This window comes from Aplidium turbinatum, chromosome 1 (assembly GCF_918807975.1).
Source record: "Aplidium turbinatum chromosome 1, kaAplTurb1.1, whole genome shotgun sequence".
NCBI lineage: Eukaryota > Metazoa > Chordata > Ascidiacea > Aplousobranchia > Polyclinidae > Aplidium > Aplidium turbinatum.
Window position 1 is genome coordinate 20178506 of NC_137472.1, and position 64481 is coordinate 20242986.

General features: G+C 38.8%; 1 protein-coding gene across 1 annotated transcript; it reads right to left on the reverse strand.

Annotated features, from left to right (window-relative positions):
* Positions 1-4515: 4515 nt before the first annotated feature.
* LOC145777085 (receptor tyrosine-protein kinase erbB-4-like) lies at positions 4516-42927 on the reverse strand. Its single transcript, XM_082588376.1, has 16 exons — positions 42786-42927; positions 42208-42380; positions 33154-33320; positions 31355-31509; positions 29766-29831; positions 27281-27402; positions 26350-26491; positions 25903-26010; positions 24802-24934; positions 15467-15540; positions 14838-14998; positions 13048-13228; positions 12468-12623; positions 9092-9287; positions 8494-8650; positions 4516-7507 (listed from the first exon to the last, which is right to left on the reverse strand). Exons 1-16 carry the CDS (start codon positions 42844-42846, stop codon positions 7433-7435), a joined length of 2127 nt encoding a protein of 708 aa, XP_082444502.1. The 5' UTR covers positions 42847-42927; the 3' UTR covers positions 4516-7432.
* Between the last annotated feature and the right edge of the window lie 21554 nt (positions 42928-64481).

Genomic DNA, 64481 nt, shown 5'->3' on the forward strand with positions numbered 1-64481 from the left:
TGTAAAATGATTGTTTGAAAGTTGGCCGCACATTTAACTGTTGGCTTAGTGCTTGCTAGCTGGACAAAGGTTCCGTCTTTTATCCAAGTAATCTGTTGTGTAGTGACAGTTTAAGTGGTGTACGCGTTGCACCCCCTCGTTTTTGGTAGCCGTGGGCTAATTTTTACAGAAATACACTGTTTGAAAAGAAGTTCAAGTGTGTGTTTCTTCGGTCATTATATGCAGACGAAAGGATCCGGGAACTTTAAGTTACAATTTTCCCACGAAGAAATTATGGTTTACCGCTGTGACCAATATTCCACATTCGCTCAAAAATGAATGAAATTCGTTGCTAATAAATTGCGGACCATTATCAGAAGTTATTGAACAAGGTAAACCATGCGTTGCAAACATTTTCTTTAAACTTCCAATCACTTTTTCACTAGTAACTGTTTTCATAACATCAATTTCAAAGTAACGACTAAAATAATCGATCACAACAAAAACATAATCACCAGAAGGCAGAGGTCCCATTAAATCAATAGCAAGATCTTGCCAGGGTCCTTCCGGCAATTCGGTACGTTTCATGGGTTCAGGAGATACAGGTTTTGAAACAAGTTGACACCCAAAACAATTTTTACAAAAACGATCGGCATCTTTGTCTATGCCAGGCCACCATACTTTAGTACGAAGACGTCTCTTCATGACAACGATACCAGGATGGCCCTCGTGAGCTAACGTAAGAACATGTTGTCTCAATGTTTTTGGAATCACAATACGTGTACCTCGTAATAGAAGACGGCCAATGACAGCTAATTCACTTCGAACCGTTAGATAAGATTTACATTCAAGTTCACACCAGTCGTTTGAAAGAATGCAATCCATGACATTGCGCAACTCAAAATCAGCGTTTGTTGCACGCTCGATGTCACGTGTGCTCATGGCAATAGGCGTCGCTTCTTTTGCTACAAATTTCACATACTCATGCGTGTCATCAACGTGTTTGCACAGCGCTTTTGAAGAAAATAAGCGAGATAAGCAATCGGCAATGTTTTGCCTCCCTGGGATATACTTCACTTCATACTGATAAGGCATTAATCTTAAAATCCAGCGTTCCATTCTAGCATTCGGCTTGGAGCGGGGAGTGAAAATGAATTTTAACGGTTTATGATCTGTTAATAAATCAAAACTGCTCCCATACAAATAAACGTGAAATCTTTCGCATGCCCACACAATAGCTAAAGCTTCTTTTTCAGTTTGCGAATATTTACGTTCAATTTCGTTTAAAGTACGGCTAGCATAACTAATAACATAATTTTTCCCATTTTGGTTTTGCACCAGCACTCCAGCTAAACCATAAGGACTAGCATCAGCAATTACTTGAGTTTTAGCATGTTTGTCATAATAACCCAAAGTTACACAATTGCACAATAAAGATTTTAGCTTTTCAAAAGATTGCTGTTGAGCTTTACCCCAATGAAAATCAACACTTTTACGAGTTAACATACGAAGCGGTTCCGACACCGTGGCTAAATCAGGTATAAATCTAGCATTATAATTCACCAGTCCTAAAAAACTTCTTACTTCAGCGGCGTTTTCTGGTGCTCTTGCTTCCTTAACAGCTTCAACTTTTGCCTCTTCCGGGTCAATTCCTTTAGACGACAGCACATGTCCCATAAATACAAGTTTGTCTTTGTTGAATTCGCACTTTTCTTTGTTCAGCGTGAACCCACTATCTCGAATTCTTTCAAGTACCTTCTCGAGTCTTCGGTCATGCTCCTCTTGAGTCGACCCGTACACGATAATGTCATCAAGGATATTCTTGACTCCTGTACAACGTTGTAGCGTTTGTTGCATTACTCGTTGGTACATCTCCGGAGCACAACTAACTCCAAACATCAGTCTCTTGTATCGATATAATCCTTCATGCGTCACAAATGTAGTAATATTTCTAGAACTAGGTTGTAATTCAATTTGGTGATACGCCCATTTGACATCTAGTTTAGTGAATACCTTGCTTTGGTTCATGTCATGCAGCACTTCTTCAATGGTAGGCATCGGGTGACGTTCTCTTCTGACAGCTTTGTTAGCTTGGCGCATATCGACACACAAACGAATGTCTCCATTTTGCTTGGGCACGATCATTGCAGGTGAAACCCAAGTTGACGGTTCTTCAACTTTTTCGATGATGTCAAGGTCTTCCAACTGTTTTAATTTTTCTGCTAACTTGTCCCGAAGGTTAAATGGTATTCGTCTTACAGGTTGACACACAGGCTTTACATTTTTATCAACAGGTATTGTTAATTGAAAGTCTTTTAATTTTCCCACACCATCGAAACATGACTGATATTTATTCAAAAACGAAGGACTTTTAGTTACAGCATTTAGTTCAGAATCAAATTTAATTATTTGTAACTCTGTGGCTGTTTTCAATCCTAGCAGCGGTTGCCCTTTTCCTTCGATCACTACAAATTCGACATTTTTCAGTGCTTTTTTTGTTGTTTCAACGTCTGCAGTGAAAATTCCTGCTATTTTCAAAGGTGCATCACTTCCATAAGCGTAGATTGTTTTGTCAGAAAGATGGCTTTTGCACTTAATGCGCTGTTTTTTTAAATCTTCCCACAGTGCACGATCAATTACATTACATGTAGCTCCCGAGTCGATAATCATTGAAATATTGATTCCACCAACATTTACCGAAACTTTTCCAGTATTGTAACTACATACATTAAAGATATAGTCCAACTCACCATCAGCATTTCGTTTTACTTGTCTGATGTTATTTTTTCGGTTCGTCCTGTTGCTTCCATTCGTCGGGTTCTTTTCCACGTGGCTGGTTCCAACAGATTTTGTTCTGCAGCAGCTTGCAAAATGACCCATTTTATTGCATTTTCTGCATTCTTTTCCTTGCGCTGGACAATTCCTGTCGCTGCTTTTGTGACCTTCCCTTCCGCATCGGTAACATCGGAATCGAGATTGATAGCTTTTCTTAACTGATTTAAACGTCGAGATTTTGTTGACTTCCTGACTGTATGATCTTGATTGAATTTCTGACACTTCGAATGCCAAGGCCAATTCTCTTAACGTTTTTAGATTCAAGTCACTTCCTTTTTCTAAGAGTCGGCGTCGTAACGCATCCGATCTACATTTTTCCACGACTTGATCACGAATTTGATCATCCATGTCTTCAAAACTGCACGTTTCTGCTTTTTGTTTTAATCGAGTTATAAATTGTTCTACACTTTCTTCCTCTTTTTGAAATAGAGATCTAAATACATGGCGTTCAAACGGGACATTGCTTAACGGCGTAAAATAATTAGTTAGTGCTTGAACAGCAGCTTCATAGCTGTTCAATTCCCCTTCAAAGGTAAAGAAAATGTCCTGCACTGCCATTCCAGCACAATGCAGCAGCAGAGCTCGCTTTCTAGAAGCATTCGTGACATTCTTTCCTTCAGCATACAACTCAAAAGCTCGTTTCCATCTGGTCCATCGCGTGCTTGCTCCAGGACTTTCACAGTCAAAAGGTTGTAAATCAAACGTAGGTATCTCCATTCTTTTCTGAGTATTATCCTACTATCCTCGTCGCCAGAATTGTTGTGTCTGCCTAGCCTGCTTTACACAACTTGATAGTTCAGATTTAACATAGCACTTGTATTTGCGTGGCGGAACAAAGAATCCAAACAGCGAGACACGAGTCATTTATATACTAGCACGTTACGGGTTTCCAATACAGATTATGTAAATACACAGACACTACAGCCCATAATCACAAGTTCAGAGCAAACATACTTGTGTTCTTCAAGAATGGACTAGCTTAATTTATAGGCTAATTATTTGCTCTTTACTAGTGCACCAGTCCAATGCATGTTGTAAATGCTTACAGATGACATTGACAATAAGTTTTTGTGCTCAGTCTAAAAAAGCAGCCAACATTCTAGACTAGTCCCAGTTTGATTGATTGATTGAATCTTTATCCTCGGGCTGGGAAAGTCCGAAGATTTTGTTTTGGAAATGCTCTCAGAGCGCACCAAATTGGAAGTGTTTTTCAAAATTTTCTGGGGGAGGCCCCCCAGACCCCCCGCTGGAAGTGTTGCCTTCGGCAACACGCCTTCGGGCTTCGCCCGACGGTTACGCCCCTCGTGCCTACTACCTTGCTGCAACATATTTCCAAGTTGCTTTCCCAATGGTTTAAGCCACCGAACGTCACTGCAAATACGCGTAGCCTAGGTCTACAGACCATAGACCGGAAAAAAATTGGACCACAAAGGTTTATTCATTTTGGAAAAAAAAAACATTGCTATCTTACACTTTTGATGGATCGGCAGTGCAAAGGGAGTAGCTATTAATGCAAATATCCAAGGGCTGCAGATGGTGCTGCTAAGTCACTGTATGCGATAGAAGTATTTGAATGCATAACTTGACGCTCATCTTGTCACTGCATTTTGTATTTGAAACTTAAACTATTTAGGTTGCTGCAAGAACGCTGACAGACCACTTGCTGAGTTTGCATTGACTGCCACGCGAACAACTAAAAAGCAGAGCAGCTTCGAAAGTTTATTGCGTAAATCCTGGGTATTAAAAAGATAACAGTCAGCTAAAGGCCCATGCACAAATAAGGTTTTCCAAAGAAATAAAGGTATAAAACTTTGCAGGCTACACAAAAAATGATAGCAAGAAGCGTTGAGATTTATCATTGCAGTGATTTGGCGACACTTCCAACCTTTTGTAATAATTAAATGGACAACTTTAAAAAGGATTACAAGAAAAGGCTAAGCACAGTCATTTGGACGAATAATGGTAAAAAAAAAGGAATATTTAAGTTGTACTGATGAGTCTTCAATAGATAAGAACCAGTTCTACAACATAAACATATTGCTATTAATTTTGTGTGTTCATTAGTCTTGTTAGATGAGGAAATGTGAAGAAAAGTTTTTTTTAGGGTTAGCCAGTGAGACGTGGACAGGTAAAGAAGATGAACATTTATCAATGACAGCTACTGAAAAGTTGTTTACAGAAAAAAAGTGAAAATTAGTTTTGGTTGCAAACGATTCAATATTCAATAAAACAGTTAAACAAATATTTCTGCAATACTGTAAGTGCATAAAGTTTGCATTACCAAAGTTATCTATATCATTCAGCTTTTTAAGTACTGCATTTCAAGCACTCAATGTTGATTTGTATACTGTACAATAGGGTGGGTCGATTTTCACATAAAATTTTCGGATTGTCGCATAAATCGGTATTTAGGTGAGGCTTGCCATACTAAACAAAGTGTTAAAATTTCAATATGATGGTGTGCTCCTAACCACTTACCCCAGGTGGTATGGAAAAATACAATTTTCTACTTCACGGTAAATTACAGTATATTCAATAGGTAGGCTAGGCTACAGTGAAAATGAAACACAATTGAAAAGTAATGAGTTAAAGCCACACCTGGATGTTAAACTAAACAACACAGTCTTTCTTTGATTCAAAAGTAGGCCGCTGCTTCCTTGCATTTAAGATAGAATAAATCATAGAGTTGCTTTTCTCCTTTCCAACAGTTTTTTGAGGCTGCCCTCAGCGACTACACGAATCATTCTTTCAACGGCTTGAGTCTGTGGTGTGTATGACGACTTTACTCGGACTGACTTTATTGCCTCCCAAAGTTCATCCTCACTCTTAGTTCTTAAGTTAGATGATAATAAAGATGGTTCAGTTACGTCAATCTGTGTCCAGTCGATCATATCAATATAATCCATCGCATTAAGATTAAGTTGATCAGCAGGGCAATGGAATCTTCAAAGTATTGTAGATGAAAGCTTTCGTGCTTTCAGAATTTGCCTAACAGCTACTTCACGAATGGCAGGTCTATTGTCATGAAACATGGCATTGACATATAGCAAGTTTTCGGGGTGAGCTGCATAACAATTTTGCTTGATCGATTTGTCGATGACAGACTGCACTTCTACTGGCTCAATTCCACGACTGAGTTGTGTCATAAGGAAAAGTAGCCTACTGCTGGAGCATCGCTGATATCTGTGGCCATCTTAGTACAAACCATACAGGCCCATGTAGGCTATACAGTTGCAATAAATCGTGTCAATGTCTTAACACCTTTTGATGGATGGGTTTGACTAACATAATAGCGGCACATTCGATTTTCTCCTGTGAATGATTAGGCTAGCCTATATTTCCCAGGATCTCTGTGTAAGAGTGTTTCAGAGCATTCCCCAGAACTGATTGCATGGCAGATTTCCAAAAGGTACATCTGGTCTGTGTTTAGATCTTTGAATTGTCCAATTTTGGCAAATGGGGAGTTTCAATTTTATCAAATAATGCGATCTCCAAGGCTATAAGGTTTGACCACAGAATATCGCCAATTTCACCAATGAATGTTTCTGGACCAGTTGTCTTTCCAAATAATCCAATTAGATGGTTCAATGGTAACTCATTGATGGGCAGCATAGGCCAACATATATTTCACTGAACTTCATAATGGATATGATCTTCTATTCTAGCAATTACTCCATTACGATTCCCAGTGTTCACTGCTGTCCCGTCACAACCTGTTATTCGAATTCCATCCATGTTCACATTCTCGTCGATCATACATTTTAAAATGTCAACTGAACGACCACTTGGTGTTGTGACATGAGAGATGTAGATGTCACCAGGTTGTGTCAGTAAAACGTAATGGTATTCTTTTATTTTTCTCCTGTGGTGGCAGTCATCAAAGACATAATATGATTCATCCTTTCTCCCATCGAAATAGAGCGATATAAAATTATTGACGACATGTTGGGTTGGTTTCAATCCAGTACGCCCCTTGACTCGGCTATGTCTCACTTTCCGTGGGTCAATAATGATGTCTGTGGAGAAGTCTTTTCCTAACACATCTTGCAAAGTAGCAGTGGCAATAGCAGCAACTGTTTCGTGAGAAACCATCTTTTGATGGGCTTCCCTTGCAACACAAGGGATTGGGATGGTATTGTAGGCACTACTTGTTGAGACACTCTCCATGAAACTCGGATCATTATCGGATGAATAAGATAAAGAGTCAGTTTCACAAAGTTTTTGTGGCGTGCTAAACCGCACAACTATTAGAAGTTCGCTCACTGCGCAGGATTGCCGAATTGGGCGAAAAAATGAGATAAAATGACAAAAATTTCCGCAACTTTTCGCCCAATCTGGCAACCCTGTTATAGAAACAGAGGGTCATTGGGGTAATGGGTTGCTGTGCACAAAACGATTTTAAACTTTGAGGAAATGTTTAGAAGGTAAAGTGGCACCTGTGTTCAAATTTATATGATAAATGGAGAAATCGACCCACCCTACTGTACAATGATGATTAATGATAATTAATCAGTGTTGGGTTAGTCTATGTTTGGGTTAGTCTATGTATTATGCCTTTACACTACAATCAGCAGTTTACAAAGATTGTGCATTCGATTTTGTTGGCTTTCCCGGTCACCTACGCCCAGCCAGTGCATTCCTCTCGGGATGGTCCTGAGCAGGCTTCACATCCAATGTAGCATGGAATGCAGGCCTGAAAAAAATGACAACACGTTTAAATTTTGAATAAGTTAGTTTGATAAACCTATGGTTAGTTCGCACAGTTCAGGAAAATAACAAAACTAAATTATTTTCAAAATACAAAATGATTGAGGATTTTGAATGAACTATGAACTATGAATGAGCACATAGGCTATAGATAAAACGTATGAAATGCTCTTCTCTCTTATGTCAAAAAGTTATTTAATTTACTTTTATATCTTCAGATAATGCTTCGATGGGCTATTATGTATAATATGTATTTTTCAAATACCGTCTTGACACTTATTGATAAACTCAAAAGAAAACATTTTATTTTTACAAACAATTATGATGCAATTATGATTGATGAGCACAGGATTGATTAACACACAATCGACTGGATTGGCAAGAAAAGGAAAAGGCCTTCGAGCATTGGGCTACCACAATCCGATAATAATGATGATGATTGATTAGCAGTGAGGCAATACTTCATTGAAGTGGGTTTTGATAGGAAGATGCCATAAATGTTAATGTTAGTCAAATTGAGAGCAACAAAAAGACGTAACTAATAGACTGAAAGATCCACAAGAGGTAAAATGGCTGGCTAATACTGCATATAGCCCACAGTATCTCCATGGTGGGCTGCCAGTTGGGAAAGAGGTCACTAAAGAAAAACGCATTTTTTTCAACTAATTTTATGTTTTGAAGTGTAAAAAAACTCTTTAATCTGAAATAGTCTCACTGAAACTCAATAGCTTATTGCTTAGTAGTCTCATAGCAGCACTTTCAAACGTAGGCTACTCTCCCCGACGTTGCTCGCAACCGCTCAACACTTTGCTCTCGGTATCGGTGGATAAGCCCACTCCCCTGTGCGTTGAGCGAATTGCGCTCGGCTAACGAGGAGGACTCCTTCAAAAACCCGACGGTTGGCGATTCAATACATCTCCAACGTTAGTCCTGGGACAGTTGCTCAACAAACTAACAAATTGGAACACATACGTGAATGATAGTGTTATACATGGATAAAGGTTTGCTGAAGTGAAAAAAGGGACATTCCCCCAGCTCCGCCATGCACTTAAGGACACCCCGTTCTAGAACAATGTAATCACAAAAATTGCAGCCACCAATTCCAATTGTAGCATTTGGACCCGAGCATCTGCAAAATTTAAACGTTTGTTTTAATATAACTTTTGTCGAATTCCAACTTGCTGTAAATCTAGTAATATGACGCAAGAGAACAGTTAATGAGTTCAAAGAAAGCCGTACGTTTTATTGAATTTCTATGGGTTAAGCTGTGCATTTAAACCACCTGTAAAGTATTTAAAAGAAAAACTTGACAGACCTATCCATACAGAACTAATCGATAAGAATGTTCAAGGTGATGCATACTAACAAGCCACTAATCAAAGCTTTTGTTAAAACACACAAAAGCAAAATGATATTGCTCTGCTGCCTTCTGGAGACAAGCTTGAAAAAAAATGCAATGAATAAAAACGCCTCTCATCAGTGGCCGAATAAAAGCGAGTAGCCTATTTAGAAAATTAAACGCTGGTTGCTAATTTTGAAGATACTTTGCTATTAATTGTTACGAACTCACAATGGCTGATTTCCAAGTTTTAGACACGCTGAATGACAAGGCAGACACTGTCTCGATTTTCTCTCAAGATACTTGTTGGCAGGGCATCTATCCACGCATGTCAGGTCGTCTTGGAAATGTAGGCAGTCTGTACACTGGTCCGGTCTCTCGCCAAAGCAAGATCTGCATTGAGGATCACAGCGACGGCATACTGTTTCTGAAAATTACAACAAATAATTACCCACAAACTTTAACGATAAACAATAATCTTCATCTATCGAGTATTCTAAAATTTGGTTGCTCTACCACAGACTGACACATTTTTTACGACGGAGTTGTAGATGGGAAAGTCCTACTTATTGTACTGGGTGGTAGGCTGAAAGCACACAAGAAGATGGTCTGCTGTTCGGGACTTGGTGCCACAGACGCATGAAACTGGGCCCATGTTGTATAATCCCACTTCACTATTGCATTTAGTACGGCCAAAAGCGGTTCGGAGTCAATTCAATGTTTTCCAATTTTCCCAATTTTTCTATTAAATAATAATGAAAGCCAATGAAGCTTTAGGCTTAGGCTATTGTACTTTGTTTGGGTAAAATATAACTTGTCAAACTAACAAGAGTAAATATATGACGTTACAGAAAATTTTTCAGCTTATAAATTTTAAAAACATTTTAAAATTACGCAAATTAATGTTGACATCTAATCAGATTTCAGATTCTTTTTATCTGGTTTGGTACTACAGCACGTAGCCCATACATATATACAGTAGATACAAAAATAACTGCACACAGGACGTCATTGTTTTCGATTGTCTTGTTTTTTTGTTAGATACATAAATAGATAGGCTACTGTGAATGTGGTGCTGGTGGTCGGATGACAGCGAAAGATCACAGCAGGGTCAACGAAGTCAGCTGCTACCCTCATACAAACAAAAAATAATCGCTTCATAGATGTAATTCAAACAGCTTGATCACAAATTTAAATTTGATAAATTGTGGATAGCTAGCAACTTAAATTTTCACAATTAAATTAAAACTCAAGCATACGCAATCGGCCAGGCTACAAGACACCCTCTAATAGATTATATAGCCTAAGCCTCTTTTTGTTTGGTAAGAGACCCTCTGCAAATGAAAAGTTAGGCTACCCTGCGTAGTGTTTAAAAACGCCTCAAAGCTGAGTAGACGAATTATGTTTCCACCATTATGCAAAATTGTTAAAAGTATTAGTCCGTTTAGGTCAGCGTTTCTCAACCTGGGAGTCGCGAAGGTCCTGTCATGGGGATCGCAATTAATTCCGGAAAAATGAAAAAAATTGCAGCAATCACTTTGTATACAGTAATGTAGCAAGGGACTAATTGGTTATACTGTTAAGAAAGGGAACAGGTATCTCGGTTGTAGGCCAATTTATCATCGTTTGTTCAAGCAGAACGAATGAACTGAACCTGTTTAACAGTCTCAAAACGTTAGTTGTCGAAAAACCTTGGTCTGCGAAGTGAAGAAAATTGCGGTCGTTGTCGTCGTGTGAGCCTCTGGGGGCCGAGGGTCTATCCTTTTACAACCCCAGATTCACGATGCTCTCGGACAACACTGGAAGGCTACTAGAGAGCAGCCAGTCTTTGGTTTCATCATCCATGACATGCAGACCTTCCACTCCGTTAGGTGGCTTGAAGATGGTACAGTCATTGGTGATGTAATCTGCGGTCTGTTCCTCGGCACCACATTCACAGGAGGAGGAAGAGGCCTTTCTCCATTGGTGCATGGTTGAGCGGAAAAACCCGACGCCCGTACGGAGACGGTTGAGGCGCACCCATACCTGTCTTGGTAATGTCAGGCCAATGGGGCGTGTGTCGGCGTCGGGAATGAACGAATAAATTCTGGTGGTGCTTGACTTCCATTCAGAATTCCATTTATGGTCTGCCCAAGTAGCGGCCGAGATGTCTTGTTTATCAGCTTCATTGATCAGAAGTTGAGCGGCTGGCACGAATGAGTGTCTTGGGTGCTCGTTTGGGAGAGCAGAGATCTTGTGGTGGAGAAGGTGGTTAGGCTCCAATTCTCGTCGAGCGAGGGACAGTGGCTTCTTCGCGACAAAGCTCAGCGGGTTGGATGCCAGCGAAAATGGGGAGATTGTCCAATGATGTGGGACGCAGGCATCCGATCACTGTGCGCAAGGCGCTGTTTATGGCAGTGTCGATGTTATGGCAGTGAGCACTGCGGCACCAAACAGGTGCAGGGTGCACAGTACTCTGTTTAAGAGTAGACACGGGCTAAGCCTGCTATACGCACAGTGTCAGCCCTCGCTCCCCCAGCTAGAAAATTGCGGTAAAAATTAAGAAAAAACTTGTTAAAAACATTTGTCTCAATCAGATTTTAATTATTGCGCAGTTACGTTTAGTGAGTGAAGAGTAAACGTATTTCAGTGCTTATAAATATTTCAGCTCTATAGCCTACTTACCATGGACAAGAAAAAAATATTTTGAAGAGTATTTAATGTTTGGCATTACTTCCATAGTTAGCCACAGCATTGAGAAGCCACAGTGTGTTTTGTGCAATGAAGTTCTCAGTGCTAAATTTATGAAGCCATCAAAGTTAAAACGGCATTTAGAAGCACAGCATTCCAATCACATCAGCAAGCATTTAGAATTTTTTCAACGCCATGAGGCTGGTTTGAAACGTTAAACATTAAAAGTTGTGACATTCAGCAGTTCTTTGAAATTAAACGTTATTGACATGTATTTTTGCGCTAATTTTTATAGCTTATCTATAGAAAAGAGAGCAGGAAAGGGGTCGCAAGCTGTATTAAACACTTAAAAGGGGTCGTGAACCACAAAAGGTTGAGAAACACTGGTTTAGGTGATTGGAAAGCGAATATTTTCCTATTTGAAATCAATGCGTCGTCCAAACAGATTTTTTCAGGCGCGATTATTCTAGCTAGCGCATGCTACATGAAATTGTAAGCTACTTGAATGCTGAGCCATTGATTGAATGGATTCACAGTTAAAGGTTTGCAGGATTTTCAATTGAAACAACGATGTTTACTGTTTAGTTTGTTGTTCGAGTGTGTTGTGACTGAAAATGCACGTAAAAACTTACGAGTTGCTATGAAGAATAACAAAAGGTTTTTGTTTCAGGCAACTTCCATACAAAATACAGTAGATTCCGTCTGCGGACCATGTATTTTTCCATTAGGTAGGCCTACTACTTTTACATTATTGAAGCTTAATGATAATGCTTGTAACAGTAGGTGATTTTTAGACTACTCATGCATGTGTAAGCATCACTGCAGAGGCAAGGAAGACAACTGCCTTTGCGGTCTCTCAGGTTATTTTAATTTAGTTAGACAAATAGAGATATTTATAAGGCAAAGGCAGAGATATAAACTACCGACAGATTGATACCTCCTGGAGCCTGATATAATGCAACTCCTGGTACTTGTGTGCAATCCTGCACGCATGCCCCATTGTAAGATGCATGAAGACAAGTCAGGCATTGCAAGGGTCCTGGACCCCAACATCCGTCGGATGTGCACTCTGAATCGCATTCAGCTTCATCACCTAAAACCATGATGATGTGTACGAGCTTTTATTTTCATAGAAAGCCTACATCATTGACTATTGCCTGTAGGCTATGCTGAGTTTGTGTATGTTAGTAGGCCTACCTTTGTTAGATAGGCATTTACTTTCATGTACCAATTAGACGAAAAGATGGTGGACTTTTAGAAAAGCAAATGATGTAAATAAAACATGGTTCCTTGGGCTGGAGGAAAAAAAGTTTCAGACTAAAACAAAGACGACTTATTATGCCGCCGTATCTGAACCGTATTCCGCTTTGTGTACTGCTGCTGAGATACCAACCAACGCGAACACAAACCAGTAATCACTATTAAACTATCGCAATAAACTACGACACAAGCTATAGTGGTAATGCAACGGTCATGTGTAACGAAAGAATGCAAATAATAATGATTGAGTAGCTTACATTTGGACAGAGGTCGATTATTCCTGCGAAATATCCCGTCTGTCAAACCCCTGTGGCTGATCGGTTGTTGGATGATTCTCGCCCAGTTTAACCTGCGGTCATAACATAAATTCTTCAGCTGGCCGATGTAGACATTCCCATGAGTTAGTTGTTCCAGTGAACGAAATCCAAGAGATGTGATCTGCAACGATATTTTGCTATGTTTTAATCAGGGATATCTAGAGAAGGGGATATGAAGGCTTTTAATACGTCTGACAATAGAAGGGCTTCTGTTTATCGTAAATAATCTCTGTTTACCGTAAACTGACAATTGGCACTGTTAGTAGTTTAATAACTCTTGTTATGATTTGTTTTTGTTTGTTTATCTTTATCCTGCATTGCGGGAAAGCGGACTTGAGCGCTACGCATCGGTGTACGCCTTCCGACGTACACCTGACCAACGCTGCAGCCGACGGCAATGTCTGTTTCCGATTATCTACTATAGTTATGACTTAAATTTGGTACTACCCATTACTCGAAATCGATCACTAGGTAGAGGCAATTCTCGTAAAGTTTCTTGCCCAGAGAAACAACAGCAAGTGCGGGTGGCTGGAGTCGAACATGCAGGCTCTCGACTGCGAGCCCAATGCGCTAACCACTCGGCCACGGCCTGCATTGCGCTATCAGCATCAAGCCTGGATACTCACTGCACGCTCATGGTTACTTGTTAATTCAACTACCCGTTTATTTGCTTTAAATCTGGCCTAATGCAAAGACTTTGTTAAGAAAAACAGCTAACTTGTAACTTTTCAACTGTCTTTCTAAACAAGTATTCTTTAAATATGCTCTATGTAACATTTACTAACTGTCATCTGTAGCTGACTGTACCAGTTGCACAACAAAACTTTCTGCAATTGTGAAAAAAACTGCATGTTTTACGCACTACAAACTTCCGCCCTGGTAGTGTCATAAGAATAAGGCAATCGCTGTGAGCCTTCGCATCCCCTTCTTTAGATATCCCTGGTTTTAATGTTGATTTTGTGTGCTGACTTATTTAACTTACTATTCTTCATAATGCCTTAACATTGGCTATTTATTCGTCGCTGGCATGCTTCATTCCTTTAACAAATTTTTGGTTTGTGCTTTTCTGACTTGAAGAAGACAAGAAAATCTGTTCATTTCATTTTTTTGAAGACAATATTAATTAACACTCCTATCTTTCTGCTTTCACAGCGACTTCGTTTTCAATGCCTTCAATGTCATCAATGACATCTTCGTCTTCTATGTCAAGAATGTCGTCAAGTGTCTTGCCAAAGACACAACCGCGTGCCGCAATAGATGTCGATCTCACCTTTTCCCAAATAAACAACTATCGTTCACAATAACCGCAGCTGCATCAGTGGTTCAAAAGCTCTACAAGTTCGCAATAATGTCAAGAATAAGCTTTCGAAGATGTATTTTCTGTTTGATGACCAATATCCCAGACAGCAAAATAGCCTACATCATTTTTTACCAACGTGTAGGCTACAGACGGTAGTCAGTGTTTACTGTACGTATATTGATGAATTGAATGAATTGTTTTGCTGTTTTATTATCAGGTTGATGTTTTCTTTGCAAAAAGGGACCGCAAGACAATATTTTTTGAAAATCACTGATGTACAGTAGGATAGAACAAGATTGTTAATCAGCGTGAGATTTGGAAAAAAGTTAATTTTAATATACTCCATGCCTAATTGAGCAATGTCTCTAATTAAAAGTTGTTGAAATAACAAATTCTTGCAACTAAGTCTCATACACGAACACATATTTACCTGGCTTAAATAATTCAGTCTTGGAATTGATGGGTTATTGGCACCAACTATCACAAGTGCAAAGAGCTCTCTATACAATTCGTCCCCATATATTCGTTTGAGGTTTTGCAAAATAGAAAAGTCTCTTAGTTGTCTGTGCCAGTTGCTAATGGACACGTAACCTGAGAATCATACAGATAACAAAATGAAGTCACAGACAAACTTCTGCGACTGTTCGATTTTTTAAACAAAAATACTCGAATGTAAAAACAAAATCGTGACTTATGAGAGTCTATGCCAGCCAGCATTCAATAACTAACTAATTACACAAAACGATTCATAAATTAACACGTTAATTTCTTTTTACAAATTTCCTTTTATCTTAAAATTGGTAGGACGCAGTTTGTTATCAAATGTAGCAACATTAGATATTTAGATAACAAAATATGTTGATATTCATTGTATGTTATCAAATGCCAAAAATTGGAAAATAAAAATACTATCAAGTCGCATATGGAGTTAACAACCTCTTTCCACAAAAATCAGATGCTTGTGTTGCTAGGAAACCTACTTCTAGTAAAACAATAAATGGACTGTTAGTCTAATTCTAGCTGCTTCAAAACCAAAAACGAAGCATAATAAATTTTTACCCGTGACAATTTTAATGTTTTGCAGAATTCGCAGCTGCGAAACCGTTAATGCAGATATATTCAGGTACCGATCTCTGTGAATATAAAAGAACAAAGTTAACAACAAGAAAATATGTTACTTAGTTATTTCATTTTTTACCTTTTGAGATATAATTTGAAACAGGCGTGTTTTTCGTTACGAATTACGATCATATATGAGTCATATACGGTAGGCTACAGGCTACAAGACTGACGCATTTAAATTGTGGTGTTGGAGAAGGTTACTGCGTGTTCCTTGGACAGCCAAAGTAACAAATGAGAAAATTCTCGAACAAATTAAACTGGACATATCCCTAGAAGCTAGAGTCGTCAGGCAGAAACTTTCATATTTTGGCCACATAATGAGAAGCAAATCAATGGAAAAAGACATCATGCTTGGTTTGGTCAGCAGAGGAAGAGGAAGGGGACGCCCTAAAACAAGATGGCTTGACACAATCGGAAATGACAGTGGAATGGGAGTGCATGAATTGAAGGAGGCTGCTTGTGCTTGGGATCGAGAGATGTGGAGAAAGATGACATATAGAGTGACCGAGAGTCGTAAACGACTGAACGGATGAGGAAAAACAGTATACGGTATTGCATTTCTTTTGCAAATAAGCAGTTAAGCACAGCCAGTGTTGCCAGATCAACGTATCCATCATTTAATTTTTATTGATGATAAAGGTTTCGAATAGGAAACTAACGTACAGAGCAGAAATTTAAAAAAGAAAATATATAAATGCAAACAGCAAATATTAATACATATTGTGTACTAGAGTAGGCTATAGGTTACTACATGGTCACTTTTCAACTCAATACTGAAAAGTTTGGGTGTTCATCAGGACAATTATCGTTTCTAGCACTAGTTGCAACGTTCATCTGATGAAATTGAAAGTAAAATTAACAACAAACAAGATGGTTTATTGCTTCACTGACGTTTCGCGCACCATGACAATGCGCATCCTCAGAGCGAATAACATACAAAATAAAATTTCACCGGGTTATATACTGCAGTGCGATTGAAGGCAAGAAAAAATATAAAACACGCAATATTTAAAAAAATTGGCCAATGATGAGTGTGCGGTTACTTTCCACGTTAAATTACGAAAAAACTTCCAACAATAAACATAAAAATTCGAAGCAGTGACGACCAACAGAAAAAAGTGCGCGATTGAAGGCAAGAGAAATAGAACACAATGTTTTAAAGATTGGCTAATGATGTGTGGTTACTTTCGACGTTAAATTACGTAAAAAACTTCCAACAATAAACATAAATTCAAAGCACTGAAGACCACTAGAAATTCGAGACAAGTTAAATTGCAGTGACGTTTCCAACTGTGTTTAAGTAGGCTTGAAGCCTAGGCATGTCGAAATAATAATGATTTATAAGATTTTGGTAAAAGGTTTCCGTCGTTCCGGTTGAGTACATTATTGTTTGGTTGTGCTGTTGATGAAACAACTTTCTGCGGTGGTGCGTTGACAAAAAAATTTTTTTTTGTGGTGCCGAAGATTTTTCAGCTGTTTTCAGCTAATTTGTGGTCGCTGATTTCGAAAATGTAGTCAGTTTTTGTCCATCAGATCTAGTTTTCTAGTTACGGTGATTCCACTGCATGAGTGAACTTGTGCATAAGGGCTATTCCGTGTCGATTCACACAGTCAAGAAATTCAACCTTTCGATTTTCTTTAAATTTTACACACCTTTTCACTATTCTATATGATGAACACTTGCAAAATTTGAATGAAATATAGTGAGAAACACGAGAGTTATGAACCATTTAGTTTGGGGGGTCTGCTGAGGGGGCACAATTTTTTTTATTTTTGGCCATGTTTGAGGCCCTATTACTGCTAAACTAAATTAGGTAACAACCCAATTTTTTTACAGGTGATAGTACTTCTGCCAAATATTGAAAAAACAACATCGTTCACTTTGTCACTCTAAAAGGTCAAAGGTCATAGACTCCCAAAGTTGGCCGTTTCCAGCTCTCGGTTAAAATTTTCCAAAATTTGAAAAGCTCACCAAGACCCCATTTTTGATTGATTTTGGCTGAAATTTGGTGGAAGTGTTGTTTACAGGATTCTCTATGAACTGAAAAAATTTTAGTATAAAATATTAAATAAGTTGGGAGATATTTTATATGAAACATGGGTCAAAATGGAAAAAAAAACTAAAAGTGGGGTCCTTTTAATATCCCGGTTACCCATGACCCCAGAAAAAATTTGCACTGAAATTTTATCCACATATTCACTAAGATATGACAAGTCCACCATGCAAAATTGATCCATGGTTCTCAATGTTTTATAAAAAGTATGCGTCAAAGTAAATCCAATTGTGGCAACCCTTCAAAAACAGGAACAGGGAGTTCTTCACTGTGTACAAGTGTGCAGCACTCGCCTGATTGCTGAAGCTAGGTTTGGATATTTCAAGAAAGTCCTATTTTTCCTGTTTATGCCTTTTGTGTTTACTGCACAAAAACAGCAGTCGCTATTATGATATTTTGGCTCATGCCACACCATTAGACTTCTTTTGTTTCGTCCATTGACGTAAATGTTCTTTCAAAGTTTTGCAAACAATGTGGGGAGCCCAAGACTTATCTTGATCCCCAACTTCACTTTACAGTAGGAAAGTAAAGGTGTGGAGTCTGGAGGTGTTGTGTGTCCACGCCTTTACTACTGTTTACTTTAAAGTTTTCTTGCTTACTTTACTGTAAGGTGAAGTTGGGGATCAAGATAAGTCTTGGGCTCCCCACATTGTTTGCAAAACTTTGAAAGAACATTTACGTCAATGGACGAAACAAAAGAAGTCTAATGATGTGGCATGAGCCAAAATATCATAATAGCGACTGCTGTTTTTGTGCAGTAAACACAAAAAGCATAAACAGGAAAAATAGGACTTTCTTGAAATATCCAAACCTAGCTTCAGCAATCAGGCCAGTGATACACACTTGTACACAGTGAAGAACTTCCTGTTCCTGTTTTTGAAGGGTTGCCACAATTGGATTTACTTTGACGCATACTTTCTATAAAACTTTGAGAACCATGGATCAATTTTACATGGTGGACTTGTCATATCTTAGTGAATATGTGGATAAAATTTCAGTGCAAATTTTTTCTGGGGTCATGGGTAACCGGGATATTAAAAGGACCCCACTTTTAGCTTTTTTTCCATTTTGACCTATGTTTCATATAAAATATCTCCCAACCTATTTAATATTTTGTACTAAAATTTTTTCAGTTCATAGAGAATCCTGTAAACAACACTTCCACCAAATTTTAGCCAAAATCAATCAAAAATGGGGCCTTGGTGAGCTTTTCAAATTTTGAAAAATTTTAACCGAGAGCTGGAAACGGCCAAATTTGGGAGTCTATGACCTTTGACCTTTTAGGGTGACAAAGTGAACGATGTTGTTTTTTCAATATTTGGCAGAAGTACTATCACTGGTAAAAAAATTGGGTTGTTACCTAATTTAGTTTAGCAGTAATAGGGCCTCAAACATGGCCAAAAATAAAAAAATTGTGCCCCCTCAGCAGACCCCCCCAAACTAAATGATTCATAACTCTCGTGTTTCTCAATATATTTCACTCAAATTTTGCAAGTGTTCATCATATAGAATAGTAAAAAGGTGTGTAAAATTTAAAGAAAATCGAAAGGTTGAATTTCTTGACTGTGTGAATCGACACGGAATGGCCCTTATATGCACAAGTTCACTCATGCAGTGGAATCACTGTAACTTAAAAAGTTGACCTGATGGAGAAAAACTGATTGCATTTTTGGATTCAGCGCCCCAAAGTTAGTCTAAATCAGTTCAAAAACCGCCGGCACCAAAAATTGTGTCGGCCAGTGATAATAATTATACTTTCATTTTTCAAAATTTTCGTTTCTGACCACTTAATTTTGTGATCCTCTTCTAACATGTGTGAACAAAGGGCTGACTTTTCATGTTCCATATTTTTGACAGATCTGCGATGTTCTTTGACCCGGGAATTTATACTACGTTTAGTTTATGTTTATTGTTGGAAGTTTTTTACGTAATTTAACGTCGAAAGTAACCACACATCATTAGCCAATCTTTAAAACATTGTGTTCTATTTCTCTTGCCTTCAATCGCACTTTTTTCTGTTGGTCGTCACTGCTTCGAATTTTTATGTTTATTGTTGGAAGTTTTTACGTAATTTAACGTGGAAAGTAACCGCACACTCATCATTGGCCAATTTTTTTAAATATTGCGTGTTTTATATTTTTTCTTGCCTTCAATCGCACTGCAGTATATAACCCGGTGAAATTTTATTTTGTATGTTATTCGCTCTGAGGATGCGCATTGTCATGGTGCGCGAAACGTCAGTGAAGCAATAAACCATCTTGTTTGTTGTTAATTTTACTTTCAATTTCATCAGATGAACGTTGCAACTAGTGCTAGAAACACTTTTCAACTCATTGTGCAGAACATATAGACCGAGAGCCTACGACAGAAGATTTCACCCCATAAGGTACAAAAGGTTTGACCCCTTGAAGTTACTGGGGTCAACCATGTCACTCACAAAAAGTATGGAAGATTGACCGCACCGGGTGGATCTGGACCCTAGAGCCCCCTAAAAAGCCCAAAAAGGGGGTTAATTTCACCCCATAAGGTACATGGACCAAACTTGGTGAAAACGAAGTTCTATGTCACGACATCACAAAAATATCAAATCTAACAATATTTTCGAGTGGAAAGGTGATGTAAGACTCCCCCCAAAGTGACCCCCCAGGGGGTTAATTTCACCCCATAAGGTACATGGACCAAAGTTGGTCAAAACGAAGTCTTATGTCAGGACATCACAAAAATATCAAATCTAACAATATTTTCGGGTGGAAAGGTGATGTAAGATGCCTTCAAAGTGACTTCCCTTAATGTGACCCCCTCGGAAGGTTTATTCCACCCCATAAGGTACATGGACCAAACTTGGTCAAAACGAAGTCTTATGTCAGGACATCGCAAAAATATCAAATCTAACAATATTTTCGGGTGGAAAGGTGATGTAAGATGCCTTCAAAGTGACTTCCCTTAATGTGACCCCCTCGGAAGGTTTATTCCACCCCATAAGGTACATGGACCAAACTTGGTCAAAATGAAGTCTTGTGTCAGGACATCACAAAAATATCAAATCTAACAATATTTTCGGGTGGAAAGGTGGTGTAAGATGACTTCAAAGTGACTTTCCTTAATGTGACCCCCTCGGAAGGTGTATTTCACCCCATAAAGTACATGGACCAAACTTGGTCAAAACGAAGTCTTATGTCAGGACATCACAAAAATATCAAATCTAACAATATTTTCGGGTGGAAAGGTGATGTAAGATGTCATCAAAGTGACCCCCAGAGGGTTTATTTCACCATAGAGTACATGGACCAAACGTGGTCAAAACGAAGTCTTCTAGGGCACCACAAAATATCAAATCTAACAATACTCTCAGTTGGAAAGGTGATAAAAGACCTACCCAAAAGTGAATCTCCTCCTATAGTTTAATTTACTTCATCCCTTTCTCGAACCAACCTTGGTGTAACGAAAGTGCTATGCCAGGACAGTACGAATGGATTAAATTTAAAAATATTTTTATATAGGTTTTGATGAAATACATTCACAAGCTGTCCCATGATGCATGAAATGGAACTATAGCCTACTTTACAAAAAGTTTTTGTATAAATCATATTAAGTCAATCGAAAAAAGGCAACAGGACATGACAATACATGGCTTTGTAACACCAAAAACAGAAAGTACACAAGAAGCATATAGGCTACAGTAGCCAGAAAATTGATCCAAGATCTTGATAACACCACTAAATGTGGACTTAATCGAACAACTGACTATCCAAATCAAAACGTTTCGAAATGAATCATATGGAACGTTAATTTAGGCAGTAATGAACATTTTCCAGCTGCTACAATAAATAACCCAATAAACCCAATGTAGTAAATTTTTGTTTAATGCCATTTGCTTCATGTCTCCAATCAGTTATTGTAACTGTTCATTCATAAACAGAGATTGTTTGTGTAAATGTAAACGGTAACTCAATTGGTTAGCGCGTCACTTCTGGAACGAAGAAGCTTCAAGATCAATAGCGGCGCTGGTTCGACTCTCGGGGTGTGCGCTTGAGCAACGCACGTTAAGGGCTGCTCTCCATTCAGCGGCATCTAATGGATGGAATAATTCCCCGACAACAAGCCTTCAACAATCGGAAACTTCACTCAGTCAATCTCGGTGACCGGGCCTGCGCCAGTGATTCAAAGCCTCTACAAGTATGCGAAACTGCCAGGATTAAGCTCTGCAAGAAGCTTTCCCAGTCCGAGGATAAAGATTCAATCAATCAATCAATCACTGGTGTCGCTTTTACTTTCTTCGTCTTATTCTTCAGATTCATACAATTCTCCTGTTATATACAGAGAAATAAAGACTGTACGAAACAATTGCTATTATGCACTACAGATATGCGTAACATACAATAGTAATTTTATTATCTTTTACAGACGTCTATTTTTCTTCGAATAATGCAACATTGCAACTTACTATTAACTGGAAAAAGTTCAACATTTATTTGTTATTTAGTGCACCCAGGCATTTTTCTCAAGATTGCAGAAACTATTGGTTATAGGTTCCTAAAACGAAACTTTACAGCCAGTTATTGGCTAATGTTTACAGTAAGAAAGTAAACGACTGATAGACCAGGAGAAAGTTTTATATTTATAAAGGGTAACCCAAGCGACATCCAATGCTGTTTACCTTCTTCTTGACTTTCCTGGATGAGATCAGATTCCACGCAGAGACATCTAAAGATGCTTTATACCTTTACCTTCAAACCACACCACTTTATAAGAACCTCCTTCTTCTTTCCAGCCATACTCTAGCAGCAACGTTGCTGCTTGTTCACTTCTAGTTGAAGATAACCACCATCTTGTGATGAGATGTGTGCGCCTTGTCTTCTGGAGAAGTACTCGTAAACAAAGTGGTAGAGTACTTCTATCTACAGTAGCTTCTGGTATGCATGATATCCTTTCATTTTCTTTTTTGGGTTTGTAGCCGTCTAAAAACATTTGTAAACGGACTTCGTTGACATAATTAATTTTCTTGTTTTTGTACATGTTACACACAAAGTTCTCTATGGCGATGATAGTGTCTTCACTAATTTTTTTGTCGTGTCCGAGTTGGCTAAAAGCTGCCTGCGCTTCGTGGTTTCCTTGGAGTAATTTCAGCGGCCGCACTTTCCCTTTCCTGCTAAATGACGAGGTGTAATCAGAATCTGTAAAGGCATGATATGCAGGTAAACACTTGCAAATCGTCACTCCAAGTGCGGTAGGCCTATGCAGCTGGTTGATGTTGATGTACCGCTGCGTGTTATTGCTTTGCAAGCCAGCTTCTATCCATATCTTTAATGAAGGATCAAAAGTTCCATAGCAACCTAAGCCAATTACAAGACAGTCAGTGTCAGACGTGCGGATAACCACATTGCTTGGGGCTGGTACATCGCAGACAGCTTGCTTTATCTCTGTATATAACAGGGGAATTGTATGAATCTGAAGAATAAGATGAAGAAAGTGAAAGCGACAGCAGTGACAATGAAGAATAAAGAAACGACCGTTTACATTTACACGAACAATCTCTGTTTATGAATGAACAGTTACGATAACTGATTGGAGACATGAAGCAAATGGCATTAAACAAAAATTTACTGCATTGGGTTTATTAGGTTATTTATTGTAGCAGCTGGAAAATGTTCATTACTGCCTAAATTAAGGTTCCAAATGATTCATTTCGAAACGTTTTGATTTGGATAGTCAGTTGTTCGATTAAGTCCACATTTAGTGGTGGTATCAAGATCTTGGATCAATTTTCTGGCTACTGTAGCCTATATGCTTCTTGTGTACTTTCTGTTTTTGGTGTTACAAAGCCATGTATTGTCATGTCCTGTTGCCTTTTTTCGATTGACTTAATATGATTTATACAAAAACTTTTTGTAAAGTAGGCTATAGTTCCATTTCATGCATCATGGGACAGCTTGTGAATGTATTTCATCAAAACCTATATAAAAATATTTTTAAATTTAATCCATTCGTACTGTCCTGGCATAGCACTTTCGTTACACCAAGGTTGGTTCGAGAAAGGGATGAAGTAAATTAAACTATAGGAGGAGATTCACTTTTGGGTAGGTCTTTTATCACCTTTCCAACTGAGAGTATTGTTAGATTTGATATTTTGTGGTGCCCTAGAAGACTTCGTTTTGACCACGTTTGGTCCATGTACTCTATGGTGAAATAAACCCTCTGGGGGTCACTTTGATGACATCTTACATCACCTTTCCACCCGAAAATATTGTTAGATTTGATATTTTTGTGATGTCCTGACATAAGACTTCGTTTTGACCAAGTTTGGTCCATGTACTTTATGGGGTGAAATACACCTTCCGAGGGGGTCACATTAAGGAAAGTCACTTTGAAGTCATCTTACACCACCTTTCCACCCGAAAATATTGTTAGATTTGATATTTTTGTGATGTCCTGACACAAGACTTCATTTTGACCAAGTTTGGTCCATGTACCTTATGGGGTGGAATAAACCTTCCGAGGGGGTCACATTAAGGGAAGTCACTTTGAAGGCATCTTACATCACCTTTCCACCCGAAAATATTGTTAGATTTGATATTTTTGCGATGTCCTGACATAAGACTTCGTTTTGACCAAGTTTGGTCCATGTACCTTATGGGGTGGAATAAACCTTCCGAGGGGGTCACATTAAGGGAAGTCACTTTGAAGGCATCTTACATCACCTTTCCACCCGAAAATATTGTTAGATTTGATATTTTTGTGATGTCCTGACATAAGACTTCGTTTTGACCAACTTTGGTCCATGTACCTTATGGGGTGAAATTAACCCCCTGGGGGGTCACTTTGGGGGGAGTCTTACATCACCTTTCCACTCGAAAATATTGTTAGATTTGATATTTTTGTGATGTCGTGACATAGAACTTCGTTTTCACCAAGTTTGGTCCATGTACCTTATGGGGTGAAATTAACCCCCTTTTTGGGCTTTTTAGGGGGCTCTAGGGTCCAGATCCACCCGGTGCGGTCAATCTTCCATACTTTTTGTGAGTGACATGGTTGACCCCAGTAACTTCAAGGGGTCAAACCTTTTGTACCTTATGGGGTGAAATCTTCTGTCGTAGGCTCCCAGACTAATAAACCTTTGCTGTTCACGACAATTCAGCCATTTCATCGCATTTGAAGCATATTTAAATTGTTTGTCACATATCTTTATTGCTCGTTCAAATATGCAACATTAAGTCGTACCCTGTAAAGGCAGAAGATTGGAAAACCAGATTTCCTTTAACTTTGTTGCACCCCTCAAAGAAATTGATGTTGTTTGAATTTACTGTGCTCTGGCCCTTTGTTGGCCCTTCTTTGTGTCCAATACCATAACACTCTGAAATATAAATTATTATTTAGCCAGCTATTTTCCGACAAAAATGTCTACAGGCCTATCGGTGAGATTCAATCTCGCCTCATGTCGTGAAAGCAAGTTTCACAATAATAATACGATCACATTAAGCGCAAGCTACAAATCTGAAAAACGTTCTCACTTAGAGCAACAAAATATAAAACAACAATACTATATGGTGCATGAGATAGGAGTATTTGAAAATCATAGGTCTGCCATTGGACGTACCTTGAATTCTTTTTTTGCTTTTTTGCTGCAGTAGTCTTCTTGAGAGTGCAAAAGTACTCAACAATGAAAGTCGATTAGGTTTGTATGATTATCGGCTACCTTAGTTTCACAAATAAAAAAATTTCTAGGTTTCACTTTCAACATTTATTAGGCTGCTTGATATGAAGGATCAGTTATGATATTACTACAGCAAAGACATTGTTGCTTTAAGTTCATTTTTTGACAACTGTTGTCTTAAAAGTTATTTTCAAAACATGCTCGGTCTGAGAGTAGCTATAAACAAAGGCGTAAAAACTTATGCAATCATCGTTTTTAATTAATATTACTGAGAAGCAAAAAACAAACTTAAAACTTGGCAATCAGTGATAGTGATCAAGTGCTGAAACATGGTAGCACTTTCACGGCTTAAAATAGTAACAACATGAAGCTACCTGTAAAGCTTTTCATGTTTCATATCAATTGTTGGTACAGTTACTCTTATGAAAAACCTAGGTAGGTTGCCCAACCTTACATTTGAGAAATTTCAATCATTTTGGAACAAATTGTTTTCTTGCGTTTGAAATTAATCACCAAAAAATTGAAAATATGGTAACCGACGCGATAACCACTAGGGCTACCAATTTTTTCCACTACTATTTCGTTATTAGCACCGCCTACTCTACGCCCATTTTCACAAAATCCAAAATTAGTTAAAACAAACAAAATCAAATCAAATAATACAGAACCTGTATCACAGAGTCCATTTTCGCATGGAACGCATTTTCTTTCGCCGTTGTCATGGAAATTGACTTTGCACTCTTGCACACAATGACCGTCTTCCACCAAAAGCACTCCTATGTTGGATTATGGAATGCATAAAATAACAAGGAATGCAAGAGTCAATTAATACCCTGATTTGATGGGCCTATGGTTTCGAAATGCTTATAGAAAATTTTTTTAAAGAAATTTGCATAGCAATTCTTGGCATGACGAGTGAATAGTTGCAATCCCACACCAACTGGAAGTCAAACGCTGTCATTGCAATCCCGAAGCTCACAGCTAAATACTTTACTAGAAGTGACCATACGCTGTAATCAAATTTAACAAAATTAACAAAACAGTTGTGACAGAAAATCTACTAAATTATTGTTTTAAAAAAACGACAATAAATTATGAACTATTTTAGCATATACCAGGACACTGATCCACGCATGTATCCATGTAGCGGTATTTGATGTTGGCGTTGGGAATGTGCCGTCCTGTTTCTGGATCCAGAATTGTATGAGCAGGACAAGATGCTTTGCACTGTCCATCGTCGTTCACATTCAGGCAAGCCTGTTATGATGCGAGATGGTTTATTAATTCCGGGCTTTGTAACAGTGCTAGTTATAACATCATGTATTTTGATGTTTTAATAGCCCTTCATATAAGTTTCAACCCCAAGCCTTTCGTTCGTTTTTCACTTATCGGCGCTGTGCTTATATATACTATCACACACTGTATGAGTTCCTGTTGTTTTTCCTGACAAGTGATAAAAATAAAATAAGATTAATTATGTCAGAGTGTTGGTAAGTAATTCAAGTCATTGTCATTGACCCATGACCATTCGTTCTTTAATAAGTTGTTCTGTTTATATAAAAACTCCGACTCATTGTACATTGTACAAGAAACCATCTCTGTGATAGCATCCCAATAAAGCAGGATGGAAATATCTTTTACAACTCCGCTAACAGATGAAGAGCAGCAAAGTTCAAGAACAACTACAGAGTTACAAAATACTGTACACTAGTTGTTTCCACAGTAGCCTACTACATTCCTCTTAATGCACTTGAATATAAATTTCGACAATATATGTTACAACACTGTAAGTATAAGCTTCCAGTGTTGTTTTCTCAACTGTCACGCATCAATCAATTGACTATTTGCTAGCACGAGATTATTATAGCTCATACCATGGCCTATTTGGTCTTTAATGTATGCAAGACAACTGCTGCATGTTTGTTGTAAACATTGAGACGAACATCCTTCTGGTTGATGTAGCAGTTATATCATATAAATAATGTCGTATTACAACTGGAGATTATATAAGAGCTGATATTCCTACAATACTGAACACATTCTTACTATGCAGTCCCTATTAGTGGGTCCGGTACATCCAATAGCACACTCCCTATCACAACAATCATCTACAGAAGGTCCCCTGCATCTGGTGTTTCGGCACTCTTTTGCACAGATTACAGACGTAACTGCAAATCGAGGTTAAATGGTTAAATGTCGGCTGCATAGCCGAGTGGTGAAAGCGCTGGCTCGGCGTTCGTAAGGTCGCCTGTTCGACATCACTCAAGAGCATGTTGCTTTGGTAAGGCACTTGAAGACATGTCTGAAGGTGGATACAAAGGTTAGTTTCCTTGCCTTCCCATCCACTTAATCTAAATCTTCATCAACTGTTCGTAAACCCTGGATATGCTTAAGATTAAAATCCTCTACTTAGTTGTTGTCAACCGCTTTAGTTTGACGTTATAAAGTTTGTAGCCTGATACGCTCACATCATCGATATTTGTTGCTCTGACACAAAATTAGGGCTGAATTTGTTTAGTTTCAATGTGTTACTCATGTTAACATTAAAGGTGAAGTCATACGCTGCCAATAAAGTTTTTATCTCACTGAACCAGGACGGCGACACAATCTACTTCTCAATATTCTCTGATCCAACTGCAAGCTACAGCAAAACTATTGAAATCAGAAACGGATTTGCCTGATCTGGATTTTGACAATCTTCCAGCCGACTGGTCACCAGTTCATTGCAGCTGGTGACTACATTCGGTTGTGGTCGTGTACACGTAGTCCACAAGAAAATGTTGTGTGATAGTCGACTGTGAATGTGTAGCCTATACAGCAGATCCCACTTATTCACCACTCCCACCTCGGGACCGGACGATTTTAGGCTTGTTAATTGGGTGGGCTTAATAATTGGGGGGCGATTCTTTGCCACTCCTATGTATTCAGTAACTCCGAACAGTACCAAATTGGGCTTAATAAGCGGGAGGGCCTATTAATAATAATGTTACGGTTTTATTGTCGCTCTACAACGGCTAAAAAATGAGCGACAGGGCTCATATTTATTTTTATTGTCAGGTTTACGATGTAATAAGCGAGAACGAAATAACTTACGATGTAATAACTTAATAAGCGAGAACTAGTGTAACAGATATTGTTCCTGCATTAATGATGGATGTGAAGATTAGCAACGCTTGATTGCACTTTGTAATTTCTTTTAAACTTTACCCAAAACGGAAACCGTTTGTACAATTCATAATACTTTCCAAAAGCTTAAATAATTTGGAAGAATTGCAAGCTATCAATATACTGTAAAGTTTTAACACGTGGTAGTATTGAGACATTTTCTTCTTCAACAGATTGATCATGTTTGATCAGCAGTGATCTCCCGTTTGAACTGCCTCTATTTTGTTCTGTCTTTGTTTTTATTAATGCTTCCGGCATGCTTTTCATTCCCATAATTTGAACAATTACCGTAATTCATCGTAATTGAAACATAACAATCATCAATTTTAATTTTCAATAGGCTATGACATATTCTTTTTGCTGATGTGGATATTTAGTACTTGCAACATTAAAGCAACATATAAAAACAACGCTTGAACAACTCGTTTCAGGACAGCTCTTCAATCTGTGGATGGAATAATTCAGACAACAACACTTCAACCAACAACCATCGGAAGCTTAACTTTTTCAATCTTGGTGACTGGGTTTAGTGGTTCAAAGCTTTAAGTACCGTATTTACTTGATTGTAAGCCGCGCTTGATTGTAAGCCGCCCTTGATTGTAAGCCGCATGTGATAGTGTTAAAAATTTAATGTAAGCCGCCCTTGAATGTAAACCGCAAATACTGTTATATGATCTTATAATTTTACAATATAATTTTGAAAACCGCAAGGTTGGCAACCCTGACAATAAATAAAACTGACAACTCCTTTTTTTCTTTCGAATACACGTCATAAATGCATGTGACAATTTAAAATGCACGTCACAACTTCACAATTGTCGGCATCAGACAAGGCAGTGCGGAAAAACATCTATGGCAAATTCGACAAGGAAAAAGGCAAAAACAAAAAAGAAAAAATGTAAGCCGCCTTTGATTGTAAGCCGCCCTTGAATTTAAGCTGCAAACATGATGGAAAAAAAACTTTATAAGCCGTGGCTCACAATCAAGTAAATACGGTAGGCCTATGCAAACCTGCCAGGCTTAACCTATCAAAGGCTTTCTCAGTCTGATAAGAAAATTCTGACAATCAATGTTAACTTCAGTTTGATACGTTTGCCAGCATCAGAAGGTGTGCTGAATAAATAGATTTTAATCAAACATTAAACGTGTTGACGAATGTTTTGTTTTGCATCTGTTTTGATAAGAATCACACTCACAGTGAATGCAACAGCTTTTTATCAACCGAATGACATTTATTATAGGATAAGATCTATTAATCTTTTTATAGATTGCTATTTATTTTCACGGTCAACAAATATATATTGAGCAGTAGCTAATCAATCCCAGATTATCTTAAGAGAAAAGAAAAGCAATAAGTGTTGCTTACGTGTTTGACACATTGACGGCCCTGCTCCCCAGCATCTTCCCTCGCAAACCGGATCACATTGTTGACCTGCAACAACACATGCAAAAATTGACCATCAGCTGTGGCGATTGTAAAACTACAGGGAAGATATTAGTTTCGATTAGATTTTGATATTGTTGATTTTAATGCATCTTTTTTTTCTGCACGCACGGAGGTCATCATTGCAAACAATAAACTTTAACCGGCTCATTTTTCCGAAAATATGGGAAATTGTAAACATTTCGATCTCGCATAGTCGTAAGTACTTTTGTGGGGTTTTAATGAAAATGATTGCTTAGTTCTTTATCTGCAGAGCAAACGAGTTCACGTAGTGTTACCACAAATATAATTATACAGTATAACCAAGCTACTACAGGCTTAAACATCAAAACGAAACACAATAAATACCTTGTTACTTCTACGAACAATGACAGAATAAGAATTTTTTTGTAGAAAAACTGTGAAACAATACGTCTGAAGCAAAACAGTTTAACTTAAACTTGACGTCTGACAAACAGACATCACAGTATTCAAAAACGAATCGATTATGTGAGGTGTAGAAGACAAACAAAAAAGTAATTACAAATTAAAATGTATTTTGAAAACACAAAAGTGAAACAAGTCTCAAACATTATACCGTAATTGTTTATTTTAAAAAAGGATTACAGAGCAAGAAATGCAGAGCTTTGACGTTTTGTTTTGAAACTCGAATCTTCCCCAGGGCATAACTTTGTGATTCATGGAAACACTATGAGAGTGAGACACTATGATAGCAATAAGTATGAGAGTGAGACAATTGGCTTGTTGGCATTTCGATTTGAAGCAGTCAAATTCCTATTCTATACCAGCTTTCTTATTTTGAGCGCAAAATGAATTTTTGAGTTCGCGTTTACATTTTCAGGATCATGTCCGAATTGACCTATGTTGTCTAAATTCTAAAACTCTGGACCAAACTTGTCATTGACATATGTAACAATCTTCCACACATGTTACCTACGCATGTGATAGGGTAAAGTAGGAAATGTGTGAGGCACGGCTGCCTGGTGATCCATCTGAGCAGGAGGATAGTTTACTTAATTAAGCTGACACAATTTACAGACAATCTGATAATGTGAGTTATTCTGATAAACAAAGTGGAAGTCCGACCAGACTGTCAGCGTGGTCGTTTGAACCTTTGGAGCCGATAGTCTGTCCTTATCCGTTCCAAGTTTATCCAGGCAGATTATCCCTTCTGACAGTTACCTGGGTCTTTGTAAATGAATTAGTTTATCCCATGAATTACCCCTACTTTAGAGGCATGGTAACCATATGAAAGATTTATTACAACTATTTATCAACTGAAAAATTTGATTATAAGAACAATTTAAGCACTGACATTGGTTAAAAGAGTAATTTCACTTACTTGATTGAGCTGTAGGCACAGCAGTGACATCGTGCATCAGACAGGCGGAAAAATGTATTCAATACAAGCACAATACAAACCACGATTAATAGTTTTAAGTAGATATGACCAACAAAATAATCTACTGTAAGTAAAAAATATATACAGTACAGCAGTATAAAGTACTCACAAGACTTTGGTGGTTTTTGATCAGTAATCAAAACTTTGCTGGACTTTCGCGACGCTGGGTTTAAAACATCATTCCAATTAATGGTGTCAAGAAAGCAGAATTTATTTTGGCCGATGTAAATGCTTCCAAAAACGATTTCTTTCAATGATTTCAATCTACAGATGAGTTTAATACAGGATAAGTTCCGTTAAAGGTAGTACGACTGTTGAGGATTAAATTTGTGATAGCGTAGGCTAATGCAAGATCAGTGATAAAAAGGAAGTTTATTTCGAATGATCCAATGCAAGAATACAAGATCAATGATCCAAAGGAAGTTTATTTTGATATGCGCCAGCCAGCAGCGTAGTAGCCAAGAAGGTTAAGGTTCAATCTCTTTTGAAACGTATGCCACATTACGGAAATTATTAAAACTATTTCCTTACAGGTGAAAATACTTGTAAGAGTTTTTTTGTTTGTTTTTTTGTAAAGATCACAACTTTTCACTTAAGAAAATTTCCAAAATACAATTTCCAAAATTAAATATTTCAACGTAGATGACATAAAAAGGCAACTTCTGGATCAGTGGTTTCCAACCTGGGGTCCGCGGACCCCTTGAGGGTCCGTGAGAAAACATTTAGGGGTCCGTGGTTACCTTGATGAATTTTGAAAAAAAAACGAAAAGCGATCTTTTTCATTTCATTTTTCTCATAAAATTTGCTTACGTTGAAAAAGTTTCTTCATGGCGCTTTGGGTCACCTTAATATTCAAATACTGCTGACATTTCTTGAACAATTCATTCATTTTCCTATTTGAGCAACTGTTTAACCTGATATTTGCCGCAGGAGTTATAGCGGCAATGCAATATGACACAGTAGCCTACAGTTGTAGTTGAGTAGCATAATTATTACAATAGTCAATAGTATGTTAATTGAGTTTCTTGCAAAATTTAGGTAGGGGTTTGCAGAATTAATAATTTGTCTAAAGGGGTCCGTGACAACTAAAAGGTTGAGAACCACTGTTCTAGATGGAAAGACATCAATACAACGCTAGAAAAACATTTCTTCATTAATTGTGAGGTTTTTTTGAGAACTTAACCTGCTTCTTCAATACTATGCACACTTTTTAACTTAAAACTAATAGATTCCGAAAGCATTTTTTTTCGATTTAGATGGTTTGAGCTTATGTGTTCAGGGATCTATGTATTCGTTATTCACTCCATCATGTTAATATCTGCTGTGGGGCAGGACTATGCTAAAGCAGCTTTCGTATCGTCATTCTGGATGTGCAGACATTCTGCTCCATTTGGAAGATGGAAAATGGTGCAGTCGTTAGGTCAGATATGTTCAGACACTTTCAGACTGTTACCGGTGCGTTTGGTTTGGTTTTGAATCTTTATCCTCCGACTGACAAAGCCTTGATTGGTTATTCCTGGTAGTTTCGCATACTTGTAGAGGCTCTTGACGCAGGGCCGGTTACCGAGATTGGCAGAGTGAAGTTTTTCCGATTGTGAAAGTGTTGTTGGCGGAGAATTATTCCATTATTATTCCATTATTCCATTTGCAATACGTGGGCATATATTTGCAGTGCAGTGCTGGCTGTGGACAATTTTTTTTCTGCTTACAACGTCATTGAACAGTAACCTAACCTATAAGTTACAACTTTCCGTCTCGTTAAAAAATCTAATCTATAGGCTAGTATATCGCAGATAGCTATTTCCGCAGATTTATTTTCGAAACTTGAGGCTACTGTAAATTATTTGGAAGAGGGTGCCTACTGTAGCAACCAAGTATGTGCCAATTAGCTTGGTAAAAGTGCCCTACCTCAAATCCATCAAACGGTTTTCTTGACTGTTATCGTTACCAGTTATGAAAAGCGAGTAGCGACCTTGAAATAAGTTTTTTCCTCCAATCATTTTCAAGTTTACTAGGGGGAGGTAAGGAAGAGAATTAAAAGCGATGATCACATATCCAGTAACCATTTCAATGTTCTGCATCAAAAGGAAAAAATTAAATAGATTTGTTTGCATTCTCTTTGAAATAAATGCAATAAATCATGCAAACACAATAGCAACAAAAACCAAAAAAAGTAACATATATGGTGGCATCACTTCAACGGCACATGCAGCTCTCCCGTGATTTTGGTAGACCTAATCAGTGGCGGCTCGTCATAAGGGACTGCGGGACTGCAGCCCCCCCAACATTTTTATGCATATGTGAATTATATTACATATAGATAGTTTTGCCATGTTTTTTAATTTATTTCGCTTGAAGAATTAAAAAAAACTCTTAATATTATTTTTTTTTGTAATAAAAAAAAAATTGTGTTACAAAAATTAATTGGCAACTCTGGGTCTGCAAACTCTGCAGGTCCGGTGTTGCTTGTTCTTTTTTTTATGACGTAGGTTTTTCAGAAAAAAGTTTTCCAGCGTCACTGAACAAGCGCTGTAGGGACTGCAAATAAAACAGACCCTGGTCAGGGATTCCAACTTTGGTTCTCGTAAATCTTTAGGGTAAGCGTGTGGAAGCTATCGGTGATTAGGTGAAGGGATTGTAGGTTACTTTACTTGATCTGTGTTTTGAGAAGTCACTGAGACAGACTAGTTTTGATGTGAAGTAAAGCCAATTACTGTAATTACATATTAGTGCTCTTCACAATTTGTCCTTTTGGGATGATGACGTCTTGATACGTCATACACGTTGGAATGGACTATTATAAAGGAGGAAGTACGGGGTGAAAATGCACTGAAAAACACCGGAAGGAAATTGTCTCCCATTTATTCATTTGTTGTTCAATTTCAACAAATTTGCTATCGTTGGAAAGCACAAGTATAGATCTAACCAACAACTAATCTGGTGACCACCTAAACTTGACCAAATTCAAGCCATTATCAAAAGTTTACTTTAAGTGATAAAAACATTAAACGACAGCCAATTAAAAGAACATGTCACTGTGTTACTAACCCTAACTCAGTGCATTTATAACTCAGTCCGGTACAGGTTTATAATTATTTATATTAGGTTAGCCTACTGGTTGATGCAGCCCCCCAATGTTTTGAGACCACGAGCCGCCACTGGACCTAATATCCGCCATTTTGTCAAAAATGACTTTTTTGCATTTTTCTAGTTTAAAGACTTAATCATGCATCTCCTGACAAAAAATTGTGCTCCAATGTAGTATGGTTTACGAGATAATTGGTGCGTAAAACCTAACATATTCCAATCTGTGCAAGAATAATTTTCTAAAACCGAACATATTCGTCTATCCAATCAAGTAACAGGAAATTGTCACGTGACCGGCAAAATTTCAGCACAGTAGCCCAGGCTACTTCACATCTTACATCTCTTAAGAGTTGCGTGAAGCGGATTTAAAAGCATTCGATAAAGTAGATTGAGTTGATTAATTATGCAGCTTGAAAATGCTCGTCCGAGCACACTAGCTTTTCATTAATTAAATGCGGTATCATTTAGGCTACGTCTCGCCGAACAGTTTGACTTTTCGTAGCCTACCGGTGGTCACAGCGGTAGGCCTAAACCATAATTTCTTCGTGGGAAAATTGTAACTTAAAGTTCCCGGATCCTTTCGTCTGCATATAATGACCGAAGAAACACACACTTGAACTTCTTTTCAAACAGTGTATTCCTGTAAAATTAGTCCGAGGCTACCGAAAACGAGGGGGTGCAACGCCTACACCACTGAAAACTGTCACTACAGAACAGATTACTTGGTTAAAAGACGGAACTTTTGTCCAGCTAGCAAGCACTAAGCCAACAGTTAAATGTGCGGCCAACTTTCAAACAATCATTTTACGAATGACCAGAATAGATATCAATATCTCAAATTCACGTAGAAAGTAACTGTGACGCAATAAATGAAAGACAATTATGAAGTCATTCCAACAGGTGTTTAAAGCTGATGTAATATTTCCTGTTTAAACAGGCCCAAACAAGTCCAAACAAGTTTGACACAAGTCTATGAACGATGGTGCAATTTTGGCACATTTTCTAGCAAGTTCCATGACGTAATATTCAGTAGACTTGAACGGTTTTATATGACGTTTGATTTGTACAGAGATTGGCCGTAACATAGCGGCCCCTAGTTATGACAGTCTAACATGGCATAACTAAAAAAGAATTGAAGGACAATCGTGAGCCAATGAATAAAACACACGATACACAAATTTTTTGAATCACTCACGTTTAAGTTAATACGCAAATACAAAGGGCATGCAAAGAATGAACAGCAATAAGAATAAACACGACGATACATGAAATTGGTACCATAGGTACACGCTAAATGACGCTATATACAATAGTTGCGATAATAACCGACTGTTCTGGGCTCAGACAAGTATCGGCCACCGCAGACAAAACCAGGCTCAAACCCTAACACTTAGGTGTTCTTTACGGGGGCGAGGCACGAAATATCCCTCAACACGTAGTCTACTTTTACTTTCCCCGTACTCTCATCATAGTTGCAGACGGCAACTTTGGCTCTACGAACCACAGGCTTCCCTTTCCTAATTTGTGGAACTACCTCATGCACCCTCCCAAGTTGATACTTCCCACGTTTACCAATGTCTTGGAGAGAACCTACCACTACAAGTTGACCAGGCTCCAAATTCTCGGCCATTTTTAGCCATTTTTTCCGGCCCTGAAGACCTGGCAAGTAAAAATCGATCCATTTACTCCAAAACTGCTGAGAAAGTGACAAATTGAACCGATAATCCCTTCTTAATTGGTCACGATCATGTGGTTGCCCAACAGCACAGTATGGGTCTAAGTATGGGGTCAAAAGTGAGGCAGGAGTGATGACAGTAAAATCCCTAGGGTCGTCACTCAAAGGTACCAAAGGGCGTTCGTTCACGATCCGAACGGCACTGCCTGTGTACGTAAGCAGTTCAATGAAATTGGGCTTACGTAATGAAGAGTCCAAAATGTGAAAGAAGTATTTGGTCATATCGGCCACGAAACCAAATCTTTCAAGCCGAAATCTAGCCAAGACATCTGCCAGAGGGTTTAGCAAGTCAGACAAGTCAAGACAAGAAGACATTAAATCATTAACACAAGTTCCTCGAAATTCAGACTTGCCATCGTAAACAATGCGCTTTTTTAATTGTGACGTCACAAAGTATGGTAAATACCATTCAAATCCCTTGACATTTCCTGCTTCACCAGCAGGCTCAATATAGCCATTAGATTTAAGATCTTTCATGGTGTCAGTAAGGAAATCACGAAGTTCAGGTTGTTTTAAAGCCTTCTTTCTTACAGCAGCAGCTCTATCTGACGCCAACACAAAATTGTTAGGTAGATCAATATCTTCCTTCAACGGAACAGGTATCTCAAATCGACCATCTTTCAACTCAATATTCGGTTCGACAAGTTCTCTAGCCAAAATATCATTGCGAGACAATTCACAGGTTTCATTTTGCAAAGTCAAATCCTGAATGACTTTATTCAGGTCTGCTATTTCCATATCGCGAGACTCAATTTTACGCTGAAAGCCAGAGATGACATCCGACTCTGAAGACGTCTGCACTCTGCACACTTTAGCAACGCTTTCAACTAAGGGTGACTTACCACCACAAGCCAACCAACCGAGAGGAGTGAGCAAAGCATGCGGTTCACTACGATTGTCACCAACACGCTCTTCTTTTGCACACATCAAATAAGCGTTGTCGTTGCCAATCAGTACATCTACAGTACTACAATCATTCAAATGAAACATATTCACGTCATGAAAATGACGGAAACCACTTAAATCTTGTTTATGGGGTAAAGTTTTAACATCGTCAGCCCAAGCTGGGTTAACCACCGAGGTTATATCACAAAACAGTTCATTCGTCTCTAACGACTGAATGTTGAGTTTAACAAGTTCAGCACAAGTAGGTTTCTGACCAGCCAGAGTATCCATTTTAAACGACGCTTTATCATACGGTTTAAGACCAAGTTCGCACACCAAGTCACTCGAAACAAAGGTCAACTGCGAACCAGGATCATGCTGACAATACACCAACTTCGATTTGCCAGTCATTGGATTCAAAACACGAGCAGCAGTAACGCGGTTAAAGGCTGCTTTAACATTTCCAATCTTAACATTACGCACAGGAACTCTGGCACCAGCCTCATCTTTACCGACCAAATCCAGAGAATCACGTGACGTCACATAAAAATCATGCAGAAGAAAATAGTGTTTCCTATCGTTGGTAGGTCCACACTTACGACAGTTATTTGCATGATTACAGTCTCTAACCATATGCTGGCGCAAACAATTCAAGCATTTGCCAGCTTTCACAATGACATCTCTCCGATCTTTAGGTGTCAAGCGCAAAAATTCTTTACAATTAGACAAAAAATGATATTCAACTTGACCACGTGACGAACAACAAAAACACGCCGGTATGTCACTATGTCTGGCCACACCGCCGCGCGGTGCGCCAACAGCAGTCGAGTACTGCGAACTCCCTGAAATCACATTATCATGGGGTTTTACAGACGTCTGCCTAACCGGACATGAAGGCAATTTTCCTTTGCCAAACTTTTTAAAATGCTGCGACTCACCAGAATCGCCCATTAGCATAATGCTAAAATCAGTCGACTTGCGCGTTTCCTCCCGTACTACAAAATCAAACAAACTCTGAAAAGTAGGTTCCTCAGTGCTACCATACTGATCACCTAAAAAGTCAAGATAACGCTGCTTAGCGTCAAACGGGAGTCGTTTAGCCAAATCCAAAACAAAACGTCCTTCTAATTTATCACGCTGACCATAAGCTTGCGCGTAAAGCAAACACTGCGACAATTCATCTTTAAACTCTTTCAAATCACTGGAAGAGATAGAAGTCAATTTGCTACCATAGCGATACTTTCTAATTTCTGGTTCTGCGAAAAGACCTCCACGAACTCCAAAACGTTGGGACAAGCGAGATAACGACATTTCTATCCTGTCTTCCTCTGACAAGCCAGGAGTGTCGGAAACCAAATTAGCAATCGTTTGTGCAGCTGTTCTAACACAAGCTGCTTGCAACAAAGTCAAACGAGTTCCCTTAAAGGGCGAAGCTGCCATCAAGGCCATAACACGATTTTTAAAGAAGACAAATGGCATATTATTACCATCGTAACCAATCAAGGCCGCCTTATCGAAGAACGTCCTACTATTTTGGTATTCAAAAAAGCAATCCTGCTGTTGAGAACTCGATTTAGCGGGAGAAGACAAGCTATATCCCTTAAGGGGCTGAGTGGGCTCAGTCACATGCACAGCCTGATCACGATCCTCAAACACGTTAAAATCAGGAGACACGATACGCCTCTCACAACCACCTAAATTACGTGTAGCTGGGCGATCAGCAACTAGCGGCGCAGAAAACTTTGAAGGGGGCAAAGCATTACTGCTAATGGCGGCCCCGTGACCTGTACGCTCTGGGGGAGGAGTTCGGTTGTAATTTGCAGACCTTGGCTCTACAGCCTTCGGAAGACCCTTAGCCGCGGCCCCGAGACCTCCTGAAACAGCTGGAAAACATGTGGATTGTACAGGTCCACTTACAGATTGAACAGGCGTCTGGAAAAGGTTAGGTAAATTAAACTGCGATTGATGTTCACTTCTGGAATGCCTAGAAGAGCCCTTCCTAGAGCTACGCCGGGAGCCCAACTCAGAACGATATTCAGCTAAAACTACCTCTTTACGTTGTTCGGCCCTCAACTGAGCGTCTTTGAGTGCGAACTCAGCAGCTCTAGCTTCGGCTCTCGCGGCGGCCTCAGCAGCTCTCGCTTCGGCCTCAGCTCTCGCGGCAGCCTCTGCTCGTGCGGCCTCAGCAGCTCTCGCGTCGGCCTCAGCTCTCGCGGCAGCCTCAGCTCGTATGGCTTCAGCTCTTGCGATGGCCTCAGCAGCTCTTGCTTCGGCCTCAGCTTGGATCTGGAGCTCCTCTCGTCTTAACTGTAGGTTAATTTGTGCAACTATCCGTGACGAGCTCTCAGACATCCTAGTGCTTACATTTGAGGCGCTATCCTCAGGATGTATGTCAGCATCCAACCTATCTGAGAACTCACTTTCTTTTTGTTCGAAGTTATTTTTTAACGAGTTAAATTCGGGATCTACCCTATCACGAAGTTCTGCCAAGATTGCAGAGTTAAAAATTTTACTCAAGAGAGCATGGAAATGCCGTAATTCCTCTTCTAAAGTAGATAAGTTAGATCGAAAAATTAACAGTTCCTGCTTATCACTCAAAGAACCTAGGGCTACAGAAAGTTTCCCAATTTCAGTCAAAATATCCCGTCTAAGATGCCGGGCTTCTCGAACTGATTTAGCCTCATCGTTAATGGGCCCCTCCCCAGAATGGCCTGCCCGACCGCAAAGAACATCATCAGGCTTAAACTCAGTCGAGTCGACGGCGGTCGAGTCCCTGTCACCACCGAGTGTAGACATATTAAATGTTAGGGCTAAATTTAACAATTAAAAAATTAAGTTACACAAACACACAAAATTACAGTAGTTATAAAAAACTTAACTGCAAAGACCGTAAAAATACAAAAAAGAATTTAAATGCACGATACCGTAGCTGTACGAGTATGTGAAGTCCAAACGTCCACAAAACTTGCTTGGATTCTTCCACTTGAATCTTCAAGCACAGATGGATTGCCTTTAATCTTCTTTCTTGCCAATGAATGTCAAAGTTATTTTTTCTTCTGTACCAAACTGAGAAGAAATGTCTTTACTTTTTAGCTTTAAGTTCTTCAGTTGCCTACCGAGAAGAAATGTCTTTAATTTTCTTTGCTTCTTTAGACTACCAACCAATAAGATCTTCTTTTATTATTTCTTTGCTTCTAAGTGCTTCTTAGCCTACCAACTACAAACTTCGTCTTTTATTTTTTTATGTGCTTCAAATGCTTCTTGGCCTACCAGCTAACAAAAACGTCTTTTATTTTTTATGGTCACAGCGGTAAACCATAATTTCTTCGTGGGAAAATTGTAACTTAAAGTTCCCGGATCCTTTCGTCTGCATACAATGACCGAAGAAACACACACTTGAACTTCTTTTCAAACAGTGTATTCCTGTAAAATTAGCCCGAGGCTACCGAAAACGAGGGGGTGCAACGCCGTACACCACTGAAAACTGTCACTACAGAACAGATTACTTGGTTAAAAGACGGAACTTTTGTCCAGCTAGCAAGCACTAAGCCAACAGTTAAATGTGCGGCCAACTTTCAAACAATCATTTTACGAATGACCAGAATAGATATCAATATCTCAAATTCACGTAGAAAGTAACTGTGACGCAATAAATGAAAGACAATTATGAAGTCATTCCAACAGGTGTTTAAAGCTGATGTAATATTTCCTGTTTAAACAGGCCCAAACAAGTCCAAACAAGTTTGACACAAGTCTATGAACGATGGTGCAATTTTGGCACATTTTCTAGCAAGTTCCATGACGTAATATTCAGTAGACTTGAACGGTTTTATATGACGTTTGATTTGTACAGAGATTGGCCGTAACAACCGGTACTAGTGAACTGATGGCTTAGTTGACTTTGCGGTAGCCTACGGTACGGTACACTAAATAGCTTAGCTTGCATAAGTTAAAGCAGAGGCCTGGGAGTACGCTACCCAGTATGTTTGGTCATTTCTAATCAACCAAACCAGATGCTGTGTAGCCAATGTAGTAGGGTAGCCTTAAATAAGTGCATGGCAATTAAGTAGGCTACCAGCAACTGATTTCAAATCGGCGATAGCCTTTAACCTAGCAGGCTTCTCTGATATCAGCAAAGTTATCTACAGATTACAGTGACGAAATGATACACAGTTCTGGGAGAAATTCAAAGGTTTAGCCTACTTTAGGTTTGATTTAGGCTTGTATTGTTGACTCTTGCTATTTTAAGTAGGCCTACCGGTAGCCTACGCTTAGGTTTTACACACCTGCTTCACTTCATTTTTGCTGTGTAGGCTTTTTCAAATCAAACTCTCTGGACTAAACTAAAAGGACAGGCTTTGGTTTCTTAAAGAAAATTAAAACTGTTTCCTACAAAATTTGATTTACCTGAGCCGTATTGAAGTTTGGTTTGCTGTTGTATTTATCTTTTGTTAGCATGTCAGTGTAATTTTTATCTTGGTTCCACACACCATAGGCTTCAAACAGCTTTTGCCTCGGATTTGTGACCCAGAAAGTTTATATTAAGCTTTTCCATACAAAAGCATAACATTAAATAAACCAATAAGGTGGAGCCAACACCGAGCTTATGTTAGGTTTTACCATACAAAAGCATAACATTAAATAAGCCAATAAGGCGGATAAAGCCAACATCGAGATTATATTAGGTTTTACCATACAAACCTAATACATTTTTTATAACTAGTTATCTAGCAAAACCAAATATACGCCATATTTTAATAAACAAACAAAAACCTGGCTTAAATTTTATTTATAAAAATTTTGTTTGCTTGTCCGCTCCAGCCTTCCAAAAGTCAACTTCGAGTGTTTTACCTTGTTAATTTTACAGCTATAAACACAAAAAGTCGTTTATCTCGAAAACTTGAAAATGGCGGATATTAGGTTGTGACAAATCACGGGAGAGCTGCTTGCAATCACTATTTCAACAGCACAAGATCTGTTATAACTTTTAGATTTCTGAAACTTTTTAACCATCATTCGTCAGCTTACGATAAGCAGAAATATGGTTGATTTTCTTTACGATTGACTATGAAGATTATACTTTCATGGCAAAGTTATAAATTGCCAACTGGTCGCGATTTGAGTTCTTGTAAAGTAGCCTAAGTTTACAAAAAGATATTCTACTGTATATATAATTTTCACCTTGGTTCTTTTTTGGCAGTTTATGACAGAATTTATTGCGTAGTAGCCTAAATAACAAGATAAGGACATCTTACCTGAAGAAATGAAACGTCAAAGCTTCCGACCGTTAGTCCTGTAATTTCAAGATTTCCATTCACGATGGAACAATTGCAATATCTGTCAAATAGTTGTCGATAATTCTGTGTTGAATTGACGCTGTGAGAGAGCCCGTTCTCACTTCCCTGGCACACGCGGTCCAAATTGCTTGCTGACATTTGCAAACATATAAAAAATTCACGTTAATTTGCATAGTTGACTGTTGGAATTGCAATTATGAGAAAGGAAGGTCCTTCGATTCTTAAATTAAAATTGATTTATGATTAACGTAAAAGTTTGATGTTCAACTAGATATGAAATGATTGATCTTACGACAAACAGAAATGTGTTACCTTGCTAATGCCAGCATTTTATATAATGTTGACGTTATGAATAAATTTGATTTTGAGGATGATATAGGCTAACCATTGTTTTATGAAATGAGCATTGAAAGCCGCCAGAAAAGTCGTTTATAAAATACTATAGCTACCTGCATAGGTAGCTAACCTGATGAACAAAACCATTTAAAATCCCTAAACAAGACAACAATAAAGCACTGCTACAAATACAAACTCACCAGCAGCAAAACCTAGCAGCAGAATCCATACGACAGAAAGTTTGAGAAACATGGTTGACATAAAGCTCTCAATGAAATTATCAACTACAGCCTACAGTAGACCTTTTTATGAGAAAAGTAATTAAGCTAAACCTATTTTTTGTAGCTTGTCTGCAACATATTGTTGAATTGGGCAATTTCGTTTTGAAAATATAGCCCAAAAAAACTTTCCAAGATAAACAGTATAAACCATAAACAGATAGATTCTAAAGCAGTGATTTTTAACCGGTGTTCCGCTGAGCAGTGGTGTTCCGTAAAAAATCATCAGATGTTCCGCAAGAAATTTATTAGTTTGACTAGTGTTCTATCGAAAACAAAATTGCAAGAGCTTCTTGTTTGACTTCTGCAATTTTTGCTCGGATATCAACTTTGCGAACATCCAAACAGGCCCAGATATCGCACTGACAAAAACTAAAAGTAAATGAATTGTTGTTGTGTTGTTTATTTTACTGATAAAGCTCTGGTAGACAGTTTGCTTTGTTGAACCAGACAGAAACTTTTTGTGGAACAAACAAAACGAAGTAACTTTAGGGGGCTTAACATGTTTTATTACAAAGAGACATAACATAATTTTAAAAAAAATCAACTCAAACCTTTTCGACACGTACCTGTGTCCTCATCAGAAAATACTTAAATCTGCGATATACATAAAAAGAAACTTTTAAGATTTATCTGACTATGCACTGTAACTGTAACGACTAATTGAATTGTTTCACGTATAGACTACTCGTATATTACGCAAAATAACTAGACCTTAAACCAGTGGTTTTCAACCAGGATTCCGCAGAACCTTAGTCTAAGGGTTCCGCAAGTTTACATTCAAATCCGAGGGTCTATTTTATTATTATATGGATGCATTCTGCTTGTTGGTTGAAAAGGTATATCCTACAATTGCTCAGAAAGCGCTGCGACTTATGCTGTTTTTAACCTCCCACTTGTGTGAGTTTGGATTTTCAGCTCTGTCAACCATCAAGCACAAGAGCCGAGCACAATTGCTGTCTGTGGAAGATGAACTTCGTGTGTGTCTGTTAAACACACGACCCAATATTAAAGACTTGTGCAATTTTTTATGAGAATAAATGTAAATTTTTACAGTTTGTATTTTTATTGTACATAGCCTAAATAAATCTGAACATGAGTATTTTATTTTATTAATTAAACGATGTTTTTTGCATAAGGCAATTAAATTATGGAACAAGGGTTCCTCGAGCTTGTGGAATGTTTCATTGGGTTCCGTTCCACCAAAAAGGTTGAAAACCACTGCCCTAGACCAAGTAGAACTTTGTAGGCTTATGGCCTACACAGGGATATTGCATCGCCTGTTGCAAACTGTTCTGTACAAGCTGACTAAATCTCATTAGACATAATTATACAGTACAGTAAGCTGCGATTATCAAGCTGTGAAAACTGAGAAAATATGAATTTTATAGAATCCAATCAAGTTGCCACCAGTTATGCAAAATATATGAAATCCTACAGGATCTTTGAGAAGCTAAGAACTTGTGCATCAACTTTAAAAAAATCTAAAAGAGAATCGGACGAAATAACGACCAACATTAAAAATCTTTCAGTCGCAGAAATTATTTAAACCAAAAATAAATACCTTTTAATCACGTATTTGTTTACCTTTTCGGCATACTTCAATTAGGGACAGTACCATCCCTAACTTCAGTATGAAGGAAAATTAACACGTTGTTATACGATTATGTCGGAATCATATCAGAAGGAAGTTCGGTTTTAGAGCCTTACTGCTGTGTATTATTACGTTAAATGTTTGTAACTTGTTGAACTATCTTTTTTTATTTTTTATTGTATGGTGCGAATAAAGTGTACAGACTATTGAAATGTCAATGTTTTGGGTCACTTAATACAACAATTTATATTTGCAAATTTAAACTCTGAAGAATTTACGTATTTTCCATTTTCGTAAATGTTTCATATTAAAGCATTGTTCAAATGTAGTAATCGTACATCCACAACCATTTAACGAAAAAATTGTACTGAACAACAAGCTTTTTTGCCTCACTTTTTTGTGAACTATCCGCAGCAGTCAAGCAATTATTTTGTCACTTCAATGTTTTACTTTTTAAGCATACTCATTGCTCATTAAGTAACCAATCAATTTATTTGCTGTCACTTAGAAAAATGAGGCTAAGAGCATAAAAACTTATAGACTATTGTGACAGTGCTGAAAAACATCAACTCGTGTTCAAATATTTTGTCATTATTAAAATAATCACAATGATTTTTATTTTTCAAATTTTGAAAGGGTTATGAAGCTCACTTTGCTTTGACACTAATTCATCATGCCTGTATGTCAACCAATCCAGGCTTTGTTTGCTATCGTGGTTTTCGTTTGGTGCTGTCCCACCTTCACACATTGCTTCATCTGGTCATTTACCAGGGCTAGGCTACTGGTGGTGCAAGACCATCAAGAAGAGTGCACTCGGTATCTTACCTCGTTCTTGTCTGCATCCAATGCCTCCAATGCCACAATGTTGGTCAATATCTTGCAATTTATAAGCAAGCAAAACAAAAGAAAGTAAAAAGCAAAATAAAATACAAACCTAAACCCGTTCGTTGAAGGAGAAAGTTCCACGACTTAACGGCGGATCAGATTCAAAACAGATAAGTTCATTTGCCAATGCAACTTGACAATCTGTCGTTGCCAAGTCAACTTTGCACACAACTCCGGTCAGCATAATGAGAAAACACATTAAGATACTTAATTGCACATTTCCTGTTATTTCACTTCGTTTGGAAGAAAGGCATTTTGATGATAAATGAAACGAAGAAACCCGATGCGTTTCATTTTCATTTTCAAATTACTATTTCTCAAGCAGTACTTATGTTAAACCAATATATTCTAAATCATAATCTTTCAAACATATCTAAGCTTGAGTCTTTTTCTTTGTAAACAAAACTTTAATTAGTTGTTGATTTTATTATAATCTTTTTGCATTAGTTATTTTACTTGCTTTTGTTACGTTTTTATTTATCAAAACCAGTAAACACGCACATTCCCATATGCAAACGAGGTAGACAAATTTATACGTACAACTAGCAAGTAATCACTTTTTTACAACTTAACAGCGTACAGTGAGTGAAGATCTGGTATCTCCAGCTACACTGCAAACACTTTTCAAGCTAGCAGCCAATAAATTTCAAGCGAGAACTTATAAAATTTTGGCAAACCTACGTCAGGCATTTTATATTAAATGGCAAAGAAAAACGACTACGGGGCAGTTTCACTTGGAAAATCCTTTACAAGAAAATAAGACGGTAAACATGAAGACAAGCACTTGACAGTGTCCGTGACAGAAAACAGAAAAACAAATAAATTTATTAGATGTAGTTTTGAATCCAGCTGTTGTACCCCAACAGACGACGATGGAGTGATTGCAATCGAGTGGAATCGATTTTGGGCAATATCCAAACTCTGCGATGTTACATTCATGCAAACGAAAAAGAAAGTTTTGATCAACCGGATGAGAATCACTTGTGGAGTTCTAATTCAACTTTTAAAAAAAATAAATTACTGTAAAGCTGAATGTTGCTTGTCAGAATAATATATAAAAAATTACAAAACAATCAAACTATTACGTAGCCTACCTATAGAAGAAATACGACATTGGTTTATGAAATTCGAAATAGAAAAAAATAGCTCTAAAAATTAAAAGAAACTAGTGTAAGAACGCAATGAACAGCATATTCAACTTTTGGTGTTTTTAGTTTTTCACAAATGCAACCTTGTTAAACACGTAATTAGAACGTAATAAATAAATAAATAGATTGTGATATCAGACAATCAATGTGATTATCAATGCCACTTTACACGAATTCACTACATATTGCTTTTAAAAATAAGAATGTAAAACGCCATTTTGCAAATACCAATTTACCTGGTGATGTTGAACACCACCTTTATTTTGATTCAAACTTGAAACGTTTATTCCTGACGGCCGGTTATTCACGGCCCACAACTTTCATCAGGTTTATTTACAGTAAAAGTATGACAGATAAAATCAAAACGTACATTTTTATTTGAAGGTCCCAGTCCCACATCTACTTCAAGTTGATTTAAGTGCAAATAAATTTATCTGCCATTTAGTAAAAGTACACATAATAGCTACCATACGAGCATCGGAGCATGATATTTTGATGAAAGCAATGTAGGCTAGCAGTGAGGCTTTCATTTTCCTGTGCTTTGCCATTGGCCTAAATCCAATAAATAAACATTAGTTTATCGAAGCAAAGCAGAAAAAGCGTGACGCAAATCGATTAAGGAGAAGTTAACGTGAAAAGTATCTATGCTGCATCTTGTTGTCTACAATGTAATGGGTTTAGACTACTGGTTTATAGTGGGATAAACAAGCTTCCATCTAAACACTGCGGTCGTTGTTTTCTAACTACATGTCATTTCGTAACTTTCCAAGTATAATTATGGCATGAGCAATATTAACGACAAACAAACTCATGGTTTCACAGGAGAATCGTTTTGGTAATTTAATAACTCTCAAACGACTGCGACCTGCAATGCAAGTTGCATAATAAACGAGCGGTTTTCGAGAAGACTGCGCGACTTCTGCATGACCTTGTATTGTGAAAAGCGTGGGTTGTAGCTTCCTTCGGCATTTTCGTTACCATGAAGTTGTTTGTTTTAATCATACCTTTTCTCAACGGATGATTTGACACTAATCAGTCAGAGTTACCAGAGCTCATTGAAAAAAAAAACAAGAAAACAGTTTCTCATGCAAACGCTAAGCGTGTTGGATTGCTTGCGGATCCTTTTTCTCTCTGGTATTAAAACACAATGCCAGGTTTACGAGCTTTAAAAGATCAAAACCGTTGTTTCGAAAACAGTCTCATTCTGTGCCTAATGCCAGATTTCATGTGAAGTGCACGCCTCCAATCGACGGATTTTGAAAAATGGCGACAATACAAACAAGTTGAAATAGCCTTGTTACTTTCTAATATTTTCTTTCTTTATTGCTTCAACGTTTGTTTTGTCATTACTAAATTTTTTCGTTCATAAAGTCAACAGTTATAAAAGTGCTGAGGTTCTTGTTCATTAAATATTGGTATTAATGATGTATTGTGGTTTCAATCAATTAACATACAGCACCTACACGCAGGGCCTCCGCCAGAAAGAACTGGTCGGGAAACTGTCGAAAACAGTTTTCAGCAACAATTAAAACAACAAGTTTGTATCATGCGTTGCATGTTTGTCTTACACTGACCTTGACGTTTTCTTCAGCGTAAAACTGAATTCCTTCCTAAAAATTGTAGCATTGGCTACAGGCAAAGAAATGCAGGCAAAAAATAACTCAACAAAAAATTCAATTCATTCATTTCCGGCCCTTTTGCAATGCAAAGTTACTAATCAGAGCATCAAAGAATAAGCCCATGGAAACACTTGAGTTGAATTCTTGTATTGATTATACACGCTTACCTACCGCAATATCAACACTTTTACAACTATACCTTATAGCCGACACCTAAAAGTAATTCATCCAGGGGCGCCGGAACGATTTTTGTCTGGGGGGGCAAGATTACGAAAAAAGGGCATTTTTGTTTATTAAAAGGCCAATTTTTTTCAAGTTTTAAGATAAGACATAGCGATAATGCTAATCTATCAGCTCACTATGTATTGAGTAATGATAGCCTACAAGTGTCCGGTATACAAAGAAGGGCACCATGCTATGTTATAATGATGTAACCTACTGTCAAGCCTTAAAGCAGCCTGCGGCCATGGCCTCTGAGTAGTGCTTGAATGACCGCCGGTGCTACCTCCTCAATCGGCCAAGTTTGGCCGCCGGTCTCTTCTAGCCAACTATTTAATTTCGCAATAGAATGTTTGTGGATTAACTGTCGAAAATATGTAGTATCAAAGAGTGACGCAAAATTAGGTTAGCGCGTCATAATCGCCACTGTTGCATTGTACGGGAATATTTGTTATTGATGGAATATATCCATCTGCGATCACCAGCGCTGAAAGTCTTGTTTGTAATTCCCGACGTTTATTTCAACAATGTCTTAATCCGAAGTGCTAATTTACATCGGCTGGCAATATTGTCGTTTTTATGTCGATTCGATGTTGTCGGACATTGAATCGTTGTTAATAAGGAGAACTAGGTTAGTTGACATCCGAGGGAAAAACATTTTTTGATCATATTTTGCAAAAATCATGCTTCGTTTAATAATGTCCTTCACATCATTGAAATACTTATTTTATTACCTTGCTGTCATCGTCAACACATGTCGAACGTTGTTTTTCGTTGCTAAAACGAATTCTAGGGGAGTGGCGAACTTCTTTAAAATCAGCCACATTGGAGACACTCGTGCGAGTGTCGTTAGATGGTCCCGCAGTACTGGATTACAATCCCGATAAAGCAGTTATTGCGTGGTGCAACGATTCTATTGTAGGACGTCGCCCAGGCCCAGACTTCAACAACGCTAAGTGATCATTTTAGCATTGTTGCAAGTTTAATTCTATTTAGGCTACTTGTGATATCGTTATTTTTATTTTGGCCTCCAAGCACGCAGATTTGGCTGCCGAGGAAGAGCTCCCGGTAGGCCACGATGGCTGTCGAAAAAAAACGAGTTTTAAGGCTTGTAGGCCTACTGTGTTGCAAATTTTTTTGCCGTAAATATTATTTTGAAGCAAAAATGAAAGATCATAATAATTAGGCTAAAAGCGAATAGCAGAAATTGTTATATTGCAAAATGTGCAGTAGCTTACATGACTTTAAAAGGGCACCATTGCCCCCTTGCCCCCCCGCTTCCGGCGCCCCTGAATTCATCCTTACTATTTTTGGCTCACTTTTCTTTCCTTTGATTCAATGTTTCAACCGCTCGTTTATCACTCTGTGCAGGTTATGTAGGTCCACATATTGTATTATTGCTTGGCCTTGTTGCTTCTTCCTTTTTCTAGACCTCCGCTGTGTTTAGCATAGGCTATATTGTTTTTCGTTGTGATGGCCAGAAATAAAAACAAATTGAACTGAACTGAACCTTGAAACTGTGCTTGCAACTCACAGTTCATACAATCTTGTATGCTTGCAGCATTATCTAACTTTCCACCAACACATAAAATTTAATACCAAATTTACGTTAGACCTATACCTTTCGGTTAACAGCTGAACTTCTATTGCGTGTTTTTAGTACGTTTCAGCGCCTTGAACGCATCTGAACCCATCGGGTATATCTACAACCACATAAGCATCATCCACACACTTGAACCTTTAAAGTTTAAGCTAGTTTAAACATTTTATTGTGCTAATTATGCATGAAGACTTGCACATTCTACAAAAAGCAAAGATCTTCAAAGGATTTCTGCGTAATAGGCTACTGTAGAACTGAGTAGAAGAGCAAAAATAAATAAGCTTCTACTTAAGATCGTTTTCGTTCGAAACGGAGGGAAGGTGCCCCCCAATCATTTTCAAGTTACAGTAACAAAATTTATTATTTTTTGAAAATAATGTTTGCATAGGGTTGGTCTGAAAATTTATGAATTATGAAGTATATCTGATTGGTGGCCACTTAAACTCGGCAATTCGTGCACCAGAAACTTTTCTGTTTTAAAGACGCAAATGCAAAACAAGAAATAACAGTGACATTCCAAGAATACGTCACTAATGCAGTTAGTGTTTTCAAAAACATTGTTACGAACTATTCTATTTGAATAAGGACCTTCCGATGATCACTGCTGTGCTAAGCTTTTTATGGTCCCCAGCAGGGCCAAAATAATTTTGAGCCCCCTACAGGCGTAATATATATGATAATATAGTGTGTTTTCACGGCATTGATATGGAAAAGTGGACCACTTCAATAGACTCTCTGACCAGTTTGGAAAACAACACAAAAGTAGGCTAGGCTAAGTGATAGCAAACATAGGTCTTAATAGGTTACCTATAGACCTATAGCTAAGCTATAACACAGGTCATAGCTACTACAACATAGAGGTCTATTATGTCATAGCTACTTCAAATTCTTTGCTCGGAATGAAAGCCAAAAGCATAAAAAAATTTAATCAAAAAATATTGGCAATTGTCATGAACATTGGGGTCATTTACCCCGGAACTTATATCACACAGTATAAGCTAGCAAGAAAATTTGGCATGCTCATTAAATTGATAAAACTTTGGTAGAGAGTTTGCTTTGTTGAACCATAGACAATCTAAACAAAGTCAATTTAGCGAGTTTTACATGTTTTATTACAAAGAGATAAATCATAATTGAAAAAAAAACTCAAACGTTTTCGACGCGTTGTTCATCTTTGGACTCTGTCTATTTATGAAAATGGCTTTTTGAAGCGCAATTCCTCTCAGAAGATAAAGATTCAATCAATCAGTTGTATCGCGTCATTTTCTCTGATAATGATTGTAAATTCAAAGTCGGCGAGGCACTGTTGTTGATGATCAAAGAGACAAAGACCGAACTTTTATCTGAGCTAAGGTGTTCTTTCAGGCGAGAGTGGACTGGGCGGATCGTGCTGCTCATGTAGTTTTCCCTACACTTCTTGCATATGATCTTGTAGACACAGTTCTTGGTGGTACACATGTCGTCGTTCCGTAGTGGGCAGTTTTGTAGCCGGCAAGGTTCGGATTTTTGTCATTTTAAAATGGCGTCTCGTAGGGGTCGTGAGCGTCGAAAGAGGCGGACTAAAAATCCAGGTCTTTGAAGACTTTCTGTACTTCACGGTCCGCGTCGTCGCTCATAAAATGAAATTTGCTTTTCTGGAATTTGGAATTTTTCTTTCCTTTTGGCACAACCGTGCCGAAAGGGAAGAACTAGGTCACTTAATTTATTAATCTACGGATTCAACAAACTTTCACAGAAACGACGTCTAACAACACAAAAACTCACAGACAGCATTCAAGACAGCAGTTTCAAGCCAAACAAAAGAGCCGCATAAAACAACGACTCGCTGATTTCACCACCATTCCTCATAGCACATGACTAAAGAGCTGTGTTCCGAAAGCTAGTGCGACTCGCTATTACCACAGCGAAATTGCAGCATCAGGCTGAAACAGGTCGTTAAAATCTACACTGTGAAGTAAGCAACGATCATGCTGCTAAAAGCGAAATTCAATCTATTGTATTAACATTGCACCATACTACATGTGAAGGGAGGGGCGTTCTTCCCGAGAAACATTGCACCATCCCAGCCAGCAAGCCCATATGGGCCCCATATACTATTTTAATGGGCTTGTGGGCATGTGGGTTTTATGTGGGTTTTTTTGTTTTTGCCATATGCGCCCAATATGGGCTTTCTTGCAGAATGTGTTGCTAAATGACAAGGTGGAATATAAAACTTCCAATCTTCAAATGCGTGATCATATAAATGCATTTTAAGAAATTTAGCCACATAAAATTATTGATCATGGGGTAAGCATGAAATATTGATGGGCTTCCCACTTTGTTTATGGGCAGACCATGGGCTGCCCACTTTGTTTATGGGCAGACCATGGGCTGCCCACATTTTTTATGGGCAGAACATGGGCAACCCACATTTTTTATGGGCAGATCATGGGCTGCCCACATTTTTCATGGGCAGGCCATGGGCTGCCCACATTTTTTATGGGCAGACGATGGGCTGCCCACATTTTTTATGGGCAGACCATGGGCTACCCACATTTTTCATGGGCAGGCCATGGGCTGCCCACATTTTTTATGGGCAGACCATGGACTGCCCACATTTTTTATGGGCAGACCATGGGCTACCCACACAGTGATTCAAAGGTTTGTGGGCAACCCATACTAATATGATATACACCTCGATCAGCATTTGTCTAGACTTTGAGATTTTTTAGTTGTCTCAAACGACTTTTATTGATCTTTTAAACAAACACAAAATGAAATTGAACAAGCAAAATTACTGGAGGCACCTTGCTATGCATTGCGCAAAGCTCACTGCTTGCAGTTGGAGCACTTTGGCAAGGTTGGCAGTAGTACTATTTTTTGTGCTTACGTACCACAAATAGGAAAATGTCACATGGAGCTATATACCTACTCGTGCGTTGTTGATCAAAATAAAACAGATCATCATCGTGTGCGCTGTCTGCAGTTGACGCTCTTGACTTACGCCGATTGAGCACTTTACTGGGGGCACCTTGCTATGCATTGCGCAAAGTTCACTGCTTGCACTTTGGCATCTGTCTGCAGTTATATACCTGATATACATATGGGCAGCCTGTATTAGATTTATGGGTTTCATATGGGCAGCCCATATTAGATTTGTGGTTTGAGTGTGAGCAACCCACATGAAACCCATAAATGAATATGGGCAGCCTATATGGGGGCAATGTGATGCCCGCGGACACAATGTGTATGGGCCCCATATGGGCATCTCACATGGGGCCCGTACATCAGCTCATATGGGTCCCCATGTGGGGCCCATATAGGCTTGCTGGCTGGGATACTACAATACAAACATTGACTGAAGAGTCGAAAACCATTGTCTAAAAAAACATTGAATGACAACCACACCCCTAACACCACCGATCGAAAAACAAAATATTAGAGAATGGCTTTATTATTCTCCTCGCAGAGGCGAGGAGAAGAATATTTGTAAACGCTTTGACATTAATGAAATACAGTCAATCCAAGGGTTAAAAGACTTTAGTGAAAAAGTTGAAATTGTGCCCAATAATTTAAAGTCTCTCTTGACAGCGCTATTTCCACTTTACCTTATGCGACAGCAGAATGTGAACGTGGTTTCAATTTAATGAACAATATTATCTAAGGTCTAAGAGCATGTTTGATGTTTATTAATTGCAATGGACTACCTGTGGCTTAATTTACCGCTAAAAATATGTAAGATCCTGGCTGCTAAACCACCGATCAGCTAAGGATACTAGATCCCAAATTTGTAAAGAGGATAAAGATGTAGATTCTTCTCGGCAAGCTGTTTGGAATGTATTCATATGGTAGAATAAAGATTAGTATTATATATCATTTTGGCAAATCTGATAGTATACCCTGTGCTATTTTTACGAATACAGCACTGCATGCAGTGTTTACAAACGCGTTATGATATCGTTATTGCCAGGGGCGCGGGAAGTAGGGGTGCTCAAGGGGCTGCAGCCCCCCCCTAGAGCAAATTCAGCCCCTCTGGAATTTTCAATATTTGCTTCAGCCCCCTTAGAAAATTCTTACAATTTGAGGTACATAACATAATTTTGGAAAAAATTTTGAACAATAATTGCTACGAGGAATCGAGTTCCTGTTACGTGCAGTCGCGCATCGCTCATCATTTGCGAGAAAGAGTCGTCAATCACAGGGAACACCTCGCGGTAGCGGTAGTAGCGTAGCGACCCTTCCTACTAACACGGCGGTCCATCGTTTATTGGACATCATTCTGCAATATTTTCATTTCACGCGTACTGCTGAACATTACAATAATACATGATATTGCTTTGTCATATCTGACCGACATGACAGAAGATATTGCAATGAGAGGAGACGCACTTGCAAACATATTGGGCTTGGTAAAACAAGCACGCACGATGCGGCTTTATTTTGCGATTACCTGCAGCGGCGAAGTTTTTCAGCCTGCAGAGTGCAGAAGCCGTCGCAAGGCAGCTCCAAAACAAGAAGATCTCTGTTACTTCAGCTTTGAAATCAATCACCATTCTCCACGAACGGATCAAAAATCTCAGAAAAGATGAATCCGTTTCTAAGCTTATGAAAGTAGCGAACGTCTTTGCGCCTGTCAATCTCAGTTGGTTAGCGCGTGACTTCTGGAACGAAGAAACTTCAAAATCAAGCGGCGCTGGTTCGACTCTCGGGGTGTGCGCTTGAGCAACGCACGTTAAGAATTGCTCTCTATTCTGCGGCATATCTAATGGATGGAATAAATCCCCGGCAACAAGACTTCAACTATCGGAAACTTCACTCTGTCAATCTCGGTGACCGGCCTGCGTCAGTGATCCAAAGCCTCTACAAGTATGCGAAACTGCCTGGATTAAGCTCTGCAAGAAGCTTTCCCAGTCTGAGGATAAAGATTCAATCAATCAATCATCCTAAAGACGCCAAAGGATCCCCGAGTGAGCAAAACTCGATTTGGAAACACAGAAGAATCGGATGCTTTGTCGTCTGCGGGAGAAGGAGCGTGGAAACGACAATAAAGCCTACATCGAAGCCCTTGATTTGGTACAAGCTGAGCTTGATCGAAGATTCGACCAGGCGGATCTGCTTACAGCAGCCAACAGAGAGAAGGCCCTTCTGAGCTGTGCAAACGATAAGGAAAGATCTGATACTGAGATCAGCTTACCCGATGCCATCAGAAAAGATCGCCTACAAACGGAACTTACTTTGCTCAGCAATGTTGTAGGCTACGTGGAAAAACCCCAAATCCGTTCAAAAGGTCGCTGAGATATTATCGCAACTAAACCCTCAAACACTATACCGTATCTTTTCAAAGAAACGCGAATATTCGTGGAGCTCTGCCTTTGCCTCCCGGTTTCAGCTGCATCATCAGAACGTTCTTTTTCTGCTCTAGACGCCTGAAAACGTGGTTGAGAAGCTCAATGACACAAAAAAGACTTACTCATCTTGCGTTGATGCATGTCCACCAAAACATTTTGGAAACTGTCGATGTCAAAGAACTCATGACACAGTTCATAGAGAAAACACCTGAGCGAAAATCAATCTTCGGAAGCGTGTGAAAGCTCATTTCCATAAACCGTCGGTTTCATATCACTTTCTAATTTGTTCGTTTGCATTTCAATTTCCTAAACAGTTAACCCTCCCACATAAGGGGGTCTGGGTGGCGAAGCCCCCCAGAAGCTGACAACACTACGGCAGCTTCAGCTCCCCCTAGAGAAAAATAGTTCCCGCGTCACTGGTTATCGCCTTTCGTTCACATTAAAGTCTTGATCGTTTTTATCTTTTGATGCCAGCTGATAGCTAAAGCCAGTAGGTTCAAAATCAGTAGAGTAAATGTTTACTGTTTTGCGATCTGCAGACTTTACTTATTTTAAAGATAAAGGTGTTTTATGAGTTCCTGCATTAAGCTACGAAAATCTTTATCCTCTTTGGTTCAGTGGTCAACCTCACCCATTGCGTGTGATATTTGAAGTTTTTATCGTTTTATTGCTATTATGGTTTTCTAACATGAGTTAATTGTTATCTATTTTGTTTATCAGCGCAAATTATTATTTCTAGTTATTTTGTCTACATCGAGGTGAAAAAAGCATAAATTTTTGCTATGACAACAGTAATTATTGCCAAAAACCAGTTTTTGTGGCAAAATTTAATTAAAAAATACGTAGGCTAGTGTTGGTCCCCAATTTCTAAAATCTTTGACTACTTTAAGCTATCTTTTTGTTGTTCATAAACCTAAGTAGTAGGTCTGCATCCAGCAAAACTAAGACTGCCATCGATCCAGGAAAACAACACGAGAACAACCGCCCTATTTTTCACTGTTGGCTAGTTTAATTTTTAGCAGGCTACCGTTTTCACATGTATTTCTGCTTTCGATCTGAACAACAAGGAAGCAAAATGTGACTTGAACATCAACATCAATAGAAAAATCCTGCCCTTTAACCCTACACCAGTCTACCTCGGTGTTAGCTTGGACAAGACTCTCACGTAGGCTATGGACACTACATGGAGTCACTCCGCAAAAGTTACATCATGCGTTGCCCTTATTCGTCGACTGGCAGGTGCGAGCTGGGACGCAACTGCAACAACTTTGCGCACGCGTGCGCGGACATTTTGCCGAAACCCATTTTGCCGAATGACATTTTGCCCAAAGGACATCATGCCGAAGGACAAATTGCCGAAAGGACTAATTGCCGAATGGACAAATTGCCGAAACAATTTGGAAAAAAATTACGTTGAAGTGACACAAAGTCTCGTTACTATGCATTATGCAAGCATTGGCTTTCAAATAGTAATTACTTTGCTACTGTTGTTTGCCTAAAAATTGCTTTATATACAGTCTCCACAGTTTTTGGAAATCAGTGTTAGTTTGAAGTGACACCAAGTCTCATCTATAAGTATATATGCAGTCTCCACAGTTTTTGGAGATCAGTATTAGACGTTTGCTTATACCAGCACTGCTTATTTCACCTGTTTTTTGAAATTCAACTGAAGTTTTTTATTATTTCTGTTTGCTGCCATCTTGTGCTCAGTTTATGCCAATTACGGCATTCATTCCGAATATTAAAGGCAACCGTAGAATTCTTCATGAAGGTTTCGCATACGTCCTTGATAAACGCATACGTGACAAGTCGTAGCCTACTGGAGATGTGAAAAACGCAAAGAGTGTTCAAGTAGGATGAAAACAGTTTGCGACGTTCTTCAAGGTCAGTGTTCACCTCATTCTCACGCTCCTGATCCATCACGTACGGTTGTTGTGAAGACTATTTCAGCAATTCAAAACCGCGCCGTTAATTCCGAAGAATCTACCAGCAACGTTATCCAGAACTGCACACAAGATTTTCCCCTGGCAGCATCTGGTAGTCTACCCAAGGTCGATACATTAGCGAAAATGGTCAGAAGAAAACGCAAAGCCCCCGATGGTGGTGACATTCCCGACGAGCTGCGTAATGTGTTATTAGGTTATGATAATACATATAATACATTTGTATAATTTCGGCAATTTGTCCATTCGGCATTTAGTCCTTTCAGCAAAATGAGTTTCGGCAAAATGTCCATTCGGCAAAATGTCTTTCGGCAAAATGGGTTTCGGCAAAATGTCTTTCGGCAAAATGTCCGGGTACCTTGTTTGTTTATCTTTATCCTGCATTGCGGGAAAGCGGACTTGAGCGCTATGCATTGGTGTACGCCTTCCGACGTACACCTGACCCACGCTGCAGCCGACGGCAATGTCTGTTTCCGGTTGTCTACTTTACTTATGACTTAAATTTGGTACTACCCATTACTCGAAATCGATCACTGGGTAGAGGCAATTATCGTAAAGTTTCTTGCCCAGAGAAACAACAGCAAGTGCGGGTGGCTGGAGTCGAACATGCAGGCTTTCGACTGTGAGCCCTTGCGCACGACAGCCCTGGCTCTTGCCCATTCCACCACAGAATACTGCGCCCCTGTATGGAACCGTAGTGCTCCTACTCACTTGCTCGACAAACCCATTAAGAACGCCTTGCGTATAATGTATCGGGATGCTTAAAACCTACACCTGGTTTCAGGTATAGCTACCAGTTCTTTCGGGTAGCCTATCGCCCCAACCGAGCTACTCCGCAGAGCTTCCACACTCTGCTTGGCTCGCTGGTCACTGGAACCACTCCATGCGTTCCACACGTACCTACATCACCAGACCACCGACAAAGAAACGCCTCAAATCAAGAAGCTCCTTTATTGCTCAAGTCCAATGGTTACTGAAACATAACACCAGCGCTTCATCTTGGATCACCAACACCTGGAAAGAGGATCGAGTGGACACACAACACCTTACCTTCAGACTTTACTCCTTTGTCCCCGACGCTAGACCTATGTTTCCAGAAAAGAATCTCAGCCAACCTGCTTGGGTAGGCTACGGTTGAATAGCCTTTGTACGGGCGTTGAACACTTCGGATCCTTGATGCACGTGTTGGGCATATCAGTATGATGTGCTGCATGCAGGGCTTCTGAGAGAAATTTTCACTAGGGGTACGAAGAGTCATTCCGGGACCTCTTCACTCCGGGCCCCCTTTGTCTTGGGCAAAACGCGTGATGTTTGCTTGAGCGTTTTGCACACCATGCAACATTTTACTGCAGAATTGGACATCTGTGCGCAATAATAGTAGGCTATCAGGCTGCAATAAAACTATTATTTAATTTTAGGCTATGCACAATATAATACTAAATATGAAGGAGGATAAATATGTCACTTAGCCTACCTCATATGATATAGGCTTACCCTGCCCTTGCTCTAATATACCCCAACAATCACAGACATGGGCCCTCAAGGTGGTCACAGCGGTAAACCATAATCTCTTCGTGGGAAAATTGTAACATAAGATTCCCGGATCCGTTCGTCTGTATGTAATGACCGAAGAAACACTCTTTTGAAACCGTCTATTTAAAATTGTATTTCTGTAAAATTAGCCACATGGCTGTCGAAAATGGGGTGCAACGCGATACACCACTAAAAACTTGTCACTGCAATCCAAATTACTTAGATAAAAGACGGAATTTTCGTCCAGCTGGCAAGCACTAAGCAAACAGTTAAGTATGCGGCCAACTTTCAAGCAACCATTTTACGAATGACTAGAATAATTTGCGATATCTCAAACTCACGTAAACAGTAACTGTGACGCAATAATGAAAGACATTGTCACGCAATTCAAACAGGTGTTCAAAGGTGGTGATGCAATGTTTCATCAGGTCTTACCAGGGCCCGATTAACCATGAGGCACACGAGGCACAGGCCTCAGGCCCCCTGGCTTTGGGGGCCCCCAATTTTTTTACCTTAGTACCGTAGGCGTCAATACTTTTATAGGTTTCAAGCAGTGCCGTGTAAAGTGGGCCCGGACATCGGGCCCACCATTTCAGGGGCCCACAAATAATAGATTTTTGCGTTTCAGTAAAGTGTTTTTTGAGTTGCTAAAGTTCACTGCACGTACTTGCCCATTAAGAAGATGATTTAGGCCCTTATTATACTAAAACATCTCAAATTTGGGCCCTAACTACAATGAAACATCTCTAAAAACAAAGTTAAAATGCGATAACGTTAGTAACATGATCTGCAGAAATGTACTTAACATATAACAGGTTTGATGCAATTGAATATATGAATTCAAAAAGGGCCCAATTGCCACAAAGTGTTTTTGGCACAACTGTTTTGATTATTTTGGTCATTTACATTTGTGGTGAAACTCGATAATGATTATATGCTTAAACATACTGGTAAGAAACATCATACCTAAAAAGTTCACTCAGTGAGGATTCTGTGGAGAAACTATAAAGAAGTTGAATTGCAATTGCTGTAGCTGGGCCCATTTCAAAATCAATGTGAAAATGATAGGGTATTTTTTATGTGTTTACCAATACGTTTGAAAAATTTGGCTGTTTTTTTTAAGTATCATTTAGTTTAGAAGACATTGAAAGAAATCGGAAAGCACAAACAGTGGAATAAAAAAATAAAAAAACTGGAGGGCCCTTTTTGAATTCACATATTCAATTTCTTTTCATTGAAAGAAATCGGAAAGCACAAAAAGTAAAAAAAAAAATGGGGTTAGGCCGTTTGTGAATTCACAGATTCAATTTATTTTCACCAATAAAAGTGTTTTGTTTTAAAAAATTGTTAGGTGTAAGCAAAATAGCAATTCAGATAGTTTAATTATCAATTCATTTTTAACATTTACATACAATACCATAATTATAAATATCCTTGACTAGTGATGTTGCGAGCAGGAAAAACCTGTCCTGTACTTTTAGCAGAAACGTTCTTCTGTATTTACTTTTTCTGAATATATGCACATGAAATTGCTCTTATCTTCAAATACCTTATAAGCCGGGCATATCACATGTTGTACGGTACAAAACAAAAATCATTCTTAACACAAGGACCTGTTTATTCTTGCCACTAACCTAGGCTACCATACCCTAAAAACTTTAATTAGACTTGAATGCCTGCATAAAATTATGAAAGCTTTGCCTTGGAATGAAATAATGTTGAATAAAAATAATTGAACACCTGATCCTCAAAACGCTTTACACTGCTTTTGTTGTTTACAATTACAATGTTTTTACCTTGGTTGACAGAACAAGTAATGTTGCCAGATAAAAAATAAAAATGGGAAAAAATAATAATGTTACCAGATGACCCAATCTGAATGGAAATTAATAATTTCTACAGTTTTGGTTTTATCTGCGCGGTACCGGGCGGCAAAGTTCAAACAGTCAAAATTTTGTACGATGGTATTACCGCGTCGTGACCGATATGATTGATATGTTCCATTGCCAGTATTTTTTTATTAGAAATTGTTAACACTTTTAGCTTTCATTCCGAGCAAAGGTGTAGCTAAGAAATGATAGACTTGTTGGTCACAGCGGTAAACCATAATTTCTTCGTGGGAAAATTGTAACTTAAAGTTCCCGGATCCTTTCGTCTGCATATAATGACCGAAGAAACACACACTTGAACTTCTTTTCAAACAGTGTATTTCTGTAAAAATTAGCCCACGGCTACCAAAAACGAGGGGGTGCAACGCGTACACCACTGAAAACTGTCACTACAGAACAGATTACTTGGATAAAAGACGGAACTTTTGTCCAGCTAGCAAGCACTAAGCCAACAGTTAAATGTGCGGCCAACTTTCAAACAATCATTTTACGAATGACCAGAATAGATAGCAATATCTCAAATTTACGTATGCAGTACTGTGACGCAATAATGAAAGACAATTATGAAGTCATTCCAACAGGTGTATAAAGCTGATGTAATATTTCCTGTTTAAACAGGCCCAAACAGGCCCAAACAGGTTTGACACAATTCTTATGAACGCTGGTGCAATTTTGGCACATGCTTTAGGAATTTCCATGACGTAATATTCAGTAGACTTGAACGGTTTTTATATGACGTTTGATTTGGTGAAAATTGTCGGGAACATAGCGGCCCCTAGTTATGACAGTCTGACATGGCATAACTAAAAAGAAATGACGACAATTGTGAGCCAATGAATAAAAACACATGATACACAAATTGTTTGAATCACTCACGTTTAAGTTAATACGCAAATACAAAGGGCTTGCAAAGAATGAACAGCAATAAGAATAAACACGATGATACATGAAATTGGTACCATAGGTATTAGGTACACGCAAAAAATGACGCTATATACCATGGTTGCGATAATAACCGACTGTTCCGGGCTCAGACAAGGGTCGGCCACCGCAGACAAAACCAGGCTCAAACCCTAACACTTAGGTGTTCTTTACGGGGGCGAGGCACGAAATATCCCTCAACACGTAGTCTACTTTTACTTTCCCCGTACTCTCATCATAGTTGCAGACGGCAACTTTGGCTCTACGAACCACAGGCTTCCCTTTCCTAATTTGTGGAACTACCTCATGCACCCTCCCAAGTTGATACTTCCCACGTTTACCAATGTCTTGGAGAGAACCTACCACTACAAGTTGACCAGGCTCCAAATTCTCGGCCATTTTTAGCCATTTTTTCCAGCCCTGAAGACCTGGCAAGTAAAAATCGATCCATTTACTCCAAAACTGCTGAGAAAGTGACAAATTGAACCGATAATCCCTTCTTAATTGGTCACGATCATGTGGTTGCCCAACAGCACAGTATGGGTCTAAGTATGGGGTCAAAAGTGAGGCAGGGGTGATGACAGTAAATTCCCTAGGGTCGTCACTCAAAGGTACCAAAGGGCGTTCGTTCACGATCCGAACGGCACTGCCTGTGTACGTAAGCAGTTCAATAAAACTGGGCTTACGTATTGAAGAGTCCAAAATGTGAAAAAAGTATTTGGTCACATCAGCCATGAAACCAAATCTTTCAAGCCGAAATCTAGCCAAGACATCTGCCAGAGGGTTTAACAAGTCAGACAATTCAGGACAAGAAGACATTACATCATTAACACAAGTTCCTCGAAATTCAGACTTGCCATCGTAAACAATGCGCTTTTTTAATTGTGACGTCACAAAGTATGGTAAATACCATTCAAATCCCTTGACATTTCCTGCTTCACCAGCACGCTCAATATAGCCATTAGATTTAAGATCTTTCATGGTGTCAGTAAGGAAATCACGAAGTTCAGGTTGTTTTAAAGCCTTCTTTCTTAAAGCAGCAGCTCTATCTGACGCCAACACAAAATTGTTAGGTAGATCAATATCTTCCTTCAACGGAACAGGTATCTCAAATCGACCATCTTTCAACTCAATATTCGGTTCGACAAGTTCTCTAGCCAAAATATCATTGCGAGACAATTCACAGGTTTCATTTTGCAAAGTCAAATCCTGAATGACTTTATTCAGGTCTGCTATTTCCATATCACGAGACTCAATTTTACGCTGAAAGCCAGAGATGACATCCGACTCTGAAGACGTCTGCACTCTGCACACTTTAGCAACGCTTTCAACTAAGGGTGACTTACCACCACAAGCCAACCAACCGAGAGGAGTGAGCAAAGCATGCGGTTCACTACGATTGTCACCAACACGCTCTTCTTTTGCACACATCAAATAAGCGTTGTCGTTGCCAATCAGTACATCTACAGTACTACAATCATTCAAATGAAACATATTCACGTCATGAAAATGACGGAAACTACTTAAATCCTGCTTATGTGGTAAAGTCTTAACATCGTCAGCCCAAGCTGGGTTAACCACCGAGGTTATATCACAAAACAGTTCATCAGTCTCTAACGACTGGATGTTGAGTTTAACAAGGTCAGCACAAGTAGGTTTCTGACCAGCCAGAGTATCTATTTTAAACGACGCTTTATCATACGGTTTAAGACCAAGTTCGCACACCAAATCACTCGAAACAAACGTCAACTGCGAACCAGGATCATGCTGACAATACACCAACTTCGATTTGCCAGTCATTGGATTCAAAACACGAGCAGCAGTAACGCGGTTAAAGGCTGCTTTAACATTTCCAATCTTAACATTACGCACAGGAACTCTGGCACCAGCCTCATCTTTACCGACCAAATCCAGAGAATCACGTGACGTCACATAAAAATCATGCAGAAGAAAATAGTGTTTCCTATCGTTGGTAGGTCCGCACTTACGACAGTTATTTGCATGATTACAGTCTCTAACCATATGCTGGCGCAAACAATTCAAGCATTTGCCAGCTTTCACAATGACATCTCTCCGATCTTTAGGTGTCAAGCGCAAAAATTCTTTACAATTAGACAAAAAATGATATTCAACTTGACCACGTGACAAACAACAAATACATGCCGGCAGGTCTTTACGTCTAGCCTCACCACCGCGCGGTGCGCCAACAGCAGTCGAGTACTGCGAACTTCCTGACATGACATTATCATGGGGTTTTACAGACGTCTGCCTAACCGGACATGAAGGCAATTTTCCTTTGCCAAACTTTTTAAAATGCTGCGACTCACCAGAATCGCCCATTAGCATGATGCTAAAATCAGTCGACTTGCGCGTTTCCTCCCGTACTACAAAATCAAACAAACTCTGAAAAGTAGGTTCCTCAGTGCTACCATACTGATCACCTAAAAAGTCAAGATAACGCTGCTTAGCGTCAAACGGGAGTCGTTTAGCCAAATCCAAAACAAAACGTCCTTCTAATTTATCACGCTGACCATAAGCTTGCGCGTAAAGCAAACACTGCGACAATTCATCTTTAAACTCTTTCAAATCACTGGAAGAGATAGAAGTCAATTTGCTACCATAGCGATACTTTCTAATTTCTGGTTCTGCGAAAAGACCTCCACGAACTCCAAAACGTTGGGACAAGCGAGCTAACGACATTTCTATCCTGTCTTCCTCTGACAAGCCAGGAGTGTCAGATAGCAATCGTTTGTGCAGCTGTTCTAACACAAGCTGCTTGCAACAAAGTCAAACGAGTTCCCTTAAAGGGCGAAGCTGCCATCAAGGCCATAACACGATTTTTAAAGAAGACAAATGGCATATTATTACCATCGTAACCAATCAAGGCCGCCTTATCGAAGAACGTCCTACTATTTTGGTATTCAAAAAAGCAATCCTGCT

What these genes read in the sequence shown, in the direction of transcription:
- LOC145777085 (XM_082588376.1), bottom strand. Translation starts at nt 42,846, where the DNA reads ATGTCAACCATGTTTCTCAAACTTTCTGTCGTATGGATTCTGCTGCTA. An exon ending in AAATGGACTCTGTGATACAG is followed by an intron (nt 24,935 to 25,902) that starts GTTCTGTATTAT and finishes TTTATATTTCAG; the next exon opens with AGTGTTATGGTATTGGACAC. An exon ending in GACTGAATTATTTAAGCCAG is followed by an intron (nt 13,229 to 14,837) that starts GTAAATATGTGT and finishes ATATCGTTGCAG; the next exon opens with ATCACATCTCTTGGATTTCG.